General features: G+C 35.3%; 4 protein-coding genes across 8 annotated transcripts in view; 2 read left to right on the top strand and 2 right to left on the bottom strand.

Moving 5' to 3' along the window:
- Positions 1 to 19,270: 19,270 nt before the first annotated feature.
- On the top strand, positions 19,271 to 24,986 carry LOC125186285 (uncharacterized). The gene is made up of 3 exons (XM_048082669.2): positions 19,271 to 20,060; positions 21,883 to 22,428; positions 24,698 to 24,986. The coding sequence occupies exons 1-3, from the start codon at positions 19,284 to 19,286 to the stop codon at positions 24,791 to 24,793; spliced, it is 1,419 nt and encodes a 472-aa protein (XP_047938626.2). The 5' UTR covers positions 19,271 to 19,283; the 3' UTR covers positions 24,794 to 24,986.
- Positions 24,987 to 30,858: 5,872 nt separating this feature from the next.
- Positions 30,859 to 41,123, bottom strand: LOC125201074 (sterol 3-beta-glucosyltransferase UGT80A2-like). Of its 5 annotated transcripts, none has more exons than XM_089064674.1 (14): positions 40,704 to 41,121; positions 40,386 to 40,564; positions 39,114 to 39,353; positions 38,846 to 38,957; positions 38,317 to 38,487; positions 36,504 to 36,567; positions 36,131 to 36,188; positions 35,600 to 35,663; positions 35,264 to 35,394; positions 34,557 to 34,659; positions 34,387 to 34,463; positions 31,931 to 31,978; positions 31,694 to 31,843; positions 30,859 to 31,186 (listed from the first exon to the last, which is right to left on the bottom strand). In XM_089064674.1, exons 1-14 carry the CDS (start codon positions 40,867 to 40,869, stop codon positions 31,022 to 31,024), a joined length of 1,728 nt encoding a protein of 575 aa, XP_088920800.1. In that variant the 5' UTR covers positions 40,870 to 41,121; the 3' UTR covers positions 30,859 to 31,021. The 5 variants fall into 5 exon arrangements, 3 of the variants coding, with proteins under 3 accessions (XP_088920800.1, XP_088920799.1, XP_047954932.1); XM_089064673.1 differs by having other exon boundaries at positions 35,600 to 35,765; XM_048098975.2 differs by having other exon boundaries at positions 35,600 to 35,777; positions 40,704 to 41,120.
- Positions 41,124 to 69,141: 28,018 nt separating this feature from the next.
- LOC125197230 (uncharacterized) lies at positions 69,142 to 69,765 on the top strand. Its single transcript, XM_048095950.2, has one exon. The coding sequence runs from the start codon at positions 69,182 to 69,184 to the stop codon at positions 69,557 to 69,559; it is 378 nt and encodes a 125-aa protein (XP_047951907.1). The 5' UTR covers positions 69,142 to 69,181; the 3' UTR covers positions 69,560 to 69,765.
- A 2,008-nt stretch (positions 69,766 to 71,773) lies between these two features.
- LOC125201299 (26S proteasome regulatory subunit 4 homolog A-like) overlaps positions 71,774 to 72,089 on the bottom strand; it is a 3,486-nt gene continuing 3,170 nt past the window's right edge. Inside the window, exon 6 of the mRNA XM_048099357.2 lies at positions 71,774 to 72,001. Coding sequence (XP_047955314.1) covers positions 71,918 to 72,001 — 84 coding nt within the window. The 3' untranslated portion in view covers positions 71,774 to 71,917. The remainder of the gene's footprint in view (positions 72,002 to 72,089) is intronic.

Consider the following 72,089-nt stretch of genomic DNA (forward strand, 5'->3'; position numbering starts at 1 on the left):
ATTCTAGCCCAGCATGTTCACCTTATAAATAGTGAAGAGATGAGAAACCTAGCACACCCGAGAAATCGGCCTCTCTCTCTCTCCCATTGCCTCGATTTTTGAGCCATCACAATAGGGAGATCTAGGGTTTTATATTGGTCTTGTCTTGTTCATTCTAATCCATAGAATTGAATCGAGATAGATAGTTTTGTGTATTGTTCTTCCTAGATCTCATCAAACTTTTATTGATTCTTCAAGATCCGTCCACACGGATGAATAATCAAGGACGTGGGAATAGAATGGTATCAAGGATTACCGGGAGGTGCTACTAGCAACGTCAATCCTTTAATGGATAAAAAGCTTACAATCAGATCTACATCAAATAAGCATGATTATGTTTGTTTTGATGTGTTTTATCTATAGATCTTGATTAATTGCATGAAATTGGAATCGAATACATAATCACCTAAATAGATCTGTAAGGATATGTTTGTTTTCCGTTTCTTTCGTTGCGGTAGCCCCAACATATTTTACTTTAATGGACATTCACCATTTTAATTATGTTTAATTACATAAATTAAAATGCTGGATAGTAAAATAAGTCTAAGTCTTCTACATTGATGGCTGGGTAGTGGAACTTGTCATCACAGTGTTGGGGTTGCCGCAACGAAAGACACAGAAAACAAACAGTTCCTTACAGATCTATTTAGATTATTATGCATTCAATTTCAGTTTCATGCAATTAGTCTAGATCTATAGGTAAAACACATCTAAACACATAAATTATGCTATTTTATGTAGATTTGATTGTTACCTCTTTATCCATTAAAGGATTGACGTTGCTAGTAGCACCTCCTAGTAATCCTTGATTTACTGACCACGAATCGTCCACTCTATTCCCAAGTCCTTGATTATTCATCCGTGTGGACTGATCTTAAAGAATCAATAATATTTTGATGAGATCTAGGAAGAACAATGCACAAAACAATCTGTTTCAATTCAATTCTACGGATAAGAATGAACAAGACAAGATTAAACCAAAAACCCTAACTTCCCCTTATCTTGGAACTCGAAAATCAAGCCAAAAGAGAGAGAGAGAGAAGCCACACAAGTGGCGGCTAGGGTTAGGGTTGAGGGGTGTGAATGTGTTATGTGTGTTTTCCCATCTCTTCTCACTATTTATAAGTTGGGCTAGGTTTGGGCTAGAGTGGGGAATGGGGATCCATGGAGTGAATTAGATGTTGGGCTCACCCATTAGATTAAATTCTACTAAATCAATTAACTCATGATTTAATTTATTATCCTATGGAATATTATTTTGTTCCACTAAAGAATAATATTGGACTCCTATCTAAATCACCAAATTACGAATAACTTGGGTTCCATTTTATTTAATAATATTTCTCGCATTTAAGATTATCTTAATCCATTAATTTAATTCTTTGTCTGCTATGTGACTTGAATTAAATTAATTCTCCAAAGAGTCTTTTCTAGTTTAAAACTTTATTTATTATTCATGGAATAAAATTCCAACCGCTCAGTTTTCTGAATAAGAAATTCCTTTTTCAAATACCTCTTGGGGATTAATATTACCACACTGGGCACGCGAATTCTATGAAAAAATATTCTAATATTTTCATGTTATTCAATTACTACCACCAAGATATCATGATTGAGTTGCGAAAAACTCTCACATATTGATAAGTCAAAGTGGCGTTTGATTAAATAAACAATATCTATATTATTTGCATAGACTAAGGAATACTATATTTTCTGAAATATATTCTTTTAGTAGATAGCAATAAAGAATATATTTCGTGTTGATCCTTTCAGTGCTTTACCACACTAGTGTTACTAATCTATTCTTAGGTAAGAGAGAATTATTACAAACACTACAACCATACAAATAGGTAACCAAAACCTATTTAGGTTGTGAACTCGTTTTCTTCTTACTAGATCCGGTCAAGTCCTCTACTGGAGAACCCATTAGAAATCATCAGATTCCCCTACTTTAACCTTCTTAGTAAGAAGCCTTAGACTTGTTTATTTATATTTCAATAAATATTTTATAATACTATATTATTTACTCTCATAATTAGGTAAACAAGTTGATGTGGTGTTTCTTGTATACATGCACAAACTGACTGTACAAAGGAATTATGTACGCTAGAAGTATCTTTTAGTATACAAACCCCAACACACAGTAGGTGACTCCCACGATACCTTGCAGAAGTAAAATATTTTCACAACCTAGATAGGCTTTGACTACCTATCGTGAAAGATTGCATTGCTAATCTAAAAGTTATCTTTACCTTGAGATAAGCTAATGGCACAGTGTAGTATAGCACCAAAAGTATCTAAAGCATAGACACATCATTATTGCTATCTACTGAAAGACAGAATCTTGGTGATTTATTATTTCTTAATCTTTGCATATAACATAGGACATACGTTGTTAATTATACACTACTTTGATTTATCAGTAGATGCGGATTTTTCGTAGCCCAATATTCCTGGTACTTTGGATAATAGTAATTAATAACTAGTATGATGTCAGTTGTGTTATTGCATTGAATCATGTGCCTACGTGGTTAGACTGTTATTGCATTGAATCGTGTGCCTGCGTGGTTTGACTCTATCCCCAATAGGTTTTCGGGAAAAGTTAATATTCAAAACCCGGCCGGTTTGGAATTTATTCCAAGAATAATAATAGGAAAAATATATTTAAATGTACATCTTGAACTGGACAAACTCTTGGAAAATATTTAAGTTAAAGTCCATTGCAGACTACAAATTAATTGATAGATATAGGTGTCTTTGACATGGGAAATAATTTATTAATGAGGTAACCCGGATTGCTTGTAATCCTGGATTGGACAGACGGTCAACATTTCTTCTATAGTGGTCCAAGAAATATTCCTTTGGCCTTATATTAAATTATAATTTATAATTTAATAAGTGAAGAAGGTCTAAGGGGGAGGCTCAGTCCAAACCCCATAGATCCTTAACCTAGTCCATCCACAAACTCTATATGAAGAGATGGAGGAGTAGACAAGGAGTACACACTACACAAAACCCCAAACCTAGCCTCCACACTAGTGTGCAATTGGTTTATCTTGTCTTCTCCTTCAAGATCTCTGCATTTCTAACAAGTTCCTCCCATAAGGAAGTTAGATTACAGTGGGACATAGGTTAGAAGATTCGTGGTTCAACAATCAATTCAAGATTCTTCACGTGGAGGCGTAGCAAACAACTTCGATCATTTGGAGAATCATTATGTAAGAATTAATTCTGTAATTTAATTATATTATGTGAATTAAATGCGCAATCATCATGTTCGCATGTGTTCTAAGCATGAATTAAATAATTATTAAAATTGATTCTCTTGTGAATTTATTTAATTTGCAATTTTAATTGTGCAAACTTCAAAAATATATTGACGAAAGCATTGCCGACTAAGAAGTTTAGATATTGCTTTGAGTTAGTTAATGTTGTGCGTAAATAGTCCATGGAACGTTTGATAGTTAAGTGATCCGATACCTCATATTTAATATGGAGATTTGTAAAAGTTAATGCGGAGAAAAGCAAGAGAAAAGAGTGAAGGTGGAGCTGTTCCAATATTGTGACTATTGGGTTAGTTGGCCACGTCATCGAAGAGAATAATTTAAGTAAATAGTACTTCCTCCGTCCATTAATAGGAGTCCCATTTCTATCCGGCACGGGTTTTAAGAAAGGTTAAGAAAAGTGGGTGGAAGAAAGTTAGTGGAATAGGGGTCCCACTTGTATATATTAATTTTAAATGATATGTGAAGAGTTGATTTTCTTGCTTGCTGTATCCTATCAATTTCTAATTACACACTTCCTAGATCCAGTAAATCAACTAGATCACAAGGTCTAGAGACTCACAAGACTGGAAGTCTGGTCGTTGGTACGCAAGCAAACCTTCAAAACCCTCAACCACAGATACTAAACTAGCACAGGGAAGTAGGGATCGATCCCACAGAGATGGACTCGTAAAATACATGCGTAGAGAATTGGAAACTATTTTTGGGTTGGCTGCTGCCACGCATATTTTGGGTTGAGGAATTTAACTAAGTGAATTTGGAAATAAAGTATGCTATGCTAACTGCTAGATCTAGGCAAAAAATGAATTATGTATAAGAACTAAATCAAATCAACTACTAGATCTGGGACTTCTACGAACATCTCTAGACCAAGGAGATTAAAACAAGTGGGGACCAAACTCTGAAAAAGGTAAGTACGGACAGAATCGAATCTGCAGCCTAACTAACTAAAGCATCAACTGAAAATGACTTCATCTTCTTCAACGAACACAAATAAATGCAGAGATCGAGAAAAACAAACTCAGATGTAGATTGGAAACATAATTTTAACGGTAAACGAAACAACGACGGAAATCACACTACTAGACGAAGCAAACCAAGCAGAACAAAATCCCCATAATCTCATGCACAAATTTCACCTCCCCTGTTCAGATCCACACTTCGGATGCTAAATCCACTCCGGATCCAAGCATCCGAACAAAAATCCAACCGAACACAACTTCAATACCACGATTCTCGAATCTCCTAAAATATTCAGCAACAAATTCAAGAGAACATCTCAAATAAACAAACCAAAATAGCAAGCGTCATAATAATCAACACGAAATCCAACTTCATCAAGGCAAATCAAACGTAAACAGAACGGATAAACTGATTCAGCAACAAAACAACAAGCTCGACTTCCAAACGTGAAGTTCGAGACGGAACAGAGTAGTAAACAGAAATTAAGAGAACAATTGTTTCTTCGCCCTCAAGGGACGGTGGTGCACTGATACGTAATTCACGAAAACGAAAACCTCCCCCAATTCCCCATTTCCCTAGTGTGTGTGAGCTAAGAGCGTGACTGTGTGTGTAGTGTAACCGATCTGCCATTCTTGTTGCGCACTCCTTTATTTATAAGCTTCGAGGTGGGGCCCAGCGAGGTATTGATTGACTTGATTGCCCTCAGCTTTTGGCTTCCTTCCTCTAGCTTTTCCTCTTGATTCCGTTCCTGCTCCTCGCTAGATATCCTCCTCCAGCATCTCCTGGATCTAGCGCTACACACACACCTGGCTTAACAAAACTTGTTAGATCCAGCAGAAATGTGATGTTTTTCACTACATAACCAATGCATGAAATTAGCCTTATCAAACTGCTCACACTTAAACCATACTTGTCCTCAAGTATAAAGACAAGAAGAAAAGAAGAATAAGGCGAATTTCAAGCATGGTTATCCCCTTGACCGACTCTACAGACTCTAGACAAAACTACTACACTTAGACACTAAAACAAAGAATACATAATCACATAAGATGAAAATACATAAACACATATGCATGAACTGGTTTCAACTTTTAGGCAACCGTCCCCACAAGATTAAGATCAATCCAACAGGCTGCACTCCTCCAAATAGGCCTTTTTCTCCCCTCTACCTAGCCAACCTGTCAGCTCGTCAAGATAGCCTTTTACTTCCCCAATTGTTAGATTCACTCGATCGCTCATTCCTTACCAGGGATGTTAGGACCGATTCTCTCTTAAGTTATTGCCAAACCACTGAAACCTCGGGTTATGAGAATTCCTCCTTCTATCCTCCGTCACTATCCCCCTTTTTTTTCTTTTTTTTTTTTTTTTTTTCTTTCTGGACTTCGTCCAGCTTATACCTCCTTGATTTCCTGGACTTCGTCCAGCTTATACCTCCTTGATTTCCTGGACTTCGTCCAGCTTATACCTCCTTGATTTTTTTTCTCTCTTTTTATTTCCTCCTCTGGACTTCGTCCAGCTTATACCTCCAGATTTTATGATTATATATTTTCTCCTTTCCCCCTTTTTTATTTATATTTTTTTTTTTTTCTTCTCTTTTCCTTCAGCATTCAGTGGCAGACTTTTGACATATGTTAGCTCTAAGTGTTATCACAGGCTTATAACTCACCTCTAGAGTAGGGCTTCACAACTGAGCAAGTAAAGGCATTTACTATCGTTCTCGCTTCATTCAGATTGGTTCGGCTTACTAAAGAATCAGGCTTCTAAGTTGGAATACCTCCTATTTTCAATTGCTCTCCCTAAGGGAATCTGCCGTATTATATCCACTAGTTCATGCGATACAATCCTAGACCTACAACTCCTCAAAGCATAATAACACTGCATTGATTCCTCTCCCCCTCCCACTTCACTCAAGCTTGTCCTCAAGCCATCGTCGTGAAGGGGGGAAAACAGAGAATTCAATGCAGAATTAAACAACAATTTCACTTCTCACACTTAGACCGAGCAACGGGCTAAGTGGGAGAAGAATAAACCAACAGAAAACATAGAACTTCTCACACTTAGACCAAGCATTGGGCTAAGTGGGAGAAGATAGCATAAAACACAGCAACGCATGGAAATAAAACACAGAAAAAAAAAAAACACAAAAACTAAAATTTACTTGGTCTGGGGAAATTGCTCATTTCTGGGGCTGGCTCCCGCGAGAGCCAGACGGTGGTGGAACACTGGGGCGGTTTGTTTTCACTTTCTTCTTCGCTGGTTGCTCCAGCTCTTCCTTTCCTTCTGCAGCTTGATCGAGTCCTGGTTTCCTCATTAGCATTTTCGTCCTCGGTGGATTTGGAACTTTCTCGGGAATAGTCGGGGTGGTCAACTGCTGGAATGGCTTGATCGAGGGACTGCTGTGGATGATCTTCTGTGCCTCGCCACTTGACCCAGGAGTCGACTTCGACTGGGTCAAGGGAAGCGTCTGATGCAGCCATTTCAACATCCGCGTAGATATCTCCACAGCTTCCGCCACTCTTTCACTTTGTTTGGCACATTTCGTGGCCAAATCTGCTACGTTGCTGCTCAGAACTTTTACTTCTTCCCGACTCCCATTGAGTTCCTTCCGTATTCCCCCGAGTTCCTTCATCATCTCCTTTTTCATCAGTTGCATTTCCTTTTTCATGTCCTGCACCTCCTTCCTAAGCTCTTCCACCTCTTCACTTGGCATGGCCTCCTCAGCTTCCTCTAATTGATTCCCTTGACCGCGACCTAAAAAAATATGAAGACCCCAGACTCCTGGGTCAAGGTTAAAGTACGAGACATAAACCCCCTTTGAGTTTGGGTCTTCGAAAATATTTTTGGAAATTTTTGAATTTTTATTTTGTTTGGATTTTCTTTGTCTTCTAAAGCAATTAAACTATGTACAATTACCTTTGAATATTCTCGAATCCCCTGGATCAGTGTGTAAAAACATAAACATTTCTCTTGACCCAGGAGTTTATCGAGAATATTCCTTTGTCTGGCTAAGTGATAACTGAGAGCGCACGTAGTGGTATTTCCTCCACTACGCATAGCTCAGAATTATCCCTATAGACTTTCAATCGATGGCCATTAACAAGAAAAGGGACCGAGTTAGGAGCACTTCCCTGGATTTCCACTGCTCCGTGTGCGCGGAGGCCAACGATGGTATATGGACCTACCCACTTTGACTTCAACTTCCCTGGCATTAGCTTGAGTCTGGACTGAAATAGAAGTACTTTCTGCCCCACCTGAAGTTCCTTGACCCGGAGGTTCTTGTCGTGCCAGAGCTTCGTTCTTTCCTTGTACCACATTGCTGAATCGAATGCCTCTAGCCGTAGTTCCTCCAGCTCCTGTAATTGCAGCTTCCTTTCTTCTTCACATGCCACAGACTTCATATTCATTTCCTTAATGGCCCAGTATGCCTTGTGCTCCACTTCCACGGGTAAGTGACACATTTTCCCAAACACCAACCTATAAGGTGACATCCCGATTGGTGTCTTGTAAGCAGTTCTATACGCCCACAAAGCATCGTCAAGGCGTTTACTCCAATCCTTCCTTGTGGTGTTAACTGATTTTTCCAAAATACTCTTTATCTCCCTATTAGAGACTTCAGCTTGCCCATTCGATTGGGGGTGATATGGTGTAGACAATCTATGATGCACGCCGTATTTCCTCATGAGCGCTTCTATAGTGCGGTTGCAGAAGTGTGTTCCTTGATCTGAGATAATCGCTCTAGGAACTCCATATCTGCTGAAAATGTTTGACTTCAGAAACTTGGCCACCTCTTTAGACTCACAAGTGGGCGTAGCCTTCGCCTCTATCCATTTGGAAACGTAGTCTACAGCGACCAATATGTAAGCATTTCCGTACGACGACGGAAATGGGCCCATAAAATCCATCCCCCAAACATCGAAAATTTCGCAGATCACTATGGGCACTTGGGGCATCTCATCTCGTCTCGAGATTCCCCCTGTCTGTTGACACCTTTCGCAGCATTGACAGTATTCAAAGGCATCCTTGTTCAATGTAGGCCAGTAGAATCCACTGTCTAGAACTTTCCTTGCGGTTCTCCTTGGTCCGAAATGCCCTCCACACGCCAAGGAGTGACAATGATGGAGTACATCTCTTTGTTCCCATTCAGGAATGCAACGTCGAATTATCTGATCTGCACACATCTTCCAAAGATAAGGATCATCCCAGAAGTAATATTTGGCTTCGCTTTTAAGCTTCATCTTCTGGGCCCGGGAGGCTTCCCCTGAACTTGGCACCTCTCCCGTGACCAAGTAATTTGCCAGGTCTGCGTACCATGGTTCTGCGTTACGTACGCGCTTTCCTCGATCAGATTCTCCTGGACCTGTTAAAACTAAGACAGATTCCCAGCTTATCGGTCTAGGTGGTTCGTCCATATAGTACAAATGTTCTTCGGGAAAAACATCGGGAATAGCCTCGTCCGTATCTCCTTGATGAATTCTACTCAAGTGGTCAGCCACTCGATTCTCTGTTCCTCTTTTGTCTCTTACTTCCCAATCAAACTCCTTTGACCCAAGAAGATAAGGGCGGAATTTTTCGAACGAGTAGACGACAGCCAACATTTCCTTCTCCGTAGTATCGTAATTCTTCTGAGCTTGATTTAGTGTCTTGGACGCATAGAAAATTACGTAGTTTTTCCCATCTATCTTCTGCCCTAGGACGGCTCCCACAGCGAAATCGCTCGCGTCGCACATTATCTCAAAAGGGTGATTCCAGTCCGGTGCCCTGATAATTGGTGCGGACACTAGTCTCTCCTTGAGCAATTGAAATGCCCTCTTGCATCCCTCATCAAACTCGAACTCCACATCGTTGTGCAGCAAATGAGTGAGTGGTTGCGCAATTTTTGCAAAGTCCTTGATAAACCTTCGATAAAACCCTGCGTGACCGAGGAATCCTCTAACTTCCTTTTGATTTGTAGGGTAAGGTAGCTTTGCAATCACTTCCACCTTTGCCTTGTCCACTTGTATTCCTCTTTCAGAGACCACATGACCTAAAACAATCCCCTCAGTTACCATGAAGTGACATTTTTCAAAATTCAGGACTAGATGTTTCTCTTGACATCTTTGCAGCACTAGGTCAAGGCTGGCTAAACAAGTATCAAATGAGCCTCCATATACAGTGAAATCATCCATGAATATCTCGATGCATACCTCTAGTAGATCCGAAAAAATACTCATCATACAACGTTGGAATGTACCTGGTGCATTACATAGACCAAATGGCATCCTTCGGTAGGCATAAGTTCCAAAAGGGCATGTAAATGTGGTCTTTTCCTGGTCCTCTGGGTTCACGAAAATCTGGAAATAACCGCTATATCCGTCGAGGAAACAGAAATACTGTTTGCCAGCCAGCCTCTCTAGCATCTGGTCAATGAATGGTAAAGGAAAATGATCCTTTTTGGTGGCTTCATTTAGTTTCCTATAGTCGATGCACATCCTCCATCCAGTGACCAGTCGAGTAGGCACCAACTCGTTCTTGTCATTCTTCACCACTTGTATTCCAGATTTCTTCGGTACCATGTGAACCGGACTGACCCACTCGCTATCTGGAATAGAGTATATGATTCCAAGGGACAGTAGTTTCAGAACTTCCTTGAGCACTTCCTCCCTCATGTTTGGATTCAGTTTCCTTTGTGGATCACGCCGAGCCTTTGCCCCTTCCTCTAGTCTGATGTGGTGCATGCAAAGATCAGGGCTAATTCCAACTAGGTCAGAAAGTGTCCACCCTATGGCCTTCTTGTTCCTCCTTATTACTTCCAGCAGCGCACTCTCTTGGTCTTCAGTCAAGCGGCTGTTAATTATCACTGGACAAGTTTCTCCTTCCTCCAGGTATGCATACTTTAAATTTTCAGGCAAAGTTTTCAACTCCTTCTTCGGTGTGATGGCTTCCTGAGGTAAAGGGTTCTCCGCCTTACTTCTTGGCGCCATTTCCTCTAGATTCGCTCCCTCGTCTGGGCTCTTCTCCTGAACAGATCTGGCTGATTGGAATGATAGTGGCTGGTGGCAGAATGCCATGATCGCTTCATTGATCTGATCATCTGTCAAGTCCTGTGTGAAAAAAGTTTCACACCATCCTGTCACCTCCTTTTCTACAGTCTGGCTCAGCTCCGAATTGTCAAACTGTTCCTGCATTAGTTCAGTCTCAAGATATTCTTGGACTAGGGGGTTAATTACATCTACAACATGCAAGTTTTCAACATCAAGCGGTTTTTTCATAGCTTCTTCAATGTTGAAGGTGTATTTCTCCCCATGATAGTCCAGGCATATGGTTCCATCAAACACATCAATAACAGTCTTCGCGGTGCGAAGGAAAGGTCTCCCCAGTAACACCCCACTAGACTCAGTGGATTCATTTCCCCTCATTTTTATCACATGAAAATCAGCTGGGTATAGGAAATCATGCACTCTAACTATAACATTTTCCAATACTCCCTCAGGAGAGATGCATGTTCTATCGGCCAACTGAATCACTACTTTAGTATCAACCAAACTGACTCCCACCAATTTTTTATATATTGACAGCGGTAGGACATTTATCGAAGCACCTAGATCACACATGGCATGCTCAATTTTAATATCACCTATAGAAATAGGAAGAGTGAACATACCTGGATCTGTACACTTTGACGGCATCCTCCTCTTTTGTATCACGGCGGATACATTTTCTCCTATAACAATCTTCCCATCAGGTTTGGTTTTTCCTGCTATGAATTCCTTGATGAACTTGCTGAAGGTGGGTATTTTCAGAGCCTGCAAAAAGGGTAGGTTAATCTCCAGCTTACTAAATATTTCCACAAGGTCCTCAGTATCATCTTTCTTTTTCTTGGCTTCTCCTCGATATGGGAATGGTTTGGGTCGCTTTACTGCATTCGTGGAACTCCCTGCTGGGGCTGCACCTGTCTCCCTGCTTCCCTCTTTAAGTTCCAACTCAGGTTCTGGATCAAGGAAAAATGGGTCACTTAGTCGAGGCATAGATCCCCTTAAATCTCCCTCCTGGAGGTCATCCTGTATAGGAATTTCTCTGAGTCCAGGATCATCTCCTCGAGACTTCTGATTCCCCTTTTCTCCGTTCATCTGTGAGGGTGTCTCCTCGTTTATCACTTGCTTCGGTCCTTCATAGCCTTTCCCCGATCTCAAGGTAATTTGACTAATATTTGCTCGGTCTGGTGGTTTGACAGTGGCAGGCAATTTCCCTTCATTTCCCCGCATTTCGTTCAGCGACGTGGCCAACTGGGACATCTGCTTTGCCAACATGTCCATGGCAGACTTCTGCTCCTGCTGGGCATCTTGAATTTTGTGCACCACGTCATTATTAGCCTGCATGTTATTCTGCATGTGTTGTTGGAAATTTACCAGGTCATGCACCATGTCATCAAGATTCCGCTGTGGTCGGAAACCTTGAATTGAACTGGGATTAAATCCTTGATTTTGATTGGTTCCAACCACCTGGTTCTGGCGAAAATTTCCCTGACCTCCTTGATTATTGTTGTACTGGGTTGCTGGACCTGGGTGACTCTGTTGGAAATTTTGATTGTTTCCTGAATTGTTCCTCTGATGCGGTGGCACATAAGAATTCCCTTGGTTGCTCTGGTTCCTGTTGTTCCAGTTATGCTGATCCCCTTGGTTACGGAAATTCCAGTTGTTCAGCCCCTCTTGCTGCTTCCCTGCCCAGTTAGAATTATGCTGTGGTCCTTCCTGATTCCGGCTGGGCCATGTCTGCTGGTTCTCCGCTGGACCTGGGTGTTGTGACTGTGGTTGTTGGTTCCCTTCAGCCCATCTGAAACAAGGATTGTCCCTCCATGGTGCCTCCTTAATCTTCCACTGGTTCCAGTTGGTATTTTGATTACTTTGATTCCAATTCCCCATTGCATTCACTTGAGCTTGGAAACCTCCATCGAGTGAGGGATTATTGTAAAATTGAAGCTGATGTTCCTCTTGACCTGGGTTTTTTTCCTTATCAGTCGACCCAGGGGTATTTTTCTTTTCAATGGCATTTAGCAGTGCCTTCTCCAGTCGATCTATTCTGTCTCTAACCTCTTCTCCTTCTCGTTCCTTAACTGTGTTCGCGGAGCTTCTCCTCATGATAGCACGCGGGCAGTCATACGCCTTCTTCGCGTCGATTAATCTTCCCAGAATCTCGCGTGCCTCGCTTGCCTTATTCTTGGTGAAATTCCCCCCGCTCGAGGAATTCATTAAGTCCTTGGACTCAGGATTTGCCCCTTCGTAGAATAGATAAAATGTTTCAGCCTCCGTCATCCTGTGATTTGGGCAAGCGTCAAGCAGGCCTTTAAACCGAGACCAATATTGGCTTAAAGATTCATCGTAGTCCTGCTTACACTCTTGAATTTCTTTTTTCAAAGCGTTTGTCTTATTGGACGGAAAGAAATAGTCCAGGAACTCCAATTTGAAATCCCTCCATGTGGTGATCGAGTCAGGTGGAAGCCTCAGCAACCAAGTGTTTGCCTCTCCTTTCAATGCAAATGGAATCGCTCGCAGGCGATAGTCCTCCTCGGTAGTTTCGTTAGGCCTTTTCTGGATGCTACATAGCTTACTAAACTCGTTCAAAAACTCATAAGGACACTCATTCCTCCGTCCAGAGAATGTAGGTAAAACGCCCAGCACATTCGTCTTGATCTCAATAGACCGCTGACGTTGATTTGACACTATGGCATGAGCTGGCTCTCCGTCGAGATGTGCAGTTAGCGAACCAATCTCTGGGTCTAGGTCCACTAAGTTTGCCATTACAGACTCCTCTTCCTCCCTTTCCGAATGCTCAGTTTCTGACGACGACCGTGAATCCTCTTTCCCCGATGAATTCCACTCTTCTTCACTCCCTGATTCAAACGGAAATGGATCTACAGTTGACAACCCCGATCTGGTAGTTATGGCGGATGTTGATTCCTTAACTTGCCACTTCAACTGCACGTTCCTTGACCAAGATGGGTTGCTCCAGATTCCTGACCTTGAGCCCTTGCTCATAAACTGCCAAAAGCGAAATTCAAAAGATTAAAACTATTTACACCAAATCTCTAAACACATAAACAAACTACGCCATCCATCCCCGGCAACGGCGCCATTTGAAGAGTTGATTTTCTTGCTTGCTGTATCCTATCAATTTCTAATTACACACTTCCTAGATCCAGTAAATCAACTAGATCACAAGGTCTAGAGACTCACAAGACTGGAAGTCTGGTCGTTGGTACGCAAGCAAACCTTCAAAACCCTCAACCACAGATACTAAACTAGCACAGGGAAGTAGGGATCGATCCCACAGAGATGGACTCGTAAAATACATGCGTAGAGAATTGGAAACTATTTTTGGGTTGGCTGCTGCCACGCATATTTTGGGTTGAGGAATTTAACTAAGTGAATTTGGAAATAAAGTATGCTATGCTAACTGCTAGATCTAGGCAAAAAATGAATTATGTATAAGAACTAAATCAAATCAACTACTAGATCTGGGACTTCTACGAACATCTCTAGACCAAGGAGATTAAAACAAGTGGGGACCAAACTCTGAAAAAGGTAAGTACGGACAGAATCGAATCTGCAGCCTAACTAACTAAAGCATCAACTGAAAATGACTTCATCTTCTTCAACGAACACAAATAAATGCAGAGATCGAGAAAAACAAACTCAGATGTAGATTGGAAACATAATTTTAACGGTAAACGAAACAACGACGGAAATCACACTACTAGACGAAGCAAACCAAGCAGAACAAAATCCCCATAATCTCATGCACAAATTTCACCTCCCCTGTTCAGATCCACACTTCGGATGCTAAATCCACTCCGGATCCAAGCATCCGAACAAAAATCCAACCGAACACAACTTCAATACCACGATTCTCGAATCTCCTAAAATATTCAGCAACAAATTCAAGAGAACATCTCAAATAAACAAACCAAAATAGCAAGCGTCATAATAATCAACACGAAATCCAACTTCATCAAGGCAAATCAAACGTAAACAGAACGGATAAACTGATTCAGCAACAAAACAACAAGCTCGACTTCCAAACGTGAAGTTCGAGACGGAACAGAGTAGTAAACAGAAATTAAGAGAACAATTGTTTCTTCGCCCTCAAGGGACGGTGGTGCACTGATACGTAATTCACGAAAACGAAAACCTCCCCCAATTCCCCATTTCCCTAGTGTGTGTGAGCTAAGAGCGTGACTGTGTGTGTAGTGTAACCGATCTGCCATTCTTGTTGCGCACTCCTTTATTTATAAGCTTCGAGGTGGGGCCCAGCGAGGTATTGATTGACTTGATTGCCCTCAGCTTTTGGCTTCCTTCCTCTAGCTTTTCCTCTTGATTCCGTTCCTGCTCCTCGCTAGATATCCTCCTCCAGCATCTCCTGGATCTAGCGCTACACACACACCTGGCTTAACAAAACTTGTTAGATCCAGCAGAAATGTGATGTTTTTCACTACATAACCAATGCATGAAATTAGCCTTATCAATATGTGAGTGGAATGATTTAGAGGAATGTGTGGTCTCTTAACCATTTATGGTAATTATGAACCAGGATTCCTATTCATAGACGGACCAAAATAGAAAACAGGACTCCTATTCATGGACGGAGGGAGTAGATTTTAATAATAAGAGTGCACTTCAAAAATTATATGTGATCTTTCACTTTTGTAAATAAATGGTATTTGATCTTTGTTTTATATCATCTTTTATACATAAAAATACATTTTGAGATCTTGATGCTGATTTTTCAACTCAAAATACCCTCTAAAATTCATATTTTCGCCATGAAGGCATTTTTAGGCATACATGAAAAAAGAACCTAAAATGATATACTCCCTTTATCTGCGAATATGAGTCTCATTTTACCATTATAATCCGTCCACGAATAGGGCCATGTTCACTTTTATTATAAATGGTAATAAAGTCCTACATTCCACTAACTTATTCCACTCATTTTTTATGTAAAACTAATATATACAAGTGAGACTCATATTCCACTAACTTTTTCATCTACTTTTTTTAACATTTCTTAAAACTCGTGTCGCCAAAAATGGACTCCTAATGACGGACGGATGGAGTATATATCTTCTCTATCTTTTTCTTCTATACTATTATTATTATTATAATAATAATAATTATTATTATTATTATCATTATTATTATCATCATCATTATTATTATTATTATTATTATTATTATTATTATTATTATGTTATAAGTTAACAATTAATATATTTTTTAATATAATTCAAATTATGAATAATTATAGTTTTAATCATATTTAATTATTATATTATTATAATACTAATAACTCGTGATTGATAAATATTTATAATATACTTAATTAAAATATGATTCATATAATATTAAATTATACTCTTTTCATCCCACAAGAATTTGTATTTTTTCTTTTTTTTAGTCCGGCTCACCAGAATATGCATTTTCTAATTTTGAAAACTCATTTCTTTCTAATGAGGTGAGACTCATTCTCTACTAACAATACTTTAGTTACTGTATCTTTCTAACCCTTTCTTAATTTATCAATTTTGTATTAAAATTTGTGTCAAACCCAAAGCGCATATTCTTTTGGGACGGAAGAAGTAATAATTATTACTCCCTTTGTCACTCCTATTGTGGGCAAGGGTTTTTAAGAAATGTAAAGCATAGTGACTTGAAAAAGTTAGTGGAATATGAGACCACTTTATTATATTAGTTTTATAATTAAATGTGAGTGAAGTGAGTTAGTAAAATGTGAGATCTAATTATCATTTATGGTAAAAATGAAGTGTGACTCTTATTGTGGGACAAACAAAAATGACAAAGTGTGACTCTTATTGTGGGACGGAGGGAGCATTATTTTATCTTAAATTAATTCTACATCTGTCCCACTATAAGAGTCACATTTTATTATTTCGGTATGTCCCATAATAAGAATCACATTTCACTTTTACCATAAATAATAAGTATGCCCCATATTCCACTAATTTATTTCATCCATATTTTATTATAAAACTTATATGAAATTCACTCTAATAATTATATTTTCATCTTCATGACTATTTTTATTTTACAATAAAAAATGAATATTCTCCACTTTTTTATAATTGAACTCCATTGGCATCCTTTGGGCCAGGCCCTCTCCAAAATAATTGTACGCCACCGTTAATTGGATCACCTTCTCTCTGGTGTACATATCAATTTATCCCAACAACTCATTTAATAGGAATTGCATTCCATTTCACAATACTAAAAAACTCGTTTGATGACAACGAGGGTATCGAGGGTATTTATTCATTGCCCGTAGTTGGGTTTATATTTATTTTGTTATTGTCATTCAATATCCATTTTCCAAAAGAAGACCTACATCATATAGATATAAGTTGTAAACCATTGGCTAAGAGGATTTAATAAAAAAGAATATTTTAGCTTTCTTCTCTACTTTCTCTCCTCCCTCAAATATATTTTTTGTTTTCCAAGTTACTATCCAAATTATAAAAGATTATACAAAAATATCTATCTTGATGGCAAACACAATACCTTTCGAAATCAGCCCAACGTTCTTGTACTATGCCAATAATATGTTTAAAAACTTACTTGTTTGATAAAATTCGAAATAGAAATTGATAGTATTTCTTAATTCATTTGAGAATATATGCCCCATTTGATGCTCTATCGGGTTAATAGAACCGGGTTCCATTGTGGAAATTAAAAAAATAAAAAATAAAAATTGTTTATCAGTGTTCATGAATTGAGCTTTACTGAGATTTATTGAGTATATAAAAATAGCTTAAATTTTCATAAGAATGGTAAAATTAGTTTGAACTCTTAACGAAACACAACACATGATTCAAACTATCATGAAACAATTTAATTAAAATGTCTCGAAATTTATAAAAGAATACTCCCTTCATCCCACTCTACTTGACACACTTTCTTTCGTAATCATTTTAGAGTTATAATTAGTTCTTCTCTACGTTATTTCCAAAACTTCCAATCTTTAGCTATTACTCTTCATCATATATAGCTCTTAATATATCAAATAGAAATTAGATATTTACTAGTATTAACTCAAACAAGTACATGCATCAAGTGTTAGAAAAAAGTAAAAGCTCCTTCACTTTTTGTCAACTGCTCAATTTAATCCCCGCCTAAATTACATTTTACTATTCATCATTTAAAAAACGTCGTTTATTATCGAACAGTACTGCACTTTTTTTCTAACGAGTTGACTATGGCTCATTAGCTAATTGGTTACTTAAATATGTCTCACCTCATTCTCCCTCCATCCATGAAAAAACACGATTTTCTATTTTAGAATGTCCACAATTTAAAATTTTATTTACTTGTTTTTTAATTATAGCTATTTATATAAAAGTGGGTAATTTTTTCACCAGTTTTCTTTCTGCTATTTTTTAAAACCCGTGTCAATTTAAAATGAGTGTTTTAATTATGGCAAAGAGAGTAAATCTTAAAAATTACCAAATGCATCATTCTTGGGTTATAAAAATGTTTCTCAAAAAATATTTAATTAACAAAATATTATATTGATAATATAAAAATGATTCTGGATACTTCTAATCCAATCAATACTCCCTCTGCCCAATTAAAATGACAAATTTTTCTTTTTGGATTGTCCTATTAAAACTTAAGTGTTTTACAAAATAGAAATAACACCATCTATATATTTTTTTTCTTTCTTACTTTATTATCTCTTGATTAACTTACAAAACCACATTATATAAAATCTCGTACCATAAACAAAATATTTCATATTTATTGAGATGGAAGGAATATTAGGTATTTTTTGGAATTGCTAAACAACGAGACAGTTTCAAATAACTATAGAGATAAGACAACAAGTCGCCTTTAATATAGTATCCAGCAAAAGATTTTGATTATGAGTTATATCAAGCAAAACAGATAAAATCAACAATTCGCATTTAATGTGAACATTTTGATTATTAATTACTAATATACCATACAAATATAGGTGGGTTGTGATTAAACCGAGAGCTATATAAATTTGATGATTCACTATTATCGGTTGATATTATGCAATATTCTCTCGGTTCTATAAAAATATAATATATTTTATTTTTGTCTGTTTCGTAAAATAATCTATATCCAATATTTATTTATAGCAATGTATTTCTCCTTCTTTATTTTATCATTTATGCATCTTATTATTTACTATACAATTTCAATTATTTTTTCTCTTCTCTCTTACTTTCTAATTACGTATTTAAACTTCTGTCAACCCTAAATAGTCTATTTCTATGAGACGGAAGAAGTATATTGATTGCTTAATTTTCAATATCACAAAATATTAGTAATATTAAGTCAATAACGGATATGTTTTGTGATACAAACTAATACTATTAATAAATGAACGAATTGGTATGGTCTCAATTTTCATTTGAGTGTTGATATTAGGAAATTAGTACCCTCTTATGCTAATGCTATTTAGTTTGTTAGACAAAATAATCATGAAATGTTTTCTATGATTGAGTTGTGAGATTATTTAATTGGAGGTGGACTATGTCTAATTATTACTCTTACATTATTATCCATCTAGGATTGAGTTGTGAGATTCAATCTCATGAACCAAACACAATATACATTTAATTCTAAGATACTCCTCCATCCATTATTTATAGTCACCTTTTGACTCGGCACAAATTTTAAGAAATTGTTTAACATTGTGAAGGAAAAATAAGAAAATGAGTTAGTAGAATGTGAACCCCACTTTTATATATTGACTTTATTTTATAATAGAATGTGAGTGTAATAAATTAGGTGAATGGTGAGGTCCATTAATTATAACGGAAAAAGTAAATGAGACATTAAATCACGGACATACCGAATGGTAAAATATGACATTATTTCACGGACAAAGGGAGTATAATCTTGCAAACCGAACATACCCTATAAATATAAATGTAGTATACATGTATATACCATCATTCTTGATTGATCAATCCTGAAAATGGCTTCATCCTACAAATCCAGTGCAGCTAAACACTGCAAACTCCTCATAATTTCAGGCCTAGCCATATACTTAATATTCACAATCTCCCTCCCAAATCACCTAATCAATCCCAATTTCCTTTTCACCATTCACACAAAATCCCCTCAACCAACTCCTCCCACAAATCTCAGCCACCTCGCCTTCGGAATCTTAGCTTCCGAAGGCGGCTGGCACTTCCGCAGAAGCTACATCGAGTCGTGGTGGAGGCCGAACCAGACACGAGGGCACGTGTACCTAGACGTGCCCCCCACGGGAGACCTCGTCCCGTGGCCGGCCCGGTCCCCACCCTTTAAAGTTTCGGGCAACCTCACCGAGCTGTCGAAAGAGGCGAAGGCCGCGGCCCCAATGGTGCTGAGGATCGTCCACGGGATAAAGGAGGTGGTGAGAGACGTGGGCGGAGACGATGGGAGTGTGAGGTGGGTGGTGATCGGAGACGATGATTCGATATTTTTTGTGGAGAATTTGGTGGAAGTGGTTGCGAGATATGATCATACTAAGCACTACTACTTGGGTGCGGCGTCGGAGTTTTACATGTCGAATGTTTGGTTCTCGTTTAATCAAGGGTTTGGTGGGGCTGGGATTGTGTTGAGCTTTCCTCTTGCAAAGGCGTTGGCTGATGATATGGACAATTGTATTCGAAGACATGCGCCGTTTTTTATTACCGCTGACATCATAATTAACGCGTGTATTGGTGATCTTGGAGTTGATCTCTCTCCCGAATACGGACTTCATCAGGTAATCCGTTTTTATCAAAATGCTCCCTCCGTCCCTCATTAATTGTTCACTTTGGTTCCGATACGATTTTAAAAAATATAAAGAAAAGTGAATTAAAAAGTTAGTGGAATATGGGTCTCACTTTAATTTATTGATTTTATAATAAAATGTGAGTAAAATAAGTTAGTAATGTGGGACTACTTACCATTTATGGTAAAAATGAAAATGGACAATTAATGAGGGACAAACGAAAATGACAAAAGTGGACAATTAATGGGTGCCGGAGGGAATACTAAAAGCTTGTGATATATCTAAATGTTTGGAATATGACGTACTCTGATAGAAAGTCATAGGATTCCATACTAAAACTAATCGGTGGTATTCTTTAAGTGAATCTTGTAGGGTGGACTTTTTTTGAATGGGTGGGTTTAGGTCTCTATCGAACTAATTCAAATTTAAAGCCCAAATATACTGTCGAGTCAGAAATATTTTAGTTTCAGTCTAGCTGCAGTTAAATTTGGTTCACATAGTACTGGTTTGTCGATTAAATTTGTCTCACACTAGATGACCCGCTCTTAGGGGTGGCAAATCGTGCGTGTCGGGTCATTATCGTGTCGACACGATAACGACACGAACACGATAACAACAAACACGAACACGACCCGTTAAGAAAACCTCAAACACGAACACGAACACGACCCGCTACCCTCAGAACGAACACGACACGAACCCATTAACGACACGAACCGTTTCGGGTCAACACGACACGAACCCTTTAGTGACACGAAAATAAGTATTGAAAAATGAAATAATAAGAATAATAATATTAAAATATTATGTGTTAATAAGAATAATAATATTAAAATATTATGTGTTAACGGATAACACGAACACGCATTGTTAGCGGATAACACGAACCCGACACGAACACGACACGAACACGACACAAAATTTTCGTGTCCTTAATGGGTCGACCCGATAAGGACACGAACATGATAAGCTCTGACCCAAACCCATTAATTTCATGCCGGTTCGTGTCGTGTTATCGTGTCGTGTCAAAAATTGCCAGCCCTACCCGCTCTAATATTATGATACTTCCTCCGTTCCATAGTAGTGGAGACATTTCTTTTCGTCACGAAGATTAAGAAAAAATTGTGTTAAGTGTGTAAATAAAGAAAGAATAAAGTAGGAAAAGAAAAAGGTAGAGAGATGAAGAGAGAATAAAGTAAGTGATAAGAAATGTGCTAACTTTTACTAAAAAATGAAATGACTCTACTACTATAATGACAAACTAACTCCACTACTATCGAACGGGGGAGTAACAATTTATAGGATTTCATCTTAAACTAATTGGTGATATGATGAGCGACTAGGACTTATATAGTACTCCATTTGTCTGTCATATATAGTCTAATTTTGATTTGACATAGATTTTAAGGAAATTGTTTTGCTTTATGAAAAAAAATGAAAAAAGTAAATTAGTGGAATATGAGCTACAAATTTAAGGGATCAAATTTACTAAATTTAAGAAATTGTTTGGCTTTATGAGAAAAAATAAAAAAAATGGCCTTCTATTGGACGGAGGGGGTATTGATTTAAAAAAAATGTGAATATAATGATTTAGGTGAATTGTTTGGTCCTCTTACTAAAATAGAAAAAAAGTAAATGAGACACAGAATGAGACATTTTACGGATGAAGGGAGTAATTTCAATTATCGCTTTACATCGATGTAGATCGAAAATAGAAAATCTAATTACAGTAATTCTTTTATCTGGAAAAACATATTTAGTGATAAATTATGAATGACTATTTAATTGATGATACTAACATTTTATTATTCAGATCGATCTGCGTGGTGATATCTCGGGATTCTTGTCTTCCCACTCCAATTCGCCACTAATGTCGCTGCACCATCTTGACACGGTGGAGCCACTATTCCCCAATATGGACCGAGTGGAGGCGCTCCACCACCTCATGAAGGCGTCCGCGGCAGACGAGTCGCGGACACTTCAGCAGACGGTGTGCCACGAGAGGCAAAAGCAGTGGACAATCTCCATCGCGTGGGGATACTCGTCCCACGTGTACGAGCGGGTGATGCCGAGAAGCCACCTTCGCAGCCCCATCGAGACGTTCACGGCTTGGATCGATAGCGATCGCCCCCCGCCTTTCTACATGTTCAACACCCGCTTGCCCACCGGCGATCCCTGCGAAGCTCCCCATGTTTTCTTTCTCAAGGATGTCGTTGTCAATCACTCCGCACCCGGGATTATCACCACTTATGAGCGTGCAGCCCCGCGCCCTATGAACCCGTGCCTCTGGTGCGACCCTCACTGTCCCGATGTCCTAACTCATATTCGCGTCTTTTCCCCCGCCACCAAACGCATTGGGGTACGTATTTTAACGAGACTCATATTACATTAACAATGTTCATATGTCAAAATCAAATGAGACATTTATCGATCGACATGAAAATATTAATTAGAGAGCTCGGTAAGTAATTAGGATGTGTTATTAACTTTTACATTTGATTTTTTTATAGTTGATGATAGAATGTTAACAATAAAAATACATACATTTGAAAAGGTATAGAAGTTAATGCATAATTGGTAAAGTAAGAGAGAGAAAGAGAAGGATAGTTAAACAATATTACTGGATAGTGAGATCTACATTATTAGTGTTTAATGAGTTGTAATAGTGGACCATAGTGGCATGAGTTATAAAAAATTGATATATATATATATATATGGGCATGTTAGGGTGCCACCACCCCTTAAAATAACACCATACCACCATTTCTAGCCAATCATTTATTCCACGTGGACGAATAATAAGCTGCCACGTGGCAAAAAAAATCTGAAAAAAGATGGGCAGCAATGTGCTGGTCTTTATACAGCAATTTTTCTTGAACAGCAATATCCGACACACTATACAGCAATCTATAGATTGTTGTGTAGTGTTTGTAATATTGTTGTGTAGCGTTTATAATATTGTTGTATAAGCGGTGTCACGGTGTCATATTAAGGGGAGTTTTCATTTTAACACAAACCTATATATATATATATATATAGGGTCGCGTTAAAATAAAACCAACCTTCTAATCCAGAACCCAGAACTATCTCAATATTATGTATCAAAATTATCAACACAAAGACAAAACTTTCTCAATAGATTTGTGTTGATAAAATTATATCTTTGTGTTGAGATTTAAATATACATGTTATGTTGATAAAGTTATATCTATATGTTGAGAAATTTCCAACATAATGTTGAAGTTCTGGGTTTTGGATGAATAATAAGTTGCCACGTGGCCAAAAAAAATCTGGAAAAAGACGATCAGCAATTTGCTGGTCTTTATCCAGCAATATTTCTTGTCCAGCAATATTCGACACACTATACAACAATCTATGTGTAGTGTTTGTAATATTGTTGTGTAGCGTTTATAATATTGCTGTATAAGCGGTGTCACGGTGTCATTTTAAGAGCGGTGTCACGGTGATAGAATGCAAACTAATATATTGTACAAACTCAAAACTCCTCAACACAGCTTCAATACAGTTTCAATAAAATATCAACACATTGTAAAATTTCAAGATTTTAATGCCAACACAGTATCAATACAATATCAACACAACATCAATCATTGACTACTGTTAAAATTCTGTTGACATTTTCCTATTGATGTATTTTTGTTATCTGTTGACATTTTTCAATGGTCCAGATCATAGTTTTGAGTTTGTACAGTATTTAGAGTTTTCATTTGATCACGTTCCTATATATATATATAGGGGTGCACACTAGGGTGCCACCATGAATAGGATAACACCATACCACCAATATAGTCCGTTAGATCTCGTCTATGGACGCCTAGGATTAAGTTTCGTGAAAAAACACGGGTTTGCAGTCTACTGTATTAGATATTGCAGTCGTGGTAAACTGCAATATTGTTGTGGTAAGACTACAATATTCAATGAACAGCACTGCAATCTGGTAACGTAAAATTAGAAATTTCCTATTTTACCCCTCCGTGTTTTTACACGTGGCAGCATGACAAGCACACGATTTTCAGATCCAATGGCCTAAAATGGTGGTATGGTGTTACAATAAAGAGTGTTGTCATTTTAACACACCCCTATATATATATATATAGGAACGTGATCAAAACAAGTATGTGCTTAAATCAAGAAATGCAGCCCAAATCTTGACCCTAGGATTAGATGATCTAATGGTCAATAATTAACCAAAAATACGGAAGGTCATAGTTAAGCAGTTTTAGGTCATATTATAAAATTCGGGTTTATGTCATGTTAAGATCATTTTAGGTCATGCTTTGTTAGCATGACCTAAAAATAAACTAACTATGACCTAAAAATACCCTACGTATGACTGTGTTCTGCGTTTCTGTATTTAAATCTAGTTTTCATAGATCAAAACCATATATATGGTAAATCGATGGGAACAACTATCCATATTTTCATTGGACAGTTGGATTAGAAGGTCACATATTTTTATGAGACGGAAGGAGTATAGTTTATTAATTCATACTACTACTACTTAAGATGGCACGAAGATAAGGATCGATGTGTACATAGTATAACTATTTTTTATGATTTTCTTTGAATTAAATATTGGATGTATTTAATTATTTTTTATTTTTCAGAAGGATCGATGTGAATGCTGTGATGTTATCGCCGGTAACGGAACTACAGCTGATGTTATATTTAGGGAATGCGGGAGTAGCGAAATCATAGCTTAATATGCCAATTTTTATATTGAGAAAGATATGCCACTTTTTTCTTTTCTTTCTTCGTTTGGAATTTAATTAAGAGGTGGAAAATTAGAATTTGCATACATAAATCTCAGCTTTATCAAATAGGAGACGAAATATCACTTAGCTACAAGACTAGTGGTATATTTTCGTGAAGTTATTAATAAGGTGTAATAGCTTGAGAGGAAAAAGGAAACAATATCATTTACTTTCTATACTAAATAGCTTAACGAATTTATGTTGTTTTCAAATTGCAACTGAAAAGTTGGTGAGAAATTGACTTAAAACTAAAAATAGTGACATGGATTTTTTGTTGTCATTTTTTATACTATTTCCACATTCTAAATGATGGAATTTGGATGATGATAAACATGTCTTTCCAAATATATTAAGATCAGAGTCATATTTTAGATATTTTCGGAATCTGAGTAAATTAAATTGAAAATTGTCACATTTGAGTTAACAGAATTATCCTAAACAAATTCTCAATCAATTTTTCGTTATTCCAAGTGTAAGAGTTATATAACCAAGAATTCACTATTTACCAAGACATGTTCAAAAAATGATAAGTCTCTCTTAACAATACACTTGAACAGAGAAGCAATCCAAATATAAGAAAAGGATACACCCTAACTACACTTAGATCTTTACCGATCTAAGCCAAAGCAATTCAAGAGTATCACATGTACACTCAATAGATGGATTATAAGATAACAATACAATAATATCTAATTGTACAGAATAGAAATCACAAATGCATGCAAGTATGTGAACGTAGCAGTGGCTCAGCTCACACCGGCACCGACCACACGCGAACCCTCCTTTAACTGAAAATCACAAGATAAGCCAGTGGAACCAACACCTGAAGTGCCCATCTCAAAAACCCTAGGTTTCATCGATTACTGCACAACAACCACGACTTCAACACACACAGATAGAGGTGCCAAGTGGGCTGGGCCGGCCCAGCCCGGCCCGGGCCCGGCGAGGCCCAGCGACTTTTCAGCCCAGCCCGGCCCAGGCCCATGTTTGTGCCGGGCCAGGTCGGGCCTGGGTTTTGGTATAAATAATGGGCCCAGCCCGAGCCCGGGCCCAGTTGGTAAGTGGGCCGGGCTGGGCTGGGCCGGTCTTGGGCCAAGTTTAAAATTTTTATTGTGCTAGATAAATATTAATTTTTCTATATTGGAATAGTATATAGTGTATAATGATTTATAAATATATATTTCCACAAAATAAGGAATCAAGATTTTGCTACAATTTAATATATTCCCACAAAATTTGTGTATTAATGTTATAGATTACACACATAAATGTTACATTATCCCACAAAATTAGAATCATGACACACTATAATTATGGAATTATTTTTAATTGAGATATATGAAGTAAAACTAATACTATCTATAATTATGCAAATCAATTAACCATTGAATTATGCAAATCAAATGTATTTATGGAAATCAAACTTGTTATAAGTTTTAGTTTAGGTTGAGTAATTAATTAATTGATTATTTTTTGCATAATATCATTAATAAAAAATTTATGAAAACATAAAAATATAAAATAATCATGCATCTAACAATATATTAATAGAAATGAATATGCATGAAATAATATCCAATCTTCATTGTTTATACACATATAGTCATATGCATAGAAACTAATACTACTACCGTAAGGCATACACATTAATGCATATTACAATTTGCATATAAATAGTAAAATAGATAAGTAGTCATCACTATTCACTATAATTAGGGACTATATATGATAGAGATAAATTATTAACAACTAATCTCCATAATTATGCATATCAAAATAATTATACCACAATCAATTTTAGGATCCTCTATTTTTGAAAAAAAATAGTCAATACTACTCTATAAATATGAAAATCAAATTTATTAGTATAAGTTTTGATTTAAGTTGAGTAATAATTGATTAATTGAATATTTATGCATAATGTTATTAATAAATAGTAGATATGGACATGTTATTAGTATATTATTATGTTATCCACAATTAAAACAATTGAAAGAACAAAAAATATAGGAGTAGTAGTATAAAACCAAGCAAATAATTAGATTCTGCCGGGCCTGGGTTGGGCCTGGGCCTGGGCTCGGGCCGGGCCTGGGCTCGGGCCGGTCCTGGGTTTGTAAAAAGGCCCAATTGGAGCACAATTCATCTACTCGGCCCAGCCCAAGCCCGCTTCATTTCATTGGTGGGCCGGGCCTGGGCCGGCCCATACCGGGCCTGGGCCGGGCTGGCTTGGGTCGGCCCGGCCCATTTGACATCTCTACACACAGACGCACGAAACCTCTCCAAGTCTCACTGGTCATCAAGAACACAACACCCGAAGTGCTCGTCTCAGAAACCTTAGGTTTCATCGATTACTACACAACCACCACCACTTCAGCACACACAGACGCACAAAACCGCTCCAAGTCTGATTAGGGGTGGCAAATCGTGCGTGTTGGGTCGTTATTGGGTTCAACCTGTTAACGATACGACCCAATAAGGACAAACACGAACACGACCCGTTAAGAAAACCACAAACCCGAACACGAACACGACCCGTTACCCTTAAACCCGGACACGAGACAAACCTATTAACGACACGAACCACTATGGGTCAACACGACACGAGAACAACACGTACATGACACGACACTATAACAACACGATCTAATAAGACGGTAGAACCTGATAACAACTGCTATTGGTTAACAAAATTTACAAAACCGTGAATCTGATCATTAAGAGTCTAATTAAAAACTTAAAATCTGATTACACAATGTGATCTGATGAACATTAACATCAATAGATTCATAGTGTAGAAATTTAACAAAAAAAATATAATTTTTAAAACACTAAAAATTAATAATATTATTTCTTAATAGGTAACCCGAACACGTCGTGTCCTTAACATGTCGACCCGATACGGACTTGAACCCAATAAGCTTTGACCCAAACCCATTAATTTCGTGCGGATTCATGTCGGGTTATCGTGTTGTGCCAAAAATTGACAACCCTAGTCTTGATCACTCAAGAACACAACAGGACTCTCGAATCTCATCAAAAAAACGTCAAGATCTCCTCTGACTTTCCAGATTGAACGTAAAAGATTCAATCTAGGGTGACTTTGCAAGGGAACCTAAGAGGTTACCTTTGCTAGAGATATCGACGTTCATGTTCACAAAGGAAGAGATAGGACGCTCGGAGAAGAAGACCGAAGACGAAGAACAAAGAGAGCGAAAAAGGAAGAGATAGGACGCTCGGAGAAGAAGACCGAAGACGAAGAACAAAGAGAGCGAAAGAGAGAAATTCTAGAGAGAATGCATAGAGGAAGCCCTAATCACACACAAGAAGAAGTCTAGAACTGAATGAATGGCTCAAAGTAAATAGAGAGAGACTAAATGGCTCTCACAAGAAACACATCTTGAATCCAACGGCCAGAAGTGGCGATCCTGGTGGGAGCACCGACATGGCAACCATCGGAATACTCCAGTTAGTTGAGAATGGGCCAACTAGATAAATTGGGCCTTTTACATATATATTAGACCAATGACAAAAAAATAGCTGAGGCCAATTATAGATAAGGGCCAGTATTCCACACCAAGTATAGCAAATTATATTTCAAAATAAAGAACAAAGTTAGTGTAATCAGTACGGATATGGTTATCTGGTTTTATATTTTGTAATACATGGGAGAGGAAATGATACAACAAAGCAATTAGTGGGATTGTAAATCATTATAGTTACTGATATACTCCATTCGTCCCACTCAAGATGACCACATTCTTGAGTGGCACGGGATTTTAGGGTGTTTTGTTAGGTAGAATAAAGTAGAAAGAAAAAAGGTAGTTAAATATTTTAGAGAGAACATCTTTTTTGGTCCACAAACTTTGCCAAAGTATCATTTTAGGTCCGTGAACTTTGAAAATATCATTTGAGGTCCATCAACTATTGGTTAATATCATTGAAGTACTTTTTTACTATTTCCAAGTTTTTCTGGACGAAAATACACTCAATAGTCAATACCTTAAAGGGTATATCTTTTTAATAAACTTATCATATACTCATATTATTTATAAATATCTTTACAATATATTTTTGATGAATTTTCTAGATATAATTTGACCTTCAATATTATCACTTAATTTTGTGACATGCAAGCAAAATTGCTTATTCAATTTTTTATATTAAAGAATTATAAAATTGAATAAAGAATTTTTTTTTAATAATAAAAAATTGAATAAGAATCTTTTCTTCATGTCACAAAATTAAGTGATAATATTGAAGGTCAAATTATATTTAGAAAATTCATCAATAATATATAATAAAGATATTTATAAAAAATATGAGTATATGATAAGTTTATTAAAAATATCCTCAATAGTCAATACCTTAAAAGGTATATATTTTTAATAAACTTATTATATACTCGTATTTTTTTATAAATATCTTTACAATATATTTTTTACGAATTTTTTAAATATAATTTGACCTTCAATATTATCACTTAATTTTGTGACATGCAAGTAAAATTGCTTCTTCAATTTTTTATATTAAAGAATATTAAAATTGAATAAAGAATTTTTCTTTAATAATAAAAAATTGAATAAGAATCTTTTCTTGCATATCACAAAATTAAGTGATAATATTGAAGGTCAAATTATATTTAGAAAATTCATCAAAAATATATAGTAGAGATTTTTATAAAGAATATGAGTATATGATAAGTTTATTAAAATATATACCCTTAAGATATTGAGGGTATTTTCGTCCAAAAAAATTTGAAAATAGTAAAAAAGTACTTCAAATGATATTAACCCATAGTTGATGGACCTCAAATGGTATTTTCAAAGTTCACGGACCTAAAATGATATTTTGACAAAATTCGTGGACCATAAAAAATGTTCCCTCAATATTTTAATGAGAAGAGAGGAGGGAGGAGATAATTTCCAAAATTGTAAAATGGCCATCATGATTGGAATAAACAAAAAAGGAAATGTGGTCATCTTGAATGGGACGGAGGGAGTACTAGTTTTTATTTACATATTTATTTTGATTATTAGACCAAAGGTCGACAAAAGCAGTGACTATTTTACTTATTGATTTGTAGGTACTTTGAAGGGTGGAAGGGTGAGACAGCCGGTCCAAAGATTCAATGATGCTCCTTGGGACAGAGGTCTATTTACATATTTTCATTATACTGAATGAGACGGATGGAACATAATTTACCATGGTATAAGAACGGTGTCAATCTATGGGATCGATTAATATCTCGACACAAACCATGACACTGTAACAAATGAGAAACTCGGAAATATCCATTTGAGAATAACTCAAAACTAACCACTCAAATATAACCATAAGCAGCCAAATTAGTCGCTCAACAATGGATGGGATGGATGAATGAAAGCCATAAAAAGAGGAAATTGAGACCTGGATACACACCACCCCAGCTGTGTCTCTATTCACATTTCTAAGACCTATACTCCTACAGAACAAGTGATTCTGACATTTGATCCATTTGTCGAAGCATATTAACAACTTGAACTATTTATCATTTCAATCGATAGATTTGTTGAGCCTTGCTTTGTCAATGGAATATCATTAAATGGCTTCCAATTACTAGTCTCAGTTATAAACTAATACAAGTATACTTGCTCAAATAAACTAACAACAGTGCTTCCAAAACTAAACTAAGAAAAGTGAAAGTCCAATGCAGCACAAAAGATACATTTGGCTCTATTTTTGGTTTACATTCTCAATGCGATAAATCCAGAATCCAAATATATACTCTGGCACTGGATCATTTCCAAGAATTAATCAGTTCATCAACATGCTGATATGCATCTTGCACCAATTATTTTATCTTAGTTTTTTCTGATATTACCAAAGACTGGGAATTCGAATAAATGCAATAATCAGTTTGAACGCAATTTGGCTTTCATTAGAATCCCAGGCGATTGAGCCATATTTATTGATTCACACAGCAAAACTAGCAAATATAATAGCAAGAAGATGTAAGATACTTTGACAGACTCAAAGAGGATATAACTGACTCTTCTTATTGCCAAGACAAAACACTTTGATACAACAACAGCGATGCAATATTGTGGCGAAAGGGGTGAAAAGAATCAAGATCAAATAATAATAGTTAACAGAGGGATCAACATATGAGGGAATAGTAAATACCTCATCCACCCAAACCTACGAACAACCAAAGCATGAACGAACTGAGAATAAGCTTGATTTTGCAGATCTGTGGTCAGGCTCGAGATTCCTACATAGATGTTTGAGAAATGCATTTACAGCTCCGCTAACCCCATCTTCATTTTGCATGGCTTTTGCAAGTTCAATTGCCTGTTCCTTGACCTGCAATAAGTTAAACCTATTTGAAAATCTAGCCAAACAAATCATATCCTGTGTTTATTAAAACAGTAGTATCGTTTGCTGAAGTTAACTCACACAAGTTCTCAGTTATGCCTCCATAGCAATGAAAGTGAAACAGAGGAAAATAAAAGGTGTGGATTTGGGATGGGATTCTGGGGCTTTAGTCAAAGCCAAAATTTTAGATTTCAGAAAATTGAGCCGATAAACATTTCTTGAAGAGTTTCTTTTAGATGAGAAAGCATAAACACCTATAAACATATATAACCCAACATAAACAATTCGCATCAGTGGTTAGTTAGTGTGCCACCCTACCAGGCAGTAAATAGTGGGTTTAATCACATTTACTAATTTAACAAACCAAAAAAATTAAAAAGACTTCTTGCTGCATTTGATTCATGATATGCTACATTTTATTGAAAAGATTTCTTACTGGCACTTTTGAGTAAGCTGATTAGGAAGTAAATAAAAATATTAGAAACCAAAAAATACCTTCGGATCTAACATAAAGTTGATTGCATCAACCAACTTTTTAAGTGAAAACTCATCGACCGGGATCGGTGGAGGACCTACACCTCTGGCATGGACTCTCTCTCCCCAGAAAGGCTGGTCACCAAAGAAAGGGATGATTGTTGTTGGACACTGCATCGGTAACATCAAACAAATAAACCAAGTTGTTAATGACTAAGTTGCACAGATGTGAGTACCAGTCACGAGTTAAAAAGTTACCGCAGCTTTAAGGCCAGCAGCAGTTGTACCGGCTCCCCCATGATGCACCTATTACAAATTGAAACAAAGTTTATAGCCCAAAGGTGAAGATTTGAGTAATCGTGGCACTGTGTAAATATGATTAGCAAACAACTGTAGTAATAATTTAAAATACATGTATGAAATTTTTTTCTGGATCAATCTCTTAATCATGCTATCTGAACAGGTGTCCATGTATTTTTCTATAGATGAACAGTTACTGCACCCTGATTTGTTGGGGCGTGCTCTGTCGTTCCGTGCCCCAGAACTTTAACAAATTTTCCTGGCGCCTAACAACACTGTACCCATACAAACTGATCAGCAATTGATTTGAGATTTTTACTTGTCATTTTAAATATAAGAGGGGTGAACTTTCTGCATATCATTAATTAATCTGAGATTCCGACTGTCCTTGGTCACTCATGTATTGGTGAATGGCTGCTCTTCAAGGTTGGATTTAGCGTAAGCTTTTTAACATGCATATTATATTATTTAAGTACATTAGAATAACAAAAGAATTAATTGGAGTTGTAAATGACATTATTAGAACTGCCCATTTATAGAATTTTCCCCATTAAATATAGACATTTAATCTTAAGTTTCAAAGGGAGAAATTAATTACTCCCTCCATCCCACAAGAATATACACTCTTTCCTTTTTAGTCTGTCCCACAAGAATATGCACTTTCTAATTTGGAAAGTGTTTTCTCTCTAATGAGTTAGGACCCATTCTCCACTAACAATACTCTAATTACTTTTTCTCTACCTCTCTCTTACTTTACCAATTCTACATTAAAACCCGTGCCGAACCCAAAGTGCATATTCTTTGGGGACGGAGGGAGTAGTATTTTTTGTTTAAAATATCAAAAGACACATTACCTATGTGTAAATGACAATAAATATAAACCTATCTTCTATTTTCCCTATGCCCCAGCCACTTGACTTGGGCCAATGCCAGCCACACCTCGTATCTCAACTACACTGGATGACAATTTTGTAATCAAAGATAAATCATGGTCAGTGTGATAGATTTAATTTTAAGGGAGCTGAGAACAGTTGACAAAATCTAAATGCCAGAAAATCAATTAACTAGCCATTAACATCCAAATAAAGCGGTTTCTTGCAGTTGATTCTGCCATTTCTCTTCTATCATCCCCCTTTTCTCATCTACTTTGATATTCATCTATAGAATCTGCATTCTGTCACTAATCGGAAAGCTGGAGTTGACATAATTAATAAGATTGATTTTCCTTTCCTTCTATGCATTAGGGTTTCCTAAAGTTTAAGTTATTTTGGCATTTATTTGCTTTATTAGTTAATTGGAATAAGTAGATGAACTATTGACCAATATTAATTGGCTTTGATATAATTTCCTTTTGCCAATAAGGGTTTCCTTTCAATTTATTTCCTTTTAAGTTTTATTTTTCTTTATGTTTAGGATTTCTATGGTTTCCTTTGCCTATATAAAGGTCTTATTGTTGAACTACAAAGATACACCTTCGAAGATTAATAAATTATGAATTCTATTTCTCTTGAGTCTTGACTCTTGAGTACACTCTTGATACCAAATGATAAAGGTGAAAAACTGGATAAGAGTGGAACTGATACAAGGTGGATGAATGATGCTACAATGGGTATAAGGAAAGGAACCGTTGATAAGTCTTTGTAGTCCAACAATGAGGCCTTAATATACGCATAGGAAATCATAAACATAAGGGAAAAAAAGAAGTTAAAGGAAATAAACTAAAAGAAAACTCTAATTGGTAGAAAGAAAGAATATCAAAGCCAATTAATATTGTCAATATCTTTTCATCTTCTTAATGTAATTAACAAATAAAACAAATAAATACCAAAATAACTTAAAACTTTAGAAACCTAAATCATAGAAGGAAAGAAAGGAAAATCAAGTTCATTAATTATGCATCAATGGGCAATCTTAGAGGCAGCAGGTTGCATACCACTTGGACCCAATATGCTTATAATTATTTTTTATTCAATTTGGGGCAACTGTCTTCCATGAGTGCTGGTAGCAGACAGCAAACCCCATACTCTGGAACTAAAACGACCAAAATTAGTATGACATCTATTATGGGACGGAACGGAGAGGGTACCATTTCTATTAATGGGAACTTTCTCGAACACGTTTCTCTCTTTCTCTCCTAGTGTACCCACTTTCTCCCTCCCTCTATTTCTCTCATATTTTACCGATTTTCCTTAAAACTCATGTCATCCACAAATGAGACTATTTTCTTAGGACAAAGGGAGTATTTTATATTGATTCCTCAATTGGTTGGTTACAAACGGTTGGGCTTAGGTTATTAGTTAGTTAAAATAAATATAAAAAATGTTCCCGGTTACAAATACAACTGTTCGAATAAAGAATGTAGCCGACCACACATAATCAAGTGTCAAGCGATCAAAGAGAAAAGAATAACTAACCACAGCAGAACATTGCAAGAAAAGCCAGTCATGAGGAACATTATCCAACAAGTATACAAAGTCCTTCCCTTCTGCCACTGCGATCATTTGTTATATTCTAAACGAGCTTAGAAATATATACAACTAATATCAAGTAGAGTTAGCCAATAAGATCATAGAAGGAAACTCACAGTCACCAAGGCCGCCCCAGCCTTTGTTAATTATGCCCCTTTGCTGAGTTGTTTCTAAAGCTTCAACAATTATTTTTGTCATTTTCTCTGGTTCTTGAACGGGCTGAAATTATTGAAAAGAAAGGTTGAATTTGACATCCTTATTATTCTCAAGAATAAAGGGATGTTGCAAAACATAAAAACCTTTTACAAGAGCTAAGTGTCGAAACTTTAATAAAAGAGAAGCATTTTTCATGGTGGAGACAGAGAAAAAAGAAATCTTTCTTCTGAGTCTGAGCAGAATCCATTACTCCTTTTAGGACATGAAATTCTAGGTGTGCATTCAGAATACATTTGCACTACCTGAGAAAAGACTATTTATCATGATTTTATATTATCTTCCGTAATTGGCTGTCCATAAAATCCATTCCATTAAGATCTGAATTTTTGCTTAATTGATTTTCAAAAAGTGGAAGGATTTTTTTAAATAAATAAAATGAAACACTGGAAATGATCAACAATAAACTAATTGCGTGTAAACCACAATTATAATAGCTCTAACATATCATGAGAGCAATATACAAATAATACAACAAATCACTTCTTAAAAACTAAAATCTAAGAAAAGAGAAATGTGTATCGATCATTTACGTACTATAAATGAAAAGAAAACAATTATAAAAAAATCAATAAATGAGAGTTTGAGGGGCTGGAAATTGGATACTCACCAGACTGCCAAAACCAATATATATAGGCTTTGGACCAGCTTTAAGCCAGTTTAAAAGAGGCTCGGGTGGCTCGTAATTTGTCGCAAGATCAAGAAAGCAAAATCCAACAACATCAATCTTTGGTCCCCAATCTGCCAAATAATATTGCCAGGAATTAGCAACTCTAATGCAGACATGCTACGGAAGCGTCTTTTACAGTTAAACAGAATTCATATGCTGCAAAAGAAGAAAATTAAGAAGAAGATTACAAGTTTGGAACTTCTAGTTTAGATATGAATGGAGTCACTTAAAAAGGAGCTAAATAAGTTATTAATGTAGATGATTCAGAGATGAAACCTTTTGGTTTAGGAACAAGATGAGGACTCCAGATATATCCATGTGGAATATCAGATTCAGAGCCCTGTGATCCACTCAAGTATGTTACTGGGCGTAGCTTGAGTTTTTTTTTCCTAACATCATTTATCATATCTCTTATTCCTAGCCAGATCAAGGAGTCAACTATCTGATAAGATAACTGCAAAAACACTCATTAAAAATAATTAAACATAAAGCACAATCACAACATTCTTAAACAAGTATTTCCTCCATCACAAAAAATAGTCCCGTTTGTGTATAGCATGAGTTTTAATGAGAAATTGGTAAAGTAAGAAGAAGGAGAAAAAGTAGATAAAGTAAGAGATATGGAGAAAAAGTAAGTAAAGTATGGTAGAGAAGAGAAAAAGTGGGTAAGTGTGAGATATTATAAACTTTCCAGTTTTAGAAATGGGACTATTTTTTGAGGACATCCCAAAATGGCAAAATGGGACTATTTTTCATGGACGGAGGGAGTATAAAATGCAGTAAGAAGAAAACAAAGGAATCACTCACTCTATATCCAGCTGACTGCTTAACACGAGATAAAGGATGGGGGAATTCACTGGTCGGCCTGGCAGAAAAAAACTATCATTTAGACAAGATGAATGTATTTGTCATCAGGGGGAGCCAAGCCCCAGGGTATATTTATTTTATTATATTTTAGTATGATGTATTTTATATTTATCTCAGTCTCCGCTTTACATATATATAAATGTAATCTCCCTTGTGAAAATTTGTTTTACAAGATGTAAACTTTATCTCGTCTGTCCAGTTCTAAAGATCCTAGTTCCGTCCCTGTTTGTCATAATTTTATGTCAAACTTTTAGTTTTCAGCAGTAGAAAAAACAAATATATCCATCAACAGAAATTCCAAGAGAAGACTTACGTCCACGGCATTGTAAAAAATATATGAATTGGTATCTTCAAAGCCTCTGCAACATGTATATGACCTGTATATAATTAAAGATAAGTAGGTTCATATTTATGACTAAGGATGATGATAAACACCACATTTGATTGTGACCCAAAACATAACTTAAAAAACACCTACAATACCAGCACATCACTCTCATTACTTGAAAAATGCCATCACAGAAGGTCAAAGCAGGCAGGTGTTTTGTTTGGTTATTGACCAGCAATTTAGAATGTATCACAAGTTCATAGAGCATGTAATGTATGGAACGTGGAGAAGAAAGAATGCAAACATGTAATGTAACAATTTAACAAAAATAATATGATACATAGTAAAGGCTGAGACCAACGAACAAGAACATAAACTAGAAAGAACCTCTAAGATTGAAAGACATGAACAGAAACTGGAAAGAACTGAATGGAATTATTCGAACAGAAAGAACTACAAGAAAATAATCCTCCCCGAAGGAGGCCAATCCTCCAGCAGAGGCCACGGTCTACAACCGTCCAGATTAGTGATCTCTCAAAAGATAAGCTGATCTAATTCTTAAATGCTATTTATAATAATAATCCTATATCCCTAAACTTTGGAAATAAATCAAATCAATATCTTCATCATATCAGTGAAGATATAGAGAAGATTACAACTATTTACAAGATATTGAATAAATCTTCATTGATTTTTTATTCCAATAGTTATCTTTATTTTGTTATTTATTCAAGTAAGTTAGAATTTGATTTACTTTTTTATTTGTTTAGATTTGGATTGAAATAGAACTCTATATTCATCTATATATATAGATGGATGATCAAGAGGGATAATGATCAAGAGGGACCAATTAGTTTGTTCCGGCAAGAGCCATTAGGGTTAGGCATTCCTTTCTTGATTACGGTTCGTCCCTTTCGTTTCTTTATCAATTTCAGTTTATATATTTATTCCCATTTGTATCCATGGTTCAATACATTTCATAAATATCCATATTATTGAATGCACTCGGTGCTTCCGACTTTCACTCAATACGCACAACCAATGCAACGTTAATCAATACGCAACTATGTGTAAATCATCAAGGACCTTGATTGGATATTGAAATGAAAGAAAAAGCTCATGAACTTAATTGGAAGAGAGAGAAGTCAAGTGAAGCACAGCTAATTAGCCTGTGGATATTGAGGTTCCACAAACCGTACTTCCTGATCCTGTATTTGAAGCTGTTTTTGAAGCAGTTGTTTGAATTCTTTATGATAAGCTTGGAAATATACTGTTTTATTTCAGATATCCTATATACCTCAAAACATTAGAAAAACTACCACCTACTATGCATACCAAAAACAAGCCATGTCCACCAATTTGCTTAGTCTAACACCATTTTCACATACAATCCAGGATGCCTGAATTATTGTGGTCTCACTAATCCCTAGCCAATGTCTTATCAACATTCAAGAACTCAAAGTAACAAATTGTTTAGGTGGAGAAGCTAAGGAACTGTTTTCTCATCCCCAAGGAAATGAGTAAATAAGAAAATAAACCTTGCAATGGCAGCACGGAAATATATATTAAGTGGTAAACAAAAGTCAAACTACCCTTGCAACTTCGATTTTCATCTTTGTGTCTCCTATAAATCTATGACTACAAGCCAAAAGGTGAGCCCAATGATAAAAGCTAAACTCCATAAAGTTGTCCTCATACATCTCATAAATATACACACTAAGTAATCAATCAATAAAAAATAAGGACAGCTAGTTAGAAGAGAAACAAAAAAGAGAAAGCAAATGTTATGTAGTCTAACCATATGCTGGAGGATTAGCAATAATTGCTTCTGCTTTGAAAGGAATCCCAGAATCAAGGTCGGGCTCTTTGCATGCTGGAAGTAGAGAGAAAATTATCTCCTTCATTTGATTTCTTTGTACAGGTATTTCAGAAGGCCCAGACGGTAAAAACCCTTTGTTTTTAACCATGTCTATAGAAGAAAATAATAAATTTATCAGTACACTTTTAAGGTGTAAACTGGTCAGCTGCCATTAAAAGACATTCAGACTCAACAATTGCAGCGAAGAGTCATGCTGAAACCGAATATAGGTCATAATTCACTTGTATAGCTATTTTCCGCTATTTGCACATATTTAAGGAATAATATAAATATAAACCCCAAGTGGCTTGGAACCATAACAAAAGATGGTATACACAGACACAACACCGAATTGATAGTCATATCTGTTGAAAAAATTACCATGAAAGGAGGGAACCAAAAATCAAAATTATGAGAGACACTCTTCCTCAGAACTAGAGCCGATAAAAGAATGTTGTTAGGAACTTACATCCTGCAAGAACTTTAGGATCACCACCAAGAGGATAGAATTCCAGCCCAGAAGACAAGACAAACTCTTTGAAATTGGAATGAGTAGCTAATCTAACACGATGGCCATAATCCTGCACCCAAGTATCTTCATCAACAACTGCATATAGAACTTGAGTTTGGGCGTTGGGCATTTCACCATTTATAGTAATTTATGTTTTAATCAATCTTTCTCCTTCACTTTGCCTTCAACTATATAATATGATCTTTATTTTAAACTACTCGTATACCTGTAGTCGCTTTCCAATGGCAACAAATGGCTGTACATCCCCACGAGTTCCAACAATAAGCATTACAATTTGCAACGGAGGAATATATTGCAGCTCTGTAGCATCAATAGGCTCTTCATCCGCTTCATTGTACACACTTTCAGTGTCAATTCCAAGAATTTGAGGTTCAACATCTACTGGGACTTCAAACTCTACAGTTCCGTCATGTTTAACAGTAGCTATTCTGTTCAACAAGCTGAGCTGCAGTACTTAAAATATTTAATATACTCCCCAAGGCAAATTCTATGTATGAGTTTTGGTTGCAGTTTTTTTAATAATCAAAAGAAAATTCTAAGGCATGTAACTGATATGGTGTCGAATTCCCCAATATGTAATTCCACCAGAACTGAAAGGATGTAAAAATAGAAAATATAAAAAACACATAAAATATCTCCAAAAGTTTAATTATCAGCATGAACAAGAACAAGTGTTTTAATAGTATGTAGTTTACTGTTTAAAAAGAGCTGAAACTAATTTTAGCCTTGCAAGCCTTGGCAATATTCAAAGCAAAATGAAGTACCAAGAAATCCACAGGTAGCTTTGAATGAAGCAAGTAAGCTAACTCTCTAAGCGAAAGTTTCCAACAAATATTGCTTCATATAGACTACAATATCATACGCTTCACCTAGTGCTTGCAACTTAGCCAAATCATAAAACTTGTTGTTGATCAATCTCCACCCTCTAAAGAATAGAATTTAGGCTAGGAATAGCCATCCGAAAAGGTACTCCATGTAGTTAGCATAACAACACACGAAGTACTCCCTCTGTCCCATTAGAACTGAAACCGTTTCCTTTTATGCTTGTCCCATTAAAAATGAAACGTTTCCTAGAGTAGAAATAACTTCATCTCTACTTTTTCATCAATCTTACTTTACTCTCTCTTCATTAACTCACAAAACAACATTACATAAAATCCCGTGCCAAAAACCAAACATCTCATATTTATTGGGACGGAGGGGGTATTCGATAATCAGATTATTACCCCTTCCCTCATCTATAAAGCAACTGGTCATGCGCACATACATTGCTGCATAAATGAGACATCTAAAGTCCCATAGAATAACAGAATCTATACTAGCTTACCACTAAAGAGTGCTTTCAAAACTGAACCTACTCGTCTCAAGTGCTGCGATTAATATTTTTATTTTTATAAAGCATTAAACATGCAACACTGTCTACTGATCAATATGATAGAGTTACTGACTTAATGGACCATTTAGAAAGAATGTTGACCTTCTCCTGAACAGAAATTTGGTTGTCATAAATCCGAGCAGCCTCTTCAGGGAGTATATTGTAAAGCCTTTGCCCATCAGTTTTTGACCGTTCCAACACCGAAGGAGACTCCAGTTCCCCGCAATTCAAAATTTTTGCAGGCGTAGTATTCACTCTAGTGAAAACCGCCTCTCCACCCCCTGCCAATTCAGCAAATTTAATAAACGATCCAACAAGCATAGCTCAAACAAACACAATTACTGATCATAATTAACAAAAGCAAATCATCGAAAACATCTGATTCTAATTAAAATTCCACTATTCTAGCCCTAGCTTCACCTGAAGAGTTGCTGCGACCGTTGGAAGGGGGAGAAGCGGTAGCGACATCATTGGCGAACTTAACGGAGAGGTGAGTGGAGCTGGAAGAAGAGGTGGCTTCTCCTCCAGGGGGTTCCATCGGCGGCGGCGAAGTGCGAGGATGATCTAGATCTACGGAGCCATCCATAAACAAATACGAGTAGTTCTATGCATGTGTAGTGCAGCAGAAGCACAAATCAGTGAGCTGGCAATGTGTGGGAGTGGAGAGAGAGGGAGAGAGCCGGCCACGTTCGAGATGTGGGAGACTCTGCTGGAAGCTTTACAGATAGATATCTACAGCAGTTTTGGAACGGGGAATCAGCAAGTTCACGCGATCATTGGCGCGTGGGAATAAGCTCATAATTTGTCAAAGTCGTTTTATCGCCCATTTCTGTGATAGATTCTGGCTTCTAATCATCCACTGGATATCAACCGAGTGTTTAGCATTTTTCCGAGACTGGAGTATATAAAAGATTCATTATTGACCTAATACTTTAATTCTGATTTATTATATGCTTTTTTCGAGACTTTTAGCGGTACTTTGCGTAAAAGATTTTACCAGAACAATGACTCTAGTTATTAAATGATGATCATATCAAGAAGATAAACTAGGGATGGAAATTCATGAACAAAAATATTATTTTTATTTATGAATTTTCATCCCTAAATAAGTTATCATCCCTATCAAACATGTCATTATTGAATTTCTTATTCTCGTAATCAAAATTGATGGATTTGTATCATTAAGGATCACCTATATCATCTGAGTATGTTTATGTAATATAAGATGGAGTGGAAAATGATATAGATGATCCCAATTGGATTTGTATTCCTTGGGTACTAATGATAATTTGTAAAATATCCTTAATCATTTGATACAAATCCATCAATTATGTATTTCCTTGTGTACTAATGATTAATTTATATTCGAAAAATACTTCCAAACTAATCAAGTACGCACAGAAATTCAGTATCATTACTCAAATGAAAAAAATAATCTTCTGTTTTCTTAATTAAGCAACCAAAAATGCCCCATAGTAATTTCATAATATCCTACAACTACCTACTACTCTATCTAATCCTAGTAATTAAGGCTAGCTACTCAGCTCATAAATTTTCTTCACTTTCCTTAAATATTTTATTGATAAAATGTTATGAATCATATATGAAATCTTCACTCAAACTCTAGCGGCAGAATAAGGCAGACAAATGATGGTGCGATCGTGGACGAGAGCGAATTTGGTGTTGCAGAGAGATAGAAAAATGGAGTATCTAAGTAGGAGTAAATATTTGGAGGTGAGACTTTTGTTGTTAGGGTATCCACAATATAACTCACCAGCGTCTCCATCTCGTCTCGTCTTCCCAAGACAACGACGAGCCGGTGTTGAGAGAGAGAGTTGGCGCACCACGCGCTCCGCAGGTGGCACGCTTTTATTGGACGGTGAAGCATATTGATTAACTTGATGTGGTATCTTATTAATTTTGTCTGATGTTAGGTATTTTAGAATGGGAAAAGCTAGACAACCACATTATGTACAACCATAATCCGGTTCAATAGAAAAAAAACCGGTTTATTCATAAATTTTCGGTTCAATAAAAATTAAATTTACTTTTCTACCCTTGATTAAAACTGCCGCCTCTTATTATTTTCTCCACCCAAAATGGCGCCTGTTTTTCAGTTTTTCCCTCTCCCATTTTGCTATTTCCTTGGTTACCTCACAAACTTCCATATCCACCTAGCTATATTCAAGGATTCAATTTGTTGTTTTACAAAAGAAACACAACCAAAATGGGATGATACTATACAGAAAATATTTTAGCCAAATCTTTTACTAAACTTGCTTTTAGGCCTGAAAATTTAATCCGCGGGTTTCGGGTATTCCCGACCCAGTCCCAATACCCGACGATTTTTGGGTACCCAAAACCCGAAATTATGGGTTCGGGTATGGGTTTGGGTAGTTAATGTTAGAATTTTTCGGGTTTAGGGTACCCGAAACCCGTATTAGGGTACCCGACCAATACCCGATTAAACCCGATTAATTATGTATTTGTGATAAATATTTTTATTTAGTATAGGGCCTATGACCCGTAGGGTAAATCTAGGGTAATTTTATTTAATCACATGTAGATTTAATACTTCTTTACATTCGTGTTCGGTTCATGTTGCATTATTTATGTTCTTACTTGTTATCTTTTGAAAATAGTATATATTTAATTAGTTATTATTTCTCCATTTTATTTACATGTTCATTTAATGTCTTAAAAAATTATTTTAATCTCTTTTATGTTTCAAATTATACCAAAAAAAAATTATTTTAAAATTAAGTAGTGTCTATTTGTCTAATGTCTATGTCTATTTTATATAATATAGAATTATTGTCAATAAATAGTAAGTATTGTGTTATTTTTAATAATTTATATTCTCATCACAATTTAATTTATATAAAAGGAATAAATTTTAAATATAATAATTTCGGGTTTATGGGTACCCGATTAGTTGGGTTCGGGTACCAGCATCGGGTATTAGGGTACCCGAATTCACATACGGGTCGGGTATTGGGTATGATATTTTTCAGATTTCGGGTTCGAGTACCCGAATTTTCGGGTTTGGGTACCCGCGGGTATCTGAATTTACACCCCTACTTGCTTTCTTCTTTTTTTTTTTTTTCTATAAACATAGTATTGTTATCTGACGTATTTTTTATGTATAACATGAATTTTTTTTAAATCTATATGTTTTGCATATTTATTTAATATGCGCACTGAATTAACTTTTCTCTTTTCCTTGTTTAATAAGTATTTATTATGTAATACTGTATTATATTATTATTTAAAAATTCAAATACTTTAAAATTTAGTTGGATTCATAAACTGAAATGCTTATAAATTTTAATTATCATATCATATTATGTACTATATATATTTGTGTTTTTGTTTAATATTTTTATTTTTTATATAAACATGATATCTAATGTGATCAAAATATTAAATATAAATATAAAAAATATTATAATAAAAAATCATAGTTATATACAAGAATTTATAAACTGAAAGGCTTACCCATATAATTATCATATCATATGGAGTATTATATACTATATTTTTATGTTTTTGTTTATTTTTGTTTATTTTTTTACATAAATATAATATCTAGTGTGATAAAATATTAAGTATAAATATAAAACATATAGTGTAATAAAAAATGAAACATATTATATATACAAGAATATGTAAAATAATATAATTATGCTTATGGAAAAATAGAAAAAAAGGATTGATTAAATGACATACAACATTATTTGCGTTTCAATCTGTCATTCTCATTGATCTATAAATGATAGCTAAAATGTATTACAAATTCATTAATCTAACATTTTGAGTTTTGATTTAATAGAGAATTTCTAATGAAATTATTGTTTGAATAAATATATATTTTTAAATCATAATCATCACTTGATTTTGTCAGTGAAATCCTATGATATTAGTGTTAGATTAAATAATTTTTAATGTGCTTTGAGATTTAATATTACAAAATAAATTAATTAATTTGTCAATCATCTCATCCATCTATTTGGTTTGTTAAAGCAATACTAATGACATTAGTCTTGATTGAAATCTAACGTTGCAATATAGATAGATCAATTAGCGATTTGATCAAATTATTTGTTAATGTGTTTAGGATTTAATATTGTTCGATTAGTGATTTATTTTCTTCCAACCTTTTGACTTATTAGAGAAATTATATTGAATTATTGTTAGATTAAATAAATTTTTTTAATTTACTTAGATTACATTATGACAGAAAATAAATAAATCAAGCATCTAATTGTTCTTATTTAACTATTTTGTCTGTAAAAGTAATTCTATGACATTAATGTTTGATTAAATAATTTTTTTATGTGCTTGAGATTTTTAATGTTGTAAACTAAATACTTGTCATCCAACTATTTGGTTTGTAAGAAAAAAATATTCATGACATTTTAGTCATTATTTAGATCTAATGTTGCAAAATAGATAGATCAATTAATGATTTGATTAAATGATTTGTTAACATGCTCGTGATATTTTAAAATTCAACTAGTGATTTATTATCACCCATTGTTTTTTACTTATGACATTATATTAGAATCAAACTAAATATATAAATCAAAACGAACAACGTTAAACGAGCGTCAAACGAGAGTGATGCTCACATAAGAAGCGCACATAAGATATGTAACATATCATTCCTCTAGTATCTGATTCATTAAACTTTTAATGTGGTCAAGACTCAATATTGAAAAATATATAGATCAATTAATAAATTATTTTCATCTAACTATTATTAAAAAAATCTTAATGATATTAATTATACTAAATTTAAAGTAAACTCAATGGCTCAAATAAATATTAATATTCATTTGAATGTATATATCAATTAAATCACAATAAAAATATCTCAATATTATATGTAGATTTGAGATTAATAAAACTAGGATTAATCTAAACTAAACTGAATGGTTAAATTGAATCTAAAATTCAACTTAATTGTTCAATTATATTTAAGTTGTATTGAATTTAAAATTAAAGTAAATGTTTAGTTGAGTCCAATATTCATTGAATAGTTAAATTCAAATTAAATATCAAAATCCTTGGGTTGGATTTATGATAAACTGAATATGAAATGAATATAAATTTAACTAAATTATTTAATTAGATATCAAATATTAACTTAATTATTAAAATGAATCTAGTATTCAACTTATTTATATAATTAAATTTAAAATTTACTTAACTATTCAATTGAAACCAATATTAATCTGATTAGTTGAATTGAATCAAATATCAAAGCATTTCCAATCATTCGATTGAATCTAAGATTAATTGAATTAAAAATGAGTCCAAGTTTGAATGGATTGTTAAATTGCTAAACTACAACTTAACAGTAAATTTTAATCTATTATGAATCTAAACTCAATTGAATCGATCGATTCAATATGAAAAACTAATTTATATTTTCCAATTGAATTTAGCATTTAATTGAATCTAAAACTTAAAATCGATAAGACAATAAGAATTATTAAGTTTAACATATACTTTAAATTGTTCAAATGAATATAAGATTAATTGAAAGCATAAATTCTTATTTGGATCTAATTGAAATTCAATTAAATTGTTCAATTTGATTCAATTTAATATAAGAACAATTGAAATCTGGGATGATTCAATTGAATATAAGTATCAATCATATTGTTTAACATAATCATTTTTAGATTGAAATCTCAGATCATTCAATTGAATATAAGTATCAATCATATTATTAAATATAATCATTTTTAAATTCCTAACAATAATCAAGATCCTAACTTTAATACCTCAATTAAATTGTAGTATGACTCATATTTCTTTTCCTTTATGCCATTTGGGTTATACATCATTCGACAAGTGCTACATTATGCTTAAAATTAGTTGGATTGAATGATTAGAATTTAGGATATAGTACTACGCTACTTTGGAATGAATCAATTAGAGGAGAAAAATGGAAAAGAGAAAAATAGGGGGAAAAAAAAAAAAACAGAGGGAGTCAGTCAATATAAGGTGGCTGCCTATTTTGATTCAATTTCCAATATTCGGCTATTAATTAGTAATTAATGTATAATTTGAGTTCAAAATTCAAATTAGCTCGTTCAAAATTTAAATAAGGAGGGAATTCTAAAACAAAAAATAAAGAAAAGGTTATATAAGTAATTAAAATTTACGCACTAACTACAACTAATATTTTATCTATTAATTGACATAGAAATTTACTAATTTGTCCCTGTGTGGTTGTCCACATTATGGTTGTTTAGCATCACTCAGCTTTTAGAATTGCACTCAATTGGCTGAAACTATAGCAGTATGCGAATTTTTTAAATTAGGTTGTTGAATTTATGTGTTGTTCGTAAAAGAGTTCCAGAAACCACTAATCAGCCCTCAACAAAGGAGTATAAAAGCTAGCCAAATGGGCACAAGTGAATAGTGATGCAGCTGAAGGATTACAATTTACGGTGCTTGTTGGACCAATCACGAGAAGCCGAGCCAAGAAGTCATGATATGTTAAATCATGAATTAGTCAAGAAGTTCATTGAAGATGAAGTAATAAGCAGGACAAGCTACATTAATTTAATCACATACAAGTTGATCAAAGATTGAAGACTAGTGGAGTGGTTAATGAAAAAACGAGCCCCAGAGTTGGTTTATCATTATTTTTCAGAAAATCACAAGACTTGGATGCTAAGCTATTATAATTTGGTATTTATTCCTTTCGTCCCTCATTAATTGTCTCCTTTTGTCATTTTCATCTTTTCACCATTAATTGTTCACATTCTCTTTTTACCATAAATGGTAAGTAGATCTCACATTCCACCAACTTATTTCACTCACATTTTATTATAAAACTAACATATAAAAGCGAGTCATATTCCACTAACTTTTTCAACTCATTTTCTTTTACATTTATTAAAACTCGTGCTAAAGTGAATATTTATTGGAGGACGAAAAGTTATTTATTTTCTAGTTAGGGTGTATTTGGTTTGTATGATAGGGGGCCATTTAGTGGCTGCTAACCATCCATTGTTGGTGTTTCGTTTGTTAGTTAATGTATTTGCATAGCTTGATGAAAAAGCAAAGGCCTGATTTATGGAGGCCTTTTTTGTTGTTAGCATAACTGCATATTTAGCTGTGATATGTATCAGAATGGCCCACCCACATTAGGTTACACCATTGAAATATGACTTACTTGCCCCCAACTTTGCCCTAAGTATTCGATTCATCAATTCATTTGAAAGAGAGAGTTTTCGCAGAAGACAAAGTAGGCTAAAATTTTTACCACGTTTTCCCACTGCCCTCTAACATATCGGGGCGACAAAAGATGAGGCAACGGTGGGCGGTTGACGAGAAATTATTGGAGGTGGACCAATTGACTTCGGCTAGAAACCCATATTTTCATGTTCGGATTGGAGGTGGATCAATCTTGACTTCGATCTGTAACTATCTGCCAAAGCTATAATGCAATTTTACGTTCAAAATTAGGTTTCTCTAGCTCAAATATGTTATTATTGTTGATTTTTTTGTCGGTTTGGCTCTAATTCATGTCAGATCAGAATCTGGTCGGCCTTCACCATAAGTTTTATATAATGCATTTTTAGTTTTTTTTTAAAATTTATTTTGGTATATTACTTATGTGCGTGTGTAATTTAGGTAAAACGATGTGTTTCTTGGTTCATCCGCCTATGTGGTTTTCCGATTTGTAGGCTTTAATTGGATTCGATTGGGGATAGATTTAACACTGTGAAGGATTATGTGCATATTTGATTAGATCCTTTTTTCAAAAATTTATTTTGGTATATTACTTGTCTGCGTGTGTAATTTGGGTAAAAAGATATGTTTCTTGGTTCATCCGCCTATGTGGTTTTCCGATTTGTAGGCTTTAATTGGATTCGATTGGGGATAGATTTAACACTATGAAGGATTATGTGCATATTTGATTAGATCCGATCCAGGGGCGAAGCCATAAATTTGTAGGGAGATCTAGGGGCAAATTTATATATGAGGAAATTTTATGAATTTGAGGAGAGGCATTTAGTGAGAATTTGAAAGAAATAAATACTCCCTTCGTCTCGCTTTAGGAGTCTCGGTTGATCAATTTCGGGCGTCCCGCTTTAGGAGTCCCGGTTGGGATAAACTAATAAAAATATGACTACAAAGTAAGTAAAAAAGTGTTAAAAGTGGGTCCCAACATCCACTACAACATTTATTTACTACACACTCAAACACTTTCCTAAAACATGTGTCTGACTCAACCGGGACTCCTAAAGCGGGACAGAGGGAAGAGTAAAATACTCCCTCCGTCCGTGAAATGTTGTCCAGTTTTGCCATTTTGGTTCGTCCGTTAAAAGTTGTCCACTTTGCTTTTTTATTTCTATTTTTGGTAAATGGACTCCACTTTCCACTAACTCTTTACACTCACATTTTATTATAAAACTAATATTTAAATGTGGGACCCTCATTCCATTAACTTTTTCAACTCACTTTTCTTCACATTTCTTAAAATTCGCGCCGAGTCAAACTTGGACAATATTTCATGGACGGAGGGAGTATATATGTACATGAATATGAAAATATGAGGTAGGGAAATTGGCCCTCTTTCAATGAATGTAGATCCGCCCCTGATCCGATATATATGGTTTTTAGTTTGTACCTTGTTGGGTTTTTTTTTATTATTATTATTATAGATTCAATATATGCTTAACCATTGTGGCGGGTAGGCCTGTCAAAATGGATACCGGGTATTGGATACCCAATATCCAAACCCGAAAAATCGGGTAATTGGATACCCAAAATTCAAAAAATCAGGTTTTAGATCGGGATCAGGTATTGAGAATTTTGGTTTTTCGGGTATCGGGTAACCCGATATCCGATCGGGTATACCCGAATTCTTCGATTTTCTAAAAATTAATATATAATGTATTTATTTAATTTTTAAACATGAGCCGACTGTTCCTATTAATAATCATATTTTAAATAATTAAATATTAAACATTAGTCGACTGTTCGCATAACGAATCATATACTTATATAATTAAATATTAGGGTTAATGACTTACTGTTACTGAGTCTGATTTATTAATATTTTGACCTGTGAGCAAATAATGGGAATATTTTATTATGTGAATCAAGGCCAGAATTGAGGTCTATTGAAACAAGAAAATTAGATAAAGTGGAAGATGATGATAAGTGATTAAATATAGTGTATGAATCTTGATATGGTTATAGTTATTTTCTTTTAAATACTATTTCAAGTTTGTATTAAATCATGACTACATGTTTATATTTCTAAAAGTTTGAAGTTAATATTTTTTTTTTTGAAAAAAGTCAAAATTGGAATTGAAATCGGGACTGGATACCCGATCATTCAGGACTGGATACCCGAGTCGGGTAATTGGGTACCCGAAATGAAATTCGGATCAGGTATCGGGATACTATATTTTGGGAAATTCGGGATCGGGTACCAAAAATTTTCGGATCAGGTATCCGCGGGTACTCGATTTGATAGGCCTAGTGGCAGGGAAGACATCGATTTCATACCCATGGACTGTACAGCAAAACAGGACAAGAATGTGTTGGCTTTGGTTGAGGATGTAATGCAGAATTACCGTGCCGCAATGATGAATACATTGGATTTGATTCTTAGCCACCTAGGGCATTCAAGAAAATGAAGAACGCTATTGACATTACTACCATCCAACATCATGGGTGGAGTACCAACACAATTACGTCACATGAACCGACTTGTAGGGGTCACCGAAACTGATTGCCTTGTGAACCTCCGTATGGATCGGAATGCGTTTGGTCAGTTGTGTAGACTTTTCCGACAACTGAGTGGGTTGCGTGACAGGAGACTCTTAGCCATTGAGGAGCAGGTTGCAATTTTTCATGGTGTTTTAGTGCACCACAAGAAGAACCGAGTTGTGGGTTTTGGTTTTTTGTGATCATGTCACACCGTTTCCCGTTATGTGCACGAGGTTCTAAGGCTGTATTGAAGATTCACACTTTATTCCTTGTGAACCCTAAACCTATCAAGGACAACTGTGTTAACTGAAGATGGAAGCATTTTGAGGAATATTATGTATATTTTGAGGTATATTAGGTATATTATGGAATATTAATCAATATCCTAGTACTAAATGAGGACAAACATAAATTTAGGAATAGAAAGCGACAGATCAAGACGAACACTTTGGTTGTCTGTGAACGGCACATGCATTTTACATAGGTCCTTGATGAGGCTCGTTTCATGCATGCGTTCCATAGTAAAACTGCACCCAAATCCATGAACTAACGACCATTTTTTAGCCAGGTGTGTGCGAAACGCCCAAATCCATGAACAAGTCCCGATAGAACCAAATCCATGAATAAGTCCCGACAGAACCAAAACTGCACCCATATCCATGAACAAGTCTCGACAGAACCAGAGCACAACCCATCAGCACATCGACTGTCGTTTAGACTCAAACTCTCATGTCGGAAATGCCCATAATCGCCGACGATCTCGAATAGAAGGTGAAAATTGTAGAGGGGGTGGAGTCTGACGAGGAAGGATAGAGTCAAGAAAAAAAAGAAACTGATGAAGGTAAAAAAAGGGAAATTCAGAAATCAGTTAGGAAAAAATCAGTAGAGAAGGCTGTAGAAGTGGTGAATGTGGAGGAAATGGAATCAGAAGGTAGTGGGGAGACCCTAAGCGAGAGAACAAGGAGGAGAAATCCCCGTACACAAAGGGGGTTGAACAGAGAAGAACTAATGAGCATGCGAGACGAGGCTGCAGTCTTAGCAGCCGCGAAAAGAGAAGCAGCGGAAATGAGAAGAAAGGGGAAGAAAGTAGCGACTCCGAGTAAGAGAAGGAAATCAAGACCTGCATCACTGGGCGTAGTTATTCGGGAGGCTGCTGCTAACCCTGTCCAAACAGTCCATTGTCAAGAGGATGATCAGCACATCGGAGCATTTGGTAGACCGGAAATCAAGCTGGATCAAAAGCTGCTGGAAGCCATGATCCACTTCGAAGACCCGAAATTAAGAAGGAACTGCGCAGGGAGATTATTTGAGTCAAGACCAGTGCAATCGGGGAGGAAGATTCACCTTCCATCTCTGCGTGCAATGGGGATCAAGGAGCAGTTCATTGATTACATCAGAGGCATTGGTTTTGGTTGGTTACTGGAACACGCACCATGTGGGGTGCCGGTGAACCTTGCAAAGGAATTTTTCTCATCCTTCCATTTTGAATCAACCACTGACTTGGACGAGGAGTCCATTTACTTTAGATTTTTCAACAGAGAAACAGCTATGAATCTCAGGGAGTGGTCATTGAGGTTAGGATTGCTGAGCTCTGAGATGGACGAAAGTGGGGATTGGTCTCAGCGGGAAATTGGCCAACCTAATCGTACAGAGGAATTCAACACTAAAGAAGCGTTGAAGCTGATAGGGGCTAAGGGTGCAAAACCTTTTAAAACAATTGAGTCAACAGGAGAGGAGATAATTGATCCTGTTCTGAGAATGACGCATCTCTTTTTGACCCACAACCTCCTTGGCCACTCGAATACCACAATCACCACGATTGAACCTTACTTCATGTAGTGCATGATCAAGAAGGTTAAAGTCCATCTTGGTTATTGGCTGGCACATTCATGCCACTAAATATCCCATCACCCCATATGCTACTTATATGCTTGCCATTTGGTGGGATCAAATCTGATTAGGAATGTAATGCCGAGGATGACAATCTCGAAGTCTTCTATTGTGATGTGTAAAGACCCAGAGTGGTTTGGCACATCTTACTTCCTCAGCATCGGTATTGTTAAAGAAGAAGGGGAGGGCCTGGTATTTTGCGAGGATGAACAATCAGAGGAAAGAAGTGAAACGAAATTGAATGAAAGGGATAGTGACCCCCAGGAGGCTACAGAAGTGGAGACTCATTTCGAGAAATCCCTCCCTACTGAAGCAGAGCAAAAGTCGCCTGAGGTGAAATCATGCTCAATCGAGGAGAATCAGAAGGCTCAGAAGGGAAATGGTAGAGGATAATCGAGTTCATGATGCAAAAATTCGAAGAAGCCAATGAGAAGCAACAAGCGTTCTCACACTCCAGAACGAAAACATGAACCAAGCACTCTCTTTGATTGAGGATGACATTTGGCGGAGCAGAATAATCAGATTACCCTCCAACTCTTATCCGCGGCCTCCACCTCAAAAAGCAAGCAACCCCAGGAGACAAGTTGGAAAAGCAGTATGGCTCCCAAGGGAGCTAGAAAAGGAATTAAGTAAACATAACCAAATAACTTTAATTTTCGGTTCTAATATTGTTGCTTTTCAGTTTGGGCATGATCCTTCTACCTTTTACCTGTTTATGTATGCTAACTATGTTTTCTCTCGCATGTTCGTCTAAGTATCTGTTGTGTTGTTCTGTGTATTCTCACACTTAGCCCAGTACCAAGTCTAAGTGTGAGAAGTTTTTGTCAAAAATATGTTTTAGGTTTTTAATGTTTTGTCTATTATTCTCACACTTAGCCCACTTCCTAGTCTAAGTGTGAGAAGCTTCTCTGTTTATTTTATTTTTGTTGTCCTGTTTTCTTTTCTGTTTAATGTGCTTTATCTTCTCCCACTTAGCCCAATGATTGGTCTAAGTGTGAGAAGTTTGTTTCTCTGCTTTTGACACCAATCACCATGTTTTCCACTTCATCAAGTCACTTGAGGACAAGCTGTAATGAAGTGGGAGGTGGGAAACAGTTGGTGTTGTGTTTCGCTTAATTAGGAATCTGTTGTTAGTCATTTTTGCTTTATATTATTTTAGATAAGAACTGGTTTAAGAAAATAAGGCAAGATTTTGTGAGTTTTCCTTCTTTAATAAACCAAAATCTGCTTGGAAGATGTAAGGACGATAGAAACAGCTTTAATCTAATCCCTCTATGAAGCCCTTTAAAATGTGAGTTATAAGCCAGAGCAGAACACTTTCTACTAAAATGAAAAAAAAATTAGAGAGGCTGTCATTGATGCTTAGAGAGAAGTGACATAGGCTAGCAAGGACTAAAGGCAATAGGAATAACCAGTTGAGCTAAATTCTTTCGAACCCGAAGTACCTGCCTCATTGTAAAGTGTTGGAACTACCGCAGCGGAAGACACGGAAAACAAACAAATCCTTACGAATCTATTTAGGTGATTATGCATTCGATTCCAATTTATGCAATTATTCTAGATCTATAGATTAATACATCAAATAAACACATAGACATGCAATTTGATATAGATTTGATTGTTACCTCTTGATCCATCATAGGACTGACGTTGCTAGTTGCACCACCCAGAGATTCTTGATTTATCGACCTTGAATCTTCCATACTATTCCCTTGTCCTTGATTATTCATTTGTGTGGGCGGATCTTGAACAACCAAATAAAAGTGATATGAGATCTAGGGAAAAACAATAAAAAACACGAGATTGTCTTGATCTAATCCTATGAATTAGGATAGAACAAGAACAAAGATCAAAACCCTAATTCTCTCACGTGCTAGGCACGAGAATCAAGACCAAGAGGGAGAGAGAGAGGCGCCGCCTATGGCGGCTAGGGTTAGGAGTGTTGTATGTTGTGGTGTGTTCTAGGGTTTCCCATCTCTACACTATTTATAAGCTTGGACTTGTTGGGCTAGGATGGTTGGATGGGGATCCATGGAATGATCTAGATGTTGGGCTCACCCATTAGATAAATATCTAATTAAATCAAATGACTCATGATTTAATATATTATCAATGGAATATTATTTTGTTCCACTAAAGAATAATATTGCACTCCCATCTAAATCATCAAATTACAAATAACTTGGGTCCATTTTATTTTACAATGTTTCTCGCATTTAAGATTGTCTTGATCCATCAATTTAATTCTTTTTTCTGCTACATGACTTGAATTAAATTAATTCTCCGAAGAGTTTTTCTAGTTTGAAACTTTATTTATTATTCGTGGAATAAAAATTCCAACTGCGCAGATTTCTAAATAATAAATTTCTTTTTCAAACACCTCTTTGGGGATCACCCTTTGGGATTTAATCATACCACACTGGGCACGCGAATTCTATGAAATAATATACCAATACCTTCATGTTATTCAATTATTACCACCCAAGATATCATGTTTGAGTTACATACAAACTCTCCTATATTGATAAGTCAAAGTGGCGTCTGACTGAATAAACAATATTGATATTAATATCATAGACTAGAAAATACTAAACTTTCTGAAATATATTCTTACAGTAGATAGCAATAAAGAATACATTTCGTATTAGATCTTTTCAATGCTTTACCACACCGGTGTTACTAATCTCTTCTTAGGGAAGAGAGAATTATCACAAACACCGCAACCATACCAATAGGTAGCCAAAGCCTTTCTAGGTTGTGAATATGATTTTCTTCTTACTAGATCTGGCCAAGTCCCCTACTGGAAAACTCATGAGGAGATTCATCGAATTTCCCTACTTGACCTTCTTAGTAAGAAGCCTTAGACTTGTTTATTATATTTCAATAATAAACCATTATATTATATTGTTTATTCTCATAATTAGGTAAACAAGTGGATGTGACGTTTCTTGTATACATGTATGAGCTGACTGTACAAAGGCATGTACGCTCGAAGCATCTTTTAGTATACAAACCTCCACATAGGCACCCCCTAGTGACACCTGTTGAGCCTTAAATATAGTCATCCTTTTTTTTGGAATCCATAAGCCTCCATGTCATGTGAACAAGGAGATAAGCTAGGGAAACTCACCATTAGGGGATGGGAAATAGATTATGAGTTATGAAATAGGGGAGAATAAACCAGAGAAATTTTAGAAAACGGGCAGGAAACATTGTAACCTGACCCAGAAAAAAAATAGAGAAAGAAAAAAGAAAGATAGAAAGAAAAAGAAAATTAGAAAACGGGCAAGAAATGTTGTAACCTAACCGAGAAAAAAACAGAGAAAGAAAAATTCAGAAAATGGGCAGGGAGAATGTATAGCCTGACCCACAAAAAGAAAAGAAAATAGAAAAAAAAAAAGAAGAGAGATGGCAGGAAGTGATGTAACCTAACCCTAAGAAAAAGTTAGAAAAACAAGGCCAAAATGGCCATGGGTAGTTCCAAAATTTTTAGATTGTACATAGTGAGGTTGTTTTAGTTTTGTCCCTAAGTTCACATGTCCTTAATACTTTTGCAATACATTATGAACTTAGAACTCATAGGATCCTCACCTATATACACTACAACCCTTTGCCCCGTTACAGCCTAAATAAAGACCTTAAGGAGTTAGTTTTTGTCAGTAGAATTCTAGCATCAATGGTATGGAAAAATGAATGAGAGAATGGTCCTAACAATTCTAGTGAGGATTGAGTGACCGAGTGAATCCAACAGTTGGAAAGATAGAAGCTATCTTGACAAACGGAGAAGCATGATTAGGTAGAAGAGGGGAGGGAAAGGATTCTGAGACTGTAGACGATTGGATTGACCTTAAGCTTGTGGGGACAATTTTCAATCAACATAATATCTTTTTTTGTTTGTTTTCCTTTTTAATTGTCAATGTGTTTAGTTTGCTTCTGTGTTTTTCCTTCTTTTCTAGATCTCTTAAGTTTTGTTCTTGGTTTGTCGTCGTTTTCTAATAAGAACCATTCACTGAAACTTGCCTCTTTTCTTTTTTCTTTTCTTTCATACTTGAGAACAAGTATGGGTTAAGTGTGAGCAGTTTGATGAGGCTCATTTCATGCATGCGTTCCATAGTAAAGCTGCACCCAAATCCATGAACTAACGACCATTTTTGAGCCAGGCGTGTGTGAAATTCGCCAAATTCAGACGATAGCACAAATCAGGTGGGCGCAAGCAAGAATCAAGAAAAGAAGGAAAAAATTGCGGCATTGAGCTGATCAAGTCAACATTCTAATGGAGCCAGTTAGAGTTCTGCATTAGACGAGGAAGCAAGATACCCCACTTACAAGTGTGAAGGGCAGCAATGACAATTCAGAGAGGTGGTACCCTAGGGATCAGAGCCATACGCCTCCCTATATAAAGGAAGCCCAGCACATGAAGAAAATGGAGTTCCCCCAGTTCTTTAGTTTTCAGCCAGTAGTTTAGGGGGGGTTCTCAAAAGCTTTCTTAGAGTAGTTTAGGGTCCCAGCTCTCTTCTAGGGCTGAAATCTGAGCTCATTTTCCTTCGTTGTTCTTGATTTCTCACACGCACACACTTGGTCCTGTTCTAGTTAGCTAGTAGTTCGGTGCTTGTTTTTAATTTTAGTTTATGTTCTTGTTATTCCACTCCGAGAAGGGGTGATGAAATAATTTCCTGCTTTCGTTGTTTGTTTCCAGTTTACCTTTGATGTTATCGACATTTTTGATGTTTTGTTTTAGTTAAATCTGAAGTTATGTTCTCGTTTTCCAGCTTTGTGTGCTGTTTTGTGCATGATATTTCAGATCTGCTTCTATTTTCCCGTTTATGTTTCATATCTTAGCTCATAAATGTTTTGTTCTGTTTGATTTACTTAGATCTGATGTTTCCTGGCTGAAACTCCTTAATATGTTTAGATCTAGTAGTTTCTGTTTCGTTCATGCATGAGTATGAGTTAGTTTTATGTTTTACGCAGTCATAGCTTAGATCTTAGGAATAGATTAAGTTTTATGTGTTTTTCTGATGTTTCGTCTTCCTTAGCTTTTCAGATCTGTTATTTACTCTGTTTTCCATGTTGATTTGTTGAAGAAGATGAAGTTATTAGAAAGTTTTTATTTTACAGTACTTTTTTGCAAGGGACTGACAGTCCCCATTTATTCTGTTTGTCCATTTATGGAAATGTCAGTTAAGTTGATCAAGTAGTTTAGTTAAGCTTTCCAAGTTGGTGAGTTTAGTTAGGTTTTATATTTTCCAAAGTCTAGTAGTTAACTTAACCCACCCCTAGAAGCGTGGCAGCAGCCAAACAACCCAAGTCATGTCATGCAAACAAATGTCCAACGCCTCATCTCTGTGGGATCGATCCTTATTTTCCTATACTAATTAAATAGTATTAGTGGGTTAAGGTTTTGAAAGCACGCACTTTTGAGCTCTTCGTTTCATCTCACTCGAGTCGGAGTAAGCCGAGTTGATCAGCCTGAACTTTTTGCAAGTAGCAGGCAGAAATAGGCTGGCTTGATCAGGTCGACGATCCAACTTGAGAAGTGCACAACGATATTAACATACAAAAAGAGAATGAAGGAGAACATATAAGAGAGCGACGTTTCAGTCCTTCCTGGGTGGGAAGCGTAAGCGGGCAACGTTGTTAATCGACCGTATGCGTTGAAGGTTCGTATAGGTGAAAGTGCTATTGTTTTATATCAATTGCTTGTCGTAAGCATTTATGCTACTTGAGTTTTATTATTGTTTCTGTATGTAAGAAACTATTATCAGTGTAATAATAGTTACGTCAACAACCAAGGTTTTCTCACCCCATACAGAGGCGTTGTCTGATATCACCACAAGGAATGAGACTCGGAACAGAATCCAGTCGAGTTGTACAACAAGCAGCACACAAAGGCACGTAATGTCATTGAGAGGACATTCGATGTGCTTAATATGAGATGAAAAAATTACGGAGTGCCTCGTTCTACCCAATCAAAGCACAAATTCGTAACATTGTGTGTGTGTTTTTTTTGTTACATAACTACGTTCGGGTGAGATGCCGGTTGACCCACTTGATGAATTGATTGAGAGCTGGACAAACTTTGATGGTACTTGATGAATTTGTTGAGAGTTGGACCGACTTTGATGGTACTGGAATGGGTTTCGTGAGGCATTGGCAAACAAGAAGTTGGTCGAGGTATATATTGGCCACTATTTGTTCACTCTTTTTTAATTTGTTATACTCTATGATAATTCTGATTGTATTTATCTTTACCTCAACATAAGTTTAATCAACATAAATATCATCATGACTTTTTAGTGAAACAAAATATATTTTTTCTACTTAGCATTAGAACATGGCTTAATTAGAAAGTTGACATATAATCGCAAAGTCATCAAGCTGGAAAAACCGTAATATGCAATACAGATACAAATACTTCCTAGCGGTGGAACGTGACTCTGAACGTAGGGCTGGCAATTTTTGATACGAACACGATAACACGACACGGACCCGCACAAAATTAACAATACACGAACACGCACGTTCAGTATTTGGGTCCTTATAGGGTCGACCCAATAAGAACACGAAGATAACGGGTCGGGTCGGGTCGTGTTTGGGTCAGGTTTGGGTTACACGTTAAGAAAAAAAATAATTATTTTTATTAATTAAAAATTATTAAACTTTAATTTTAGTTATTTTTGTTGATTAAAAATATTATAATTTAATTTTAATTAATTAAAAAAAATTATATTTAAATTTTAATTATTTAAAAAATATTATACTTTAATTTTAATTAATTAAAAAATATTAATTAATTTTTTTATGAATTTTAAAAAATATTATGCTTAGATTTTATTAAAAATTAATATTTTTTAATTGTTTAATTTTATTATACAGATTAATATTACTATTTTTTAATTTTTATTTTGATTAAGAATTTTAATTTGGTAATTTTTTATTTTATCGTGTAATATCATGTTTAAATCATATAATAACATCATGTTTTAGTTGTTATCGTGTCGTGTCAAGCTAACTTACTATCATTAACAGAGAGTTGACTTTTTTTTGTACACGATAACACGCACGAACCTAACACGAACCCGTTGGGTCGGGACACGGTAAGAACCCGATGATTTCGGGTTGGGACACGATTGGGTTGGGTCGATAATGGGTTGACACGATAACGACCCAACACGCACGATTTGACAGCCCTACCTGAACGTGGTGGTTGGAGTACTAAGTAACTCGAATATGCAAACATCTCCCAATAGAAGGTGATTGGTCCGAACGACCCTCTTCAAACGAAGCCTATGAAAGCTTCATTACTTACGAAAGGAAATCCCTCGAATTCATGTTCTAAGTACGCAACTGAGGCTAAGCAGAGGTATAGCAGATGCGTGTAGATGTAGACTTTGAGAGTTGTTGCCGAAATCCTTCAATTTATCAACATTAGCAAACAACAAGGAATCAACCCGTGTGAGGAGTTGATTGAGGTTGAATTTTGTTTAAAGAATCATGCAAAGGTTGTTTTATTCATAAAGTACATGTGCAAATGGACAAAAATATGAGAAATAGGCACAAATATGTCAGTCATAGTAACACATTCAGAGGTTCCTCCAACTATGCATGTAGCTTCACCTAAAATCACATGGAAAATGTGATTTGAGCTTTTACACAAAGGGTTTTCTAGTACCAATTCTTTGACGTTGTCCACCTATAAAACCATCCACTTGGTAAACCAAATCACAAACAAAAAATGAGCAGCAACATCCCATGACAAAGAACCTTTTTCTATAAGGCCAAATGGTCAGCCGAGGTCGATTCGCTACTGTTGTGCATCATTGTTTGGGCAAAAAACATGACCCGATGGAGCGGCATCGTCATCCCAAACCCCATTCTTGAGGAGGTCGTTGAGCCCATTAAATCCAAAACCGGTGTGCCATTCTTATGGCTTGAGTTGTACGATAGGTTCCAGTTTCTTTAGCAGCGTTTCCATTCATTCGAGCTTGTTCGACATACCCACGACATCTATTGGGATATGCAATCAAACACGGTTAGTTTGCTCAAGACCCGTTAAAGGTAAGTGCATCTAATTATAGAGAAATTTTATATCAATATATAATTTTCGTGTGACACATTCTAGTGATAAAGTGTTAACTGAATTTAATCCTCAGAAAAATAAGTTGACTGTTGCCTACTACTACACAGATGACATTGAGTATCCCAGGCTGGCAATGCTATTTGGTATGGAAGAGGTGAAGAAGGGGAATAAACCGGAATGGTTCTCATTTATGATACCAAAGTCCTCATATACAAGCCTTGACTAGGACCTCGACATGGAATTAGTTCGTCATCGCCTTGTGGTGAGGCTAGCGAGTCGGTCTCCTCACCTTTAGGTGAAAATTTGGCAAGTACTCAAAGGAAATTGTTCCCTGAGGCTTATGAACGATTGGATAATGGTAACACAACCATCCTGGTCTTTAATGTTCCAAGGCGTGAGGGAAAGTCAGAGGCTAAGATAGCTACGTTATCTCAGATTAGGTCGCGGCTATTAAGCAACCACATAGTAAAGTTTGTCATAAGAACTACTTCATCGATATAACAATAGTTTCAGCTACTACGTCGGTCGACAAAAAGAAGGGGACTCACTGCCCACAGTCCTATCCGTACTTTGCAAGAGTGCGAAACACATATGCCACACGATCATCGTCTGGTATACCCAGAAAGAAATCGAGACACTCAACCTTTTCAAGGATTATTTCACTAACATTGAACTTTTTGCTCTCGAGATAGCCCTGGAAGATGGCCAAGAAGCTAATACACATTTTTACCAGTCTTGCTCAAATCAAGTTCATAGCCTATCCTGAGTGAGAGAGAGTCAAGTCAGGCGTTGGTGTCATTGTGCATCTTACCAAGCATCTCAATCAGAACTTCAACGATGTCGTTGCTCTTTCGGTCATTCCAAGTAGAGGTTGTCCGAGGAGTGCTCTACCGGAGTAGCATTCTCGTCTGGAGTGTTGAAAGTCATCTCGTCACCCAAGCTTATTGATTGGCCGGGACCAGAGTTTTGCTATTATTCTACGAGTACAAATTGTTGCTTGATCCTTACCGAAAATAACCTGTCAATGCTCCTAATATGGCCAAATCTTTCCCCTGATAAACCGAGCATTGGCCTCTGCGTGAGAATAAGAAAGCAATGTGTTACTACATAGCCGAAATGTGCATATGTGATTCAATGTTTAAATGAACAACCACCTTCACAATCTGGTCCCATTGATTATCGCTGCATTCAATCTTGTAGTCATTGTCCGCGTTGAAACTTACGCCACTACGTCCAAGAATATCCTTCAATCACGAGTAATTTTATTCCACGCAATTATCTTTTAATTAATATGCGGACTGATTCTAATGTCAGATTTGGGAAATTATTGTTTCAAAGCATCCTCTAGCTTGAACAAGTACCCCGACCTAAACCTGTTGTCGGATTTCCAGCCATTCACCACCATTTCCTTCAATGCGAGTACCATGTCTCCTCCTCACGGCCAGTCCAACTCCTACAAGTGCAGTCCCCCATTGCCCTTCGTCCCCGACCAAGATATTTATTCACCATTAACACAAACACACGTCAATAATTGAAACTCATGACATGATGTGTTAGGAGGTGAGAATCATGATACAAAATATGGAAGACGTAGATTGAAAAAACAACATAATGTTAGCGTCCATCATATCATCAGACAAGAGCTTCGACGGCCTTGAGTTAGACATTATACTGAACAACAAATATGCAGAGACATAGTAAGCATTTTAAGTGTGAGTTTAGTGTCGTGTCATTCATTCAAAGAGGAGTTAACATTTTTTTCACCGGATGCATACAAAACGAGAACAACAAATATATTGAAATATCACAAAGACAACCCCACACAACAAGCCGTTTGGGAAAACGAAATCGGAACAAATCAAACACCAATACAACAACATTATTGAGTATTTGCAAGTATAAATTCATATCGAGCTTACCTCCTTCTGGAAACATGCGGTGTGTTGCGCTCTAGAAGAGGTCAGCTGCTTCGTCAACAAGATGAGGGGGCTTGTGAGATAAAGGGTGAAACGTTCTAAATATATATTAGGTCATTGGATGATATTCGTGTAAATACAAGAAAAGTAAGTGGGTAAAATGGACATTTCTCTCTCTAACGTTGTAATAACATATATACCAAACATATAATACTGAAAATCAAGAAATGTAAAATGAGAAACCAAACAGGAGGTGCAGTTAGTGTAGCCTAAATAAAGTTTACCATTTCATGCTCACCATATTTTCTTAAGAAATGCTAATTGCAATACAAAACAAACCCCCTTAGTTGATTATGTAAATGAAATTTTTTTAATTATGCTTCCTTCTAGCAAAGTAGGGTTTCCTTTTAGGTTTTTTTTTCGTGCTAGTCCTAAAACTAGCGCCTATAGAAGGCCATCATGTGGAGTACGAAAATTACACACTATTTTATGCTATTATTTTGTGGGTTTTATATGTCTTGAGTTCTTTCTTGAATTTCAGTTTATTGAGTTCTCTTTATCCAACTTATCAAACAATATTCCATAATCATTTGTAGCGTCAATCATTCTACATCTCGACTTATTGATGGTTCCTTCATACTCGTTGCAGCGTCCTTCATACATAGCAAGTCTTCCGCCGCGTTCTAAGCAGATCCGTTGTCAAGCGTCAAATCTAGAACGAGGATCATCATATCATTTGGCATCATGAGCCAGATTTCGATCTAGGTGAAATCAGATCAAAATTTTCTTCTTATTATTGTAATTTTCGTTCTTCTATAAACCTAAGGCTAAAAAATTATGTTTTTTTTTCATTTATTGGATAATTGTGCTTGATTATTGATTGTTTGGGTGATTACTTGAGAGAGATTTCGATTGGAAAAATACATGAGTGTATGAGATTATTAGAATGCAATAAACCAATGTTGAAATTTAAATTATTTATTTTTTATTTATACATTTAAAAATACATGTAGGAATCATTTGTGTAAATAGGAGCAAATTTGCCACGTCCGCAGTCGGGTCCAATGATAGACCCGCAGCGGGAAATTAGCACCATTTGCAAAGTTTATGATATTTAAATCACTTTTAGAGTTCATAAAAAGTACTATAATCAATCCAAAGTTTATGATTTTAAAGTCCAATATCTACAACTTAATTTATCTCGCAACCATGACTTTTCTTTCAGGTACTACGCTAGCATACAATTTTAGTGACATAAGATACTTTAGTTGAGATGAAAAACAAAATAAACAATTACTACTCCCTCCATCCCTTATTAATAAGCACTGATTTCATTTTTCGTCCGTCCTGAATTAATTCACCGGACCTCACATTCCACTAACTCATTTCAATCACATTTTATTATAAATTAATACTACATCCGTCCCACAATAGGAATCACATTTGGTGTGGGGCACGAGTTTTAAGAAATGTAAAGAAAAGTGGGTTGAATAAGTTAGTAGAGTATGGGTCTCACTTATATAAATTATTGTTATAATAAAATGTGAGTGAAATACGTTGGTAGAATGTGGGGCCTACTTACAATTTTATGATAAAAGTGAAATGTGACTCTAATTGTGGGAAGACCGAAATGGGAAAATATGACTCTTATTGTGGACGGAAGTAGTATATAAAAGTACGACTCATAATCTACAAACTTTTTCCACTACATTCTTAAAGTCCGTGTCAAGTCAAAAAGTGTTAAATTATCAATTAATGAAGGACAGATGTAGTATTTAAAATAAATAAAAAATTGGTAGAATGTGAAATGATAAAGAAGCAAATACATTTAATAGTGTTAAAACTTAAAAGTTGACACAATAAAGTAGTTCTAGGAAATTAATAAAGTAGAGAAAATATATTAAGAGAAAATGAAACAAGAAAAATAAAGTGAGTTAATTAACATTTATTTTGAAAATGACTCAACTAACTTTCCGAAATGATATAAGGATAATGAAGAAATAGAGTGAATAATAATTAGTGCATATACAACTAATTATGACAGTTTAGCATCTAATTATATTAGCATGAATTAATAATGTAATTAGCATGCATAAACATAATACCAAACGTTTTCGGTTGAATATATCAATTAGTAACTATTAGAAAATTGTTAAAAGTATTTTTAATGCAATTAAGGACGCTTATTTGTGTTTATAAATATACTACCAATGCTTTAAAAAACGTCCTTATTATTGGTATCCCAACTAAAAGTAAAGGATGCAAATGAAAGTATCCTAAAAATCAAAAGATAAAAATAATATGTCTCTAATTTAGAAATGCTTTCTTTTGATTCTTAATTTATTAGTTGTATTATTTTTTTTAAAAATTCAACACAAGTAATTGTGTCTTGTGTCCTTAAAGAATAAGTTTTTTGGGTAATGAGTACACAACCAATAACAGTAAAACATCTAATTAGATCCTAATCTCGTTGGAATAAATGGAAATAAATTAGGAAAAATATAAAATCTGAAAAACATGAATGAATCTGATGAAAAAAACTCAAAAATCTAATTAAACGGTTGAAATTTTAAAAAGAAAACAACAATTAAGTAAAAGTAAAAAAGGATAGTAGCATAAAACTATTTTGGCATTGAATGAGTCAATTATATTAATTATATCTATACATTTATACTATTTATTAAAATGTCATTTTATGATTGGATATATTGTGGCGGCATAAAATTATTGATACTTGAATGGTCATAATTGTACTTATTTAGTATTATTCCTCTATTCACGAAAAATAGAATACTTTGTGAATGGCATGGATTTTAATGTAAAACTCGTAAAGTAAGAAAGAAGTAGTGTTTAGGGGTGGGAATACGGGTATCCGTGGATACCTGACCCGAAAAAACTGGGTACCCAAACTCGAAAAATCGCCTAAATGTCTATCCAAAACCCGATCCGATACATTTTCGGGTACTCCAATACCCGCCCCGGGTATCCATATCCGACGTATCGGGTACCCAAATACTCGACTCTTTACTAATAAAATTTTTAAATTTTATATATTAATATAACTATAAATATAGAAATATTCAAATTGACTCTTTAATGTTGCTTTTATTTTGTAGTATAAAACTATTGAAAAAAATACGTCACTTTTATTTTAAAGTATATGATTATATTTATGGAGATTTGTTATGTAATATGTAAGTAAAATAACAAAAGTTACACATTTAATTAAATTGTAGAAGCAACCAATAATATAATTCAAAAGTTAAAATAATTAACTAAAATATAAAAATCACATGAGTTAGTTATGCAATATGTAAAACTTGAGAGTTTGGAGAAGTCGTGACCTAGAGTAAGAGAGATTGACTTATTTATATAAATTTAGAGAAAGTTAACCTAGTAAGTTGTAATTAGTAAATAAATTAGCCCATATAAAAAATGCTTTAAATAATAAATTGGATATTCGGGTAATATCCGATACCCATTCGGGTTACCCAATACCCGATATATCTTAAATTTCAATACCCAAACCCATACCCAATCCCATAAAATTGGATATTGGATATCCAATACCCGGCGGATATTGGGTCGGGTACGGATAAACCCAATACCTGATATCTGTATTCCCACCCCTAGTAGTGTTAATAGAATGTGAGGTTCATATTATTAGTAAGAGAGAATGAAAACAAAGTAACAGATAAGTTGTTAAAAACTTTCCTTTTTTGAAGGTACCATATTTTTCGTAGACGGAGGGAGTACTCAAGTAAAGTAATTCGAAAAGAAATGTGATCGAGTTATATGGCGAATGAAGATTCTCATATAAGGCGTAAAGAAACTTGAGCAAGTTACTCTAGTGAAATAATTCAAAAAGAAACTTGAGCAAGTTATGTGGAGAACGAAGATTCTTATATAAGGCGTAAAGACTAGGCGAGCAAATTGGATAATCAAGATAACCTAATAAGATTGACTAGTGACTACCTAAATTATGAGAATTGGCTTTTATTTGATCGATCCGTTGTCCACTCCAACTAATCGAATTCAAGTTGGATAGTAATAATACTCTTTCCGTTCTTGAAAAGTATGAAAAAAAATTATTTTCAGTTCGTCCTTAAAAAGCATGAACATTCTAATTTTAGAAAGTCTTTTTTCTTTAAAGCGGTGGGATAAATTATCAACTAACGATACTTTAATTAATTTTTCTCTCTATCTCGTTTTGTTTTATCAATTACTCCCTCCGTTTTAAGGAAAATGACTTCTTCCTTGTGTGGCACGAGAATTTGTGCAACTTTATTTTGTGTGTTAAGTAGAGAGAGAATAAAGTAAGAGAGAAAATAAAGTAGAGATAAATGTGTTTCTATTTTTAATAATGGATCATCTTAGTTAAGGCAAACTAAAAAAAAATGAGTCATCTTTAATAAGACAAATAGAGTATTGTAATTAAAATTTATGTCGAATTAAACGTTTATACCTTCTGAAGAAATAATTTGAAATGACGTTTTCTTTATCATGCATAAAATATTTATGCGACTCAACAACTTCCAGCTGCATAATGCTGTATTCACTTATTTTTGTCAGAAATAATAAAGGCACAGTTCAACTACATCTGCCACACATTAATATACACCTCGGCAACACATAAATCATTTACATACGTCACACCAAAACTATGCATTATTTTTAGTCGATGAGTGATGTGGCACACGGCAGTTACTGCCATTTCTGACCCTTTTAACTAACCATTCCGTTTGATTATACTTTCTCAAACAAGTGCTGCTGTGTTACAATTGATAAATAGGATAGTACCACTCTATCCGTATAAACGATGACCCCTTCTTTGAGCATTACGAAATTATATATAGTTTCATTTTGTGTATTGTGTGGAAAGAGTAAAGAAAGAGAAAAAGAATAAAGTAAAAATAAATGTGTTTTCATTTTAAATAATGAATCATCTTGATTGAGACAAACTAAAACAGAAAATAAATCATCTTTAGTGGGACGAAAGGAGTACGTACTCCTTCCGTCCAACTATAAATGAGACATATTCATTTTTGGGCCGTCCCACTATAAGTAATATATTTTCTTTTATAGCATAAAAGCTACACTCTATCTCTCTTTTGTTCTAATTTTATTCTCATTTGACCACTAAACACCATTATCTAAAAATTTGTGCCCAAAATAAATGTGTCCCATGTAATGAGACAGGGGTATGTGAAATGCATGTTTCCTTGCACTTGCGTTGATATATTATTATATAATCGGTATTTGACAATCATTTTTAGGTTCTATACTCTCTCCGTTCTCAAAAATAGAAACATATGAAACAATACGAGTTTTAATATAAAATGAGTAAAATAAGAGAGATAAAAAGAAAATTATATTAGTTGAAAATGAGTCACCTTATTTAAAAGAAAAAAGAATTGATAAAAAGAAAAATTTCTATTTTTAGAAAACAAACTAAAAAGAAAAAGAATTTTATTTTAGAAGACCGATGGAGTACTATTTATGCAATTCCATGTTCCTTTTTCATCTTATCTGAGTCTGACAAAGGAAGAAAAAGCTCGGAACTACAAAATTAACATTCGACTTGCCGTCGAGCCCAAGGCAGGCAATGAGGGAGTGGTAGGTAGCCAACTAAAATCATGTGCATGCACTAAATATGCATTTATTATTTCATGGATTCAATCCCATGAAATTATATGCATACCTTTTTATAATCAAGACAAAATAGCATCTTAAATCTCAAACATTTGAGCCCCCCAAACGAATTAACGAACCTTGGAGTAACTAAAAATGGGATTGATTAATCGGGACAATTCGTGGAAACACTACTCTTGTAAATACACTACATATTGATAAATTTCCAATTGACCCATAATTCTCTAAATTGTAACTAAGAACATTTCCGTAATATTAATTAAGGAGTTGAACAGGGTTTGAGTAACCTAATTAACCATCTTTAATTAGGGGCTTATTAGACCAATTCAAGGGTGATCAGATTGGTAAATTTTAGTAGTACTTGCGAAAACTAGAAATTGTAATTTTCTTAGGATATAAATTCAAATAATAACCAAAAATCTTCTTGAAGCTTTCCCTTTCAAAAATAAAACAAAATTATCTTGTTATAGCTAGAAAATTAATATCGTAACGACTCTGTAATTATTGCATTCAATGGCATATATTATCAATGAAAGTAACTACTCTCTTCGTTCCTAGTTTAACTTCAGTGTACAGCTGTGAAATTTAATTGCCCCAAAGTAATTGCACTTCCTTCCAAATTAAGTTTAATAATATTGGAGAAGTTATTGAACAATTAAGTTGTTTGATATGCCACTGGCTCTCTTGATATAGTGTAGTACTCTTTCCATTTCTTGTAGCAATGACATTTCTTTTGGGAATGGGAATTAAGAAATTGTACTCCCTCCGTCAGCCATTAGAATTCTCAATTGAGTTTGACACAAGTTTTAAGAAATATAAAGAAACAGTGGGTGACAAAAATTGTGTAATGTGTGACTCATTTTTATAATATTAGTTTTATAATAGAATGTAAGTGGAATGAATTAGTAGAAAGAACCAAGACTCCTAATATGGACGAAGATAGTTTAATTAAGTGGAGCAAAAAAATAAAGTAGAAAATTGAATAAAGTTAAAAATGAAAAGAGAATAAAGTAAGAGAAGGAAGATGTGTTGATTTTTTCTAAAAAATGAAAATGATTGAACTATAGCTAGTGAAACAACCTAAAAAGAAGTACTCCTTCCGTTCCACTCAAAATGTCATTCTTTCCTTTTTAGTTTGTCCCGCTTAAGATGTTCACTTTTTATATTTGGAAATAAATCTATGTCTCCTCTCTCCTCATCTCATTAAAATATTTAACTATCTCTCTACTTACTCTACCTAACTCAAGAATGTGGACATATTGAGTGGAACTCGGGAGCAGGACTCAATTACATAGAGGTACGAAGGGAGTATATTATTATGTGCACATGTGTGTTGGAGGTAAGGTTATTATACTGAATACCATCATAAGTATGCATATCATACTTATCACCTAGAAGTATTTGAAATCTACTAGTAAAAAAGTGTAATATAGTAAGTGAGCTATATATGTACAATACATGCATGAGAAAAAGAGTAAACACATAAATTTGCATTTAATGTTCATTCATTCAATATTCCCAACTGCTCACTCTCTCCTCCTCTATATAACAAACCCTACTCCACACTTGTTGAACCATCAACTCATTAGGTTCTTTCAATTCAACAATCTACAATGGCGAAGTTGTGTTTGATGCTTTTCATTTGCCTTCTAGCAGCTCATCAGATTGCAGCTAGGGTTTTGCCTGGCGACGCTACCACTGCAGGCTATGCAGACCAAAAGAACTTCCCCTCTTTCGGAGGCCTAGGCGGCTACTCCGGCATCGGCGGGGGCGGCCTTCCCTTCGGAGGCGTTGGAGGCGGGATAGGCTCGGGATTAGGTGGCGGCATTGGCGGTGGCATTGGCACTCTGCCCGCCGGCGGCCTTGGAGTTGGAGGCATTGGAGGCGGAATCGGCAACCTTGGTGGGCTCGGCCTTGGAGCCGGTGGCGGGGTTGGGGCTGGAATCGGTGGCGGTGGCGGTGATGGTGCCGGCGCTTTGCCGTACCCTTGAATTTCTCATTATATCTATATATGTTTTTTAGATTAATTGTTTGCATTTAGTTCGGGTTCTTTATCATAGTTTGTCATATCTCATCTTTCATATCGAAATATCGATGGTTCATATTAGTTTATTATATGTAACGTTAAGACCGCGTTTATTTTCTTTGTTATGTATAATGTATTGATTGCCAGTAAATTGAAATTATGTTTCAGTAATTTTTTACAATGAAAACTAGAAGATTGTTGAAAGTAATACTTAATATTCTATGTATCGATGAATTTGATTTCGTACGGTGAACATTATTTTATGGTATCCTAATACCAAGCTTAAGTCAATATTTGCTTCTCTAAGTAACCGAACACATGTCAGGGGAGTGATCAATTGCTAACTCATCATTTAATTGCTAACTATAACTAATTTAAGGCCATAGGATTTTAGAAAACGTGTGGTCTACAATTTGCCACGTGTAATTTTTGTTTTTATTAATAAAATAAAAAAAGATAAAAAAAAAAAGCCAAATTAGGATTTTAGATGAAAATGTCAATATAGTGTTTCGGAAATATCAACACAATGCTTTGAGAATGTCAACACGATGCTTTAAGAATGTTAACCCATTGCTTATATTGACATTCTACATGTATTATATTGACATATTTTATATAGTATGTTGACATTTCTTTACGAAAAAATTGAAAAAATTTTGAATTTTTTTTCAAATTTTGACGTCGGAACATATGCATATATGATATCATTGGAATCCTTATAAAATTATCTTTAATTTGATATATGTTATATGAATTTAAATTTTTGGGATTTCTTTTAAAAGTTAGTTATAACTAAACATGTAGTTAATTGACATTAATACCCCTATTGATATTTTATGGAATTAATCATATGGCTTCATTGACGTTTTTTGTTGTTATATTGATATTTCTTGGTTGATGATCTAGGCCCTTAATTTGAATATCCAATGGCTATTATTTAGTTGTAGTTAGCAATTAGGTATTGAGTTAGCAATATAACACTTCCTACGCCTGTCATATATCAAAAACTAAATATGTATAAACTATAAAGGGAATTGATCAAATGAAAACCTTAATTATATCAAAACAAAGTCAATTAATTATAATTAAGTTTATTGGAATATATATCTTGATCAACCATCAAGATTTGGCCATGTGGCAGATCATTTCCTAATTTAATTAAGCTGTAAAAGGTAATTATATCATTCAAACACAGTTGGCATTATTTCATTATACAACCTTTTCAATTTAAATAAATTAATTTTCATATATTATATAATATCAAATTAAAAGTAATTTTATGAAGATTCTAACAAAATCTCAATTATATATGTTCGGATACATAATCTTACACACAAAAAAAAAGTTTAATTTGCTAAGTCTTCAATTGCAAACTCTATCGGCCATCTCATGTAAGCGGTGTATTTGCGGCTGATCACTTAATGTCCAAGAATTTCCTATAATTAGTAGTATCATGAGAAGTTAAAGTAAAATACTACAAGATCCAGATTTTATAAATAATTGATAAGATCATAATCATAATTTAGTAGTTTTATCTTAATCAAGCAAAATTAGCTCAAATATTGAAATTATGAATGGTCTTTAAATATCTCAAAATTTCAATCTATTCTACTGAATTATGGGTTAGCCTTGTCCATAGAGATTAATAAAAAAAAAAACAAAGAAAGTGCTGTAAGATTGTAATGTCTCTTAATTGTATGCCAGAAAATTAACTCTACCATCAATGGTTGGGTCTTGGGTGGGTATATTATAAAGTCTCTCTGTATGTAAAAAATAGTTCGTTTCAACGATTGGACGCCATTGAATTTTCAATATGTTAGTTTGATTGTTATTCAAATCTTTGCGTGTAATTTGTCGCAACTCGTAAGCTTAATTAACACTCATAACTAATCTAATCTCTTGTTCTATTATGCTTTTCTCGAAAGCTCAACCAATAATAATATATTTTGATCCAACACATTTTCACCTCTGCCGAATTTAATCCTAAGCAAATTCTATTATATTGTCACAATAATCTTCTTGTCTAACAAACTGAACGACACCTTATTGTAAGTTCATAGCCAATCAAGAATAACTTATCATTGCACATTTTAGTATCCACTAAGGCCATGTTTGATAGGGTACATAACTCGTCTAGGGATGGAATTCGAATTATAAGATGTCAAATTGACCATCGATGTGAAATACTGAATTGGAAACATGAGATTAAGGAATAGAAAGAAATGGATATCAATTTTAAACAAGCTAAATGAATACATCCTCTCATGGTAAGATACAAAACCACAGATTGCCATATGTCTGCGAAACAGCAGGCTTAGATTGATCACATATATAGCCCCTCAGGAACTCCCTCTTTCTTCTTGAACATAACCTTGTCCTTTGCCTTCTTGAAATCAGCATGAGTCACCTGAAAATAAAATTTGAAACTGCATCTAAAATATGTCCCAACCACGACTATTCTACTTTAAAGCTAGTGGAGTACTCAGGAAGTAGTC

Source organism: Salvia hispanica, chromosome 2 (genome assembly GCF_029641045.1).
Source record: "Salvia hispanica isolate PSC_SH4W2 chromosome 2, Shi_PSC_v1, whole genome shotgun sequence".
Classification (NCBI taxonomy): Eukaryota; Viridiplantae; Streptophyta; class Magnoliopsida; order Lamiales; family Lamiaceae; genus Salvia; species Salvia hispanica.

Bases quoted from the DNA above. Each gene is read 5' to 3' on its own strand.
- LOC125197230 (XM_048095950.2), top strand. From the start codon at position 69,182: ATGGCGAAGTTGTGTTTGATGCTTTTCATTTGCCTTCTAGCAGCTCAT.
- LOC125201074 (XM_048098975.2), bottom strand. From the start codon at position 40,869: ATGGATGGCTCCGTAGATCTAGATCATCCTCGCACTTCGCCGCCGCCG. The intron at 36,189-36,503 runs GTAAGTCTTCTC...TTTTTCTGCCAG, and splicing joins TTTTTTACAATGCCGTGGAC to GCCGACCAGTGAATTCCCCC. The intron at 31,979-34,386 runs GTTAGTTATTCT...AATTTGTAATAG, and splicing joins TCTTGCAATGTTCTGCTGTG to GTGCATCATGGGGGAGCCGG.
- LOC125186285 (XM_048082669.2), top strand. From the start codon at position 19,284: ATGGCTTCATCCTACAAATCCAGTGCAGCTAAACACTGCAAACTCCTC. The intron at 20,061-21,882 runs GTAATCCGTTTT...TTTATTATTCAG, and splicing joins CCGAATACGGACTTCATCAG to ATCGATCTGCGTGGTGATAT. The intron at 22,429-24,697 runs GTACGTATTTTA...TTTATTTTTCAG, and splicing joins CCGCCACCAAACGCATTGGG to AAGGATCGATGTGAATGCTG.